At 41.2% G+C, this 71,507-nt stretch overlaps 1 long non-coding RNA gene across 2 annotated transcripts; it reads right to left on the reverse strand.

Annotated features, from left to right (window-relative positions):
* Positions 1-26,198: 26,198 nt before the first annotated feature.
* On the reverse strand, positions 26,199-59,069 carry LOC113972191. 2 transcript variants are annotated; one of them, XR_003535791.1, is made up of 6 exons: positions 58,985-59,069; positions 57,683-57,830; positions 36,971-37,074; positions 34,302-34,585; positions 29,884-29,979; positions 26,199-26,283 (listed from the first exon to the last, which is right to left on the reverse strand). It is a non-coding gene; the product is annotated as an uncharacterized LOC113972191 (long non-coding RNA). The 2 variants fall into 2 exon arrangements; XR_003535792.1 differs by lacking the exon at positions 26,199-26,283 and adding an exon at positions 28,851-28,968.
* Between the last annotated feature and the right edge of the window lie 12,438 nt (positions 59,070-71,507).

The raw sequence follows: 71,507 nt of genomic DNA on the forward strand, positions 1-71,507 counted from the left end.
ACTATTTTGAGAAGCTGTCTTCCTTGTCCTTCCCCATCCTACAGCTCTGAACTAAAGAGCAAGGTTAAGCTGTAATAAATGGTATCACCACCTCAGTGCTGTCAATGTGAATTTGAGAGGTGTATACATGAAAAATAATGGTATCTGGTTGCAGTATAGTACTCTAACATAGAATATGTATGTTCTAAAATGTATTTTTGAAACAATAATGAAAAATATCATGATAAGAAGTTGAAGTGTATAAAACTAGGAGGCTGGAAAGTGATGAGAATGTTACCAATATGAAAAAAACTTTTTTGTACCTAAGTATTTGGATCCAGACAAACTATGTCTTAATTATGTTCTATTTTGAAAGATTGACACCTTGATTTTTTCAAACATTTTCCAATGCTAGACCATCTTTCTGTTTTCCCAAATCATAACGGTGTCTCTTGAGAGGAGCTTTTACCTCACTCCTAAAAGTGATGAACTTTATGGAGTTGTGTTCTTAAGAACAATGCTTTCTTTGGGGTGAAAATTAATCCTCCTCTGCTGCTGATCAGACTGGAGCATCACACAACTGCAAGGCAGTGCTGAAGCTGCTCTTACACACACTGTGCTCAAACCTGGCCTCTGAAGGGTCAAGGTGAGAACAACTGGCTGAAGAGAATTCTCTGAAAGCTTCAGAGGCAAAGAGACTTTCTCACACCTCTTTGAAAAACAGCAGGGATAATCCAAGAGATAATTATGGGATGCCTGTAATCCATTCTTGCAGGATGACAGCCTGAAGCTGCGTAGCTGCAGAGCCCATTCACACCACTGCTCTCAGAGACACAAAGTCTGGCCCTTTCCGAATTTCATGAGAATATTTCAAGTGAGCCACACTGTGAGTGTGGGCTGACTGGAGTGGAAATGGAGGTGGGAACATTCATCATCACACCAGTGTTACAGTGTGGGAGCGGGGAAAGAAAAAGGGGAAACCAGACATCCCTGAAAATCCTGCTGTGGCTGTATAACTGTGTGACATTATTAGAAAAATGCCTAAAATGAGTTATGGAACTAATTAAGGAAATATAAAAGCCATGGATAAAAAGTTCCTTGTTAAGTATAATTGATAGTACAAATCTAATTTGAAAGGTTAACAAGCTCTTGAAAATTGTTGAATCAAGTACAGACTGATGTTTTTAATATAATTATATGCAGTTAGCAGATGGTATAGTCCTTTTTATTATATTGTCAGCTATTAGATTTTCATTTTTAAAGGAAATAACTGAATTATACTAAAGATATGTACGGTTATTTTCAAAGATTTTTCCATTTTCTAATATCTGTATATACTGATTAAACACATAATATTTACCATTTATAAAAATCTGAAAGACAAGATTTAAACAAGAATTCAGAGCATTTCACTACCCCCTTATAAAAAACTTTATTTTAGATTTTAATTAAAAGCTTGATTGCCTTAATGAATGACATAATTTTAGATATGTAAATATATTTTCAGACCAATTGAGGATTAGAAGTACTTTAAGCAAACAAAGCAGCAGAAAAAGACCCAACTCTTAATTCAATAATTCTAGTTCCAAAAAGCCACTGAGCAATTAAATTTAATATGCCAGATGATACATGAGATCCACCAATTCAGAAAGATGAGGAGAGAGGTAATGACTTCATTCTTACACCCTCCAGTCTGCCAGTCTGTATTTGAGAGCTGCTTTATCTGTGTTCTGAAACTCTCTGAATTAAATATCACTACCTACCTTAGTGTTTCTAAAACAGAATCTTCATGTAAGACTCAGACTTCTGGCTCCCATTGTGTTACTTCCACCACTGAGTAACACATTCTACAGACTTCTTATACATCAAACCAAAACTTTGGAGAGTTCAGGATTCACAGGTGGAGTCTTACAGTAACAAGATATTTTTCTCATTACAGTTGATGAGGCTGCAGGATCTGAGGGCAACAATAAGGAAGCCAGAGAGGGACTGTTCATCAGGAGCTGTAGTGACAGGACAAGGGGGAATGGGTTTGAACTGAAAGAGAGGAAATTTAGCTCAGATATACAGAAGAAATTGTTCCCTGTGAGGGTGGGGAGGCCCTGGCACAGGTTGTCCAGAGAAGCTGTGGCTGCCCCTGGATCCCTGGAAGTGTCCAAGGCCAGGTTGGACGGGGCTTGGAGCAACCTGGGATAGAGGAAAGTGTCCCTGCCCATGGCAGGGGGTGGGACTGGCTGAGCTTTAAGGACCCTTCCAACCCAAACCATTCTGTGATTCTGTGATTTATTAAGAAGGAGAGTGCTCTAATTTATTTTTACAAGTATCAGACAAAAAGGATTTAGTCCAAACTGAATTTGGAATTTACAGTAAAGAGTACTGATCACAGACTCATAAGATGGTTTCGGTTCAAAGGGACCTTAAAGCTCACCTCATTTGGTTCCATCCCCTGCCAGAGTCCTCTAGACCAGGTTGCTCAAGTCCTTACAAAGTTAGGAAGCAGGACATGAATTACATCCTTTGTATTAGTGTTCATCTTATCTAAATGTAGCAATCAAAAAGATAAGCATCTACTTGTTAAGACTCCTGTATAATCATGGGGATGAACTACCAGACACCTGCCATGGCCCTTCAGAGGAGCCTATTCACGAGAAACAGCAGAAGTTCAAATGGCTCCTGAAGACAGTACATTTAAAACAGTTAAATTAGATGGAGTAAGGAGGGTACGATAAAAACTTAAGAGCAGCCTCACTAAATTAGAGCAAATGTGCCCATATTCTCCAGACTCATCAACATCAGTTGCCTTGGGAAAGGAACAGAAAGCAACAATCCCCAAATACCTTCCAGCTGTGCTTTCATTTCAAATTCTGCAGGCTAATGCTCACCCCTAACAATAACCCAAAGCTCTGCTGGCATGGCATGTGAAGAACCCAGGGATGGCTGTCAGCGAGGCCATAAAAATAGATAGCCTGAGCTTGATGGCTCTGGAAATAATCACGCTGCACCACTGCTTTCAGCTGGTGTAGGAAATGAAGGATGGGAAAAGCTCCTTCGTGAGCTAAGAGTAAATAACTGACCCAGACAAGTTCAGACATCCTGCAGTTTCAACTTAATGAATTCACTGGACCCTTGACTAGATTAAAATAAATAAAACATTACACTTTCTCACTTGCAACTCGCTTCAAAATAGTCACAAAAGAACTACCAGGTCACTTGAAGGAAACCAAAAGTCAGCTAAAACTTCTTGGGTGTTAACCAACTGACTACAGTCAAAAAAATGTAACATCAATGGATTCAGTTGTGCTATTTCCTACTTCTGTAGTCACTGTCAAAGGACTGGATTCATGCCAGCCTTTCTGTCCTTCTTACAGTCTTTGTCACAACAATGAGGCATTGCAATTTTATAGACTTGTATGTTCTCTCAAAGATAACAGTAAACAATATTCTTTTGACATTTTCAATGTTCTATAATTTTACTGAATGGTTCTTCTTATTCCTCCTTTTATATTCTCAAAACTGATGAAAAAATAAAATACGGAATTGTTAAGAGGTTAAAGTAGTGAGCCTGACTACTGTCTCTTACACAGCAGACAGGGCATAAAGATTTCTGTTTCACTTTAGATCGCTCTTGTCACAGCTTTCTTGTGAAGTAACATCACACTACACAACAAGTTCCCACAGGAACTGCAGATCATATCAAGCCTCACCACTTCCCAACTTAAATAGTAGGCTCATTTGAGTCAATTCCATGTCCTTTAACAAGTGCTTAGCAAGCCACACGTGCTTCTGTCTCTTTGTGTTCAGATATGTGTAGGTTCGGCTCAAGATAAATCCCAAATAAACTACTCTGCTACAAACACTCCTCCTCCTGCAGAGAAGATGAAAGAGCCAATATGTGACAGATGTTTGTCACGCTGCTTAATACACCACTGGAAGGAATGTGAGCCTGCAGTAATGGGGGGAGTGTCGGGAACTACGCTGCAGAGCACTGGTGGTGTCCTAAAATGAACTGGAGATGAAATAACACAGTAAGTTCTCAGTGGCGAAAGGAAAATGTAGTGCAGTTATCCTTAGGTGGCAAATCCTTGAATGGACTCTCCAACTGATCTACCATGTGGTTCCTCTGTGAATTCAAACTGGAGGCAACATGATCACAGGGAAAAGATGAGTGGGGCAAGGTACAGTGCAGGCAGACTAAAGAATAAGAACAGAGAGCACTGCACCACTGACTGTAGAATCATTTCCTGGACTGCAAACGCTTCACCCGCAGTTTCTTTTCTGTCTTGTGCAATATGCCTGCTTACACAGGGCTTGTGAATGGTGAAAGCACATTAGTGACCAGAGGAAAGGAAATTACATCACTAAAGCTTTACTGGTATTCAAATTAGTTCTTTAAGCCAATCTTTGTTTTAATTTTTTCCCATAAATGCGAACATTTTAGGTGTTTTATGTCAGCTACAGCTCCACAGACTCGAATATAAGACTGCACTCTGAACATGTGAAGACATGAACCTGGGGAAGGAGTGGAGAAGATGGGAATGAGGAGAAAGTCACCTTTCAACACTGCAGAGTCCTGCTTTGGCTGGTTCCTTGTTCGGAAGTGGTCCTGACCTTTGATCACCTTCATCTACCTCCTCATACCTTTGGGATATTCTCACTGGAACCTGGGGGATCCAGACCATGTCCTCTACTTATTCCCCTTGCAGGAGCAATCTCTTGCAACCAGAGGCAGAGAGATATTTCTGTTCTGCTTCAGGTTCTTGAAAATTCTGGATGTGCCAAGATTTCAGGTTTCTGGTAGTTGATGCTGAGCCTAAAGTAACATAAAAGTGAACCCAACAAAGGATTCTGCATAGTGGCTTGTATCTTCCAATCTCATTCCTGCTGCTGGTTGGGAAGCCACAATGTCCACAACAGCCATAATCTCCTCTAGTGATGAGCTTTGGGGCCTGGGCTAAGAGCAGAAACTTCTCTCTCAAGTACTCAATCCAACAAAGGATTTGAGCACATGCATAACATTTAAGGGTAGAATATTAAATACTTTGCTGAATCATCATCTAAAATGGCATAACTTAATAACAAGCAAACTAATTCAGAGCGCTCAGAAACACTTCTTCTGTGAAACCCTACTTTAAGACTTAGCTATAAAAAAAATCCCAAGCCTTACAAAGAGCTGAAAAATAGCTACAAGTTGTTACCAGAGGGGGTTATTTCTTTTTTGAGTGTTTGATGCCTTCTCATTCCTTTGATGTTCTCACAAACACTGAATTTTACAGGGCAATACAAATAAATGTAGATAGAACTCCTTTAAATAAATACACGGACTAATATTAAGTAGCTTTTTAAATGCTGTCCCATCAAATTGACTTTAGAAGAGAAGAGCATATATATTCCTGTGTGAAATGCTGCCTGAGGATGCTTTCAGAAGAAAGGATCAGAGGAGTTTGCATGTTGCTCAAGGCAAAATACGTCACATATAAAAGACCATGGAAGACAGGAAGTAATTCAAGAGTTAGAAACACCTTTTGACCAAGAAAAACTGAAGGGCACATATGATCTCATGGACAGAAAAAGGATACAGGTGATTTTCAGTGGAACTATTCTGGCCCCTAGAGAAGGACAAACTGGCTTTGAGCTATCACAGATCAACAGACAACTCTCAGCTGCTTCTGCAAGGAACCTTCCGAGGGGTCCAGGAAGGAAAGAGGACTCCAGCTGGCAGGCTCTGCACGACAGCCCATCTCTCATCCATCTGAAATCAAAGCAGGCAGAGTGGTAAAGAAGGGCATTAATCTATAAATTATGTGGGTGATTTTTTTTTATTCTTTTTAAAGGAAGAAGAAACTCATGTAATGCAAGAATATACAGAACACGAACACCAGAGGATAAGGGAAAAGAGAGAGAAAGCATTAATAGAGATCAAAGTAAAAGGGGGATGGACAATGAGATTACTCTGGGGTCTAGACTTGATTTAGTTAATGCATTGGGCAAGGCTGGAGAAATATATAATTGTTGTAAAGCAACACAGTACACTGCAGGAACAGAACAGAGAAACTAGAAACAATGGGAAAAGAGATAACAGAGAGATAATGGCTATCATGGGGAGGATGCAAGGACAGAAGGAAAGAGCAGAAACAGAAGTGGTGGTGAGCTGTAACATTTCAGAATCACAGAATCAGTAAGGTTGGAAAAGATCTCCAAGATCATCGAGTCCACTCTGTGCCCCATCCCCACCTTGTCCCCCAGCCCAGAGCACTGAGTGCCACGGCCAGGCCTTCCTGGGACACCTCCAGGGATGGGGACTCCAAACCTCCCTGGGCAGCCCCTGCCAAGGCCTGACCACCCTTTCCAGCAACAAATTCCTCCTCCTGGCCAACCTGAGCCTCCCCTGGCACAGCTGGAGGCCGTTCCCTCTCCTCCTGTCCCTTGTTCCCTGGGAGCAGAGCCCGACCCCCCCCAGCTCCCCCCTCCTGTCAGGGACTTGCAGAGCCAGAAGGTCCCCCCTGAGCCTCCTTTTCTCCAGGCTGAGCCCCCCCAGCTCCCTCAGCTGTTCCTCATCAAACTTGAGCTTTGAGCTTTGAGACCCTTCCCCAGCTCTGTTCCCTTCTCTGGCCCTTCTCTCTCTTTAAGGCTATTGCTGGGTAAACTGTAAAGGAATAAATATGAAAACAGACAGAACAAAGCAGGCTGCAAAGAGGCTCTCTCCTAGAAGAGACCAATCCTAATCTGAGGGGGTACAGGCAGAGGTCACTGCTGTTATTCAGGAGACACCTTCCCAAACAGCCAGAGCCTGGTGCTGTGTTACTCCTGGTGCCTGTTGTTTTACCAAGTGGGTAATACAGTACATTGCAGGCATATTGCTCAGGGGAAGGAGTAGCTATTGCTCTGCTAAGGTCTGACTGGAAACCAGCAGTGGGCTCTTGCATTGCTATACAAGGCAGTACCTTTCCTGGTTTATGCTCAGAAATCAGTCCATGACAACAGTAGCTTGGTCATTTCCTGGGTTAGTGGTAGGGCCTCACAGGTTTTGACATAACAAAATATGTATTTCACAATATATATACACACCAAAATACTACACACAATACATACACACAGTGTATGTTAAGCCAATAATAATGAATACTATCATTTACCTTTTCAGTTACTCGTGTTATCACCCAACATTATTCTTATTAGAATAACTAATAAGATCAAGAGTTGGTTCCACTTCCAAATTAAAGAATATATAAAACCAGACTGTAAACAAACATTTTCAATTAAAAAATAGAACAACAACAACAAACCCTCCACAACAAAACCCTGAAAAATTAAGAGCACTAGTATCTGAAATGAACAGAAGAGCCTTGGGACATAAATGAACTCAGAAACTCAAAATCATCTAAAACTTTTTCTGAAGAAAAGGAAAGAACTTCTTCAGAATGCTTCCAGCCCTAACAGGGTGATAATTACCCCTAAAGAGGTATTAGCTACACACTAGCAGGAAAATAAGAAGCACGAGAAAGCTACATTTTAGAGATAAAAAGCGTAAGAATAATTCGAGAATAGCCCCAAATCAAATGTTTTTTACATAGTAAGAAGTGTCTTCAGTTCTATAAATAGAACATAAAAAGAAGAGAATATGTTAAGATTTTGTAAGAATGGATTTAAGATTATTTTTAAAGAATTTATTTTAGAATGAATACTTTTCTTCTGCTTTCAGTAAGGGAAAAAGTGAAGAGTCTAAGGCAAAAACCACACAGTCTAATGGGAATAAAGTACTGAAATGGAGGCTGCCACTGTCAAAAAACCCACACAGATCAAAGGATTTAATGTGCTTACACTGTGAGGACCAGAGAGTCTCCATTCCAGAATACATGAAAGCATCGAGAGATGAAGTGCAAGTGAAATAGGAGAGGCCTCTATCAAATGGAGGTGAGGCACTGCCTGACCAAAGAGGAGCTGAAATCATACTCATACTTCAGAGAGAGGGCAAAAGGTGAACCAAATAACAGCAGATCCGTTAGTTTTACCTCAGTGACACTCAAGGTTCTTGAACACATTCTGTAGGGAAGCGTAATCGAAAGCAGGGATGTAAAGGGAGAGGGAGATCCGGCTGTGCCAGCTGCACCAGCCTGCCCTGTGTGGCAGCTCTGCTTTGCTTCTCTGGCACAGGAAATGGGACAAGCCTACTCACCATGGCTTCTGAAAAGTAATACCTAAACCCAGGAACGTGGAGATTAGGTAAAACATGTAAGGAAGCGGCCAAGAGAAGAGAGGGAGAAAGGGAGAGTAATATAAAATGAGAAGTCAGGCATTTGTTGACTAATTACAGAAACTTGTGTGAAATGCTGGGACTGTGGCACCTGGAAATGACATGAAAACAGAGCACAGTGTTGAGACCTTCCCTAGAACAGCTGCAAAGCTGCTCCCCAGATCTCAGTCAGGACCAGACCCAGAGAAGGCAGGAGGGTGATTAGAGGCTCTCCCCTAAGAAGAGATGAAAAAAAAGACTAAAACTACTTCTTGTTTAGCCCAGCAAAATGCCAGCTGCAAACAAATACATCTGTGTTCAATGTACACAGTGGGAAGGTGAAAGAAGTCCAAAGCATAGTGCTGGCGAAGGATAAATGGGTAAACTGGCATGAGATGAGGCTTGCAAGGACAGGTGAACCCCTCCAGCCCTGTGCTTTCTGTTCATAAGCACTTCACAGCAATAATTTAATCATAAATGCCTCTCATGGTGTTGAGTACACTGAAATTTGTCTTGCACTGAAGACACTGTGTGTCAGTTTGGTAACCAGAAAGTATATTACACTCTAATAATATGTTTCTACTTACTTAGGGGGGAAGGATGTGCATCTTTTATCTCTGTATAATCAGAGGGAGCAAAAAACCATTCTCAGCGGACAAACTCAATAACAGCCATAAGAACACAGGATAATTCAGCTCAGAAAGGACTTCAAGGTTTCAAGTCCACCCTCCTGCTCAAGGCAGGGTCAGCTGCATGAGGTTCAGAGCTGGCACTCACTGCTTCACCCTCTCTGGACTTGAAAAGCCCCAAGAGTGGAGGCTGTACTACCTCCCTTATCAACCTGTTCCACTGATTAAAGATTTCCACCTATATCCAGCTGGAAAAAAACCAACGCCATCCCACATCCTCCAAAACACAACCAAACAATGAAGGTGAAGTTAGCAGAAAAAGATTATAGGTAATAATGTAACAGTTGCCTTAGCTCAGACTTCTCTCTTTTATGAAGTATTCAGTTAAATACAGAATAGTCCTAAACCCTCTGAGAAGAGTTCAGGTAAAGCATAATGTTTAATTCTAGCCACCACTTTCAAATCTGAGTGTGGACAGAGCCGGGAAGAGCAGTGATCTAAATTGTCTCTTCAGATCCTTTCTTAACCCTGTGATTCAACCACTGAGCACACAAAGCACAAAACAAGCAGCTCTGGGGCGTTTGCCACAGTTTGCCTCCTTGTTTGTGCTGTGGTAAGGAACAGACACCATGTGCCTCAAGAGACAGTGAGAAGTGATTTGTTACACTGAGTGGAGCTCCTCACTTTGTTAGATCCTTGACACCTGTTTGGGAATCGTCAAACACAAACCCTGTCCTTTAATTCCCTCGCACATCCTCTGTCCCACTTTCCTTCCAGAAACCTCAAGGACAGCCCCCATTTCGAAATGCTCAAATATCTGAAGGCAATAGAGAATGAGATATGGGTTGTGGGAAGGAGAGCAGAAGGAGGATGTAAGTTAATTCAATTCACTGTAGGCAGCGTGACAGAAATGGGTCTTTAAGATGGACATCAGCGTGCACAGTCCTTGGAGGAAAGTTCCAGGAGGTTATACCACACTTGAGAGCCAGCAGAGAGGTACAGCAAATGAACTGACATTACCTTCCCCTTGTGGGTTTTCTGAAGAACAAATTTAATCTGACCCAGTACAGGAATACTTTCACAAAGCTACAGATTTATGCAAACAGAGAAAAGCAGAGATATTTTTATCTTGGCCTGGAAATGTATACTGAAAACAAAACCATCTAGTGCCTGCTCTGTATGGACTGCAAGGCTCAACACAGCCAGAGATCAGTGTGGGTCCATGTCAGTGTTCACAAGCTCATTTAAATGTTCATAAGTGAGTTAATAGGTCTATGTCTCCAAAAGGAAAAATACTGTACCAGTAACAACTAAGTATTTGTTGATAATTTAAATAACTTTCTTGATTTTCATGAACTAATCACTGATAAAAAGTTGTAAAACATCTTTGCAATCTTTCCGAATATAAATCTTTTAAAAGATACTAAAGATCTGTTGAATTTCTCAGATATCTATAATTTTGGCAGATTGATGTGATGAAGAAATACAAATTTCATAGAAGATTCTTTTTTCCTTTACAGGAACAAACATCCTAAACTATTTCACAGTGTTTCAAGTGCATCCTGAAAAACAACAGAATCACTTCATTTCCATGAAAGAATGCAGACCCAACTCCATTTGAAGGCAATCATTTCTGTTTGTGGCACGTATCTTAAGCAAACATACCATTATGGCCAGAAATACTTCAAGACAATTAAATTAAGTTTAACCTATGAACACTGCTGTTCATTCTTTTTGCATTAGTATAGTAATCCCAGAGAAACAGGTCAACATATTTTAGCTTTAATGGAGCACCCCATAGATATTAGTCTATCCTAAAAACATTTATCTGATGACTACTTTAGTTAATTGCATTACCTTATTTTCCTGTTCGTCCTATTGGTGCTTTAAAGGAGCCACTGCTTTTGTTTATCTTTGATTCAGCTTTTTGTTTGTTTAATTACCTCATCTGAAATTCTGCTTTGTAAATCAATCTCTTCTTTCAAGTGCTGATTAAGAGCAAACACTCAAACGAGCCTAGACACAAACAACAGAATTTTCCCATCCTGGTGCCCAGAAGCTGCACACACTTTTCACTCTGAGTGATTTTGGATATTTTCAGATATTGAACACATTACTAGTTTGAACAGATGTGGACTTTACCTTGGGTTGGTCCTCTGGAGGAACTTTATCTCCAAAGACTAAAGGATACCTTCCAGGGTGGTGACTAATATACTGAGGGCCTTGGAGCTTTTGAAAGGCACGACCTGGAACCACAACTCTTGCAATAGCACTTTTTCTTCCTCAAAAAACGTTCATGAAAATTTAATTGCTGGTGACACCAACAGGGCTGACTGGAAGTGTCCACCACAATCCTAAAATGCACGTGCATTGTTGGAGGGCACCAGCAATTTCCTCCCTTTTATTGTTCAGTAGCAATTTCTTGCATTGCTTTTGACCTATTCTCTTACCCCATTACTAATTTATACGTGGAGTTAACAGATTTGCAGATGTGGGACAATATTTATTTCAAGCCAAGCCGATAAGGCTTGAAGTTCCTAACGTTCTCCAGCTCTCTAACCCTTAAGATTCTATAATTATTTCCTTTTTCCATCCCATCCCTCAAGAGTGGCTACATTTCTGGAACTTGCAAATCACGGTAGACAAAGGCCAAAAAATTGGTTCTTTGGGAGCAGAATCACATTTGGGAAATTTACAACCATTCCCAAATATGAAGAGAGGTTTTTAGAAATGAAAAGCAAAAAGCCAGGAGAATAATCCTTAGAATTAGTCTGTACTATGTGTGTATCTCATACCTCATTGTTTCAGATAGGTGATAGTGTATAATAGCAATCACAGGTACTGTAGTATCTGAGACACTTCAAAAAGCAGCAGAAATCTTTGTCTTCTCCAATGATCTTGATCATCTAATGCTGACATTACAGAGCTGCCAGACAGCTCTTCTGCCACTGTCAGATCCCACATTTTATCCCTTCTGTGCACCATTAGGCTCTCCATGCTGTCTGCTGGGGTGTGTGCAGAAGAAATGAGGTTGTCTGGTGTTTTACCTTAATGTCTGTATGTACCTTGGAGTGCAGAAACGAATTCCACTGAAATTATGTGACAAACACACACCAAAACCTAAGCACTTCCTTGTTTATTGCCCCAAATATCTCCATTTTAAATAAGCCTTGCCCAGGATAGAATTTGCAGAACCAGGTTAGGCCTACAGATAGTGCTTCATAAATCAGTGTGGACATATCTAGGTCTATAGGGGTACAGAAAACAAAGACCCACAAAGAAAGCTCTTGAAATAACATTGTGTTGGCCTGGGTGTTTTTAAAAAAAGAAATTTTGGCTTAGAGCAAGGTCTGAGATTCTTTACAGCTGTCATATGCTATTGTGGCACAGGATGATTCATTTTAAAGCAGTGTAAAGGAGACAGCAAGAAAGACATGCCTTTACTCTATTTGCAGTGTAATGAATCCATGGGATACCTCAGTAAATTCCAGTCATTACATTAAAAGAAAATTAAGACATTGGGCATATTTCATATATGCTTGATATACTGTACAGTGATGCATAGAATAATGTGTCTAAAAGGTTAATGAGAACTTAATTCCAAAATAAACAATGAAGAGGACATGCAGAAGTACCACCTGGAATTTCTGGAACCTTACACAGAAGTCCTCCCTGACATAGAGACATATGAAACTGAGTATGAACGTCAACTGCTTCCATACCTGAAGACTGAAAAGATCAGAAAAGATGAGAATCAACAGCTTCTGTGTAAACAATGGCTAATAAATCAGGATTCTGCAGCTTGAGAAAGATGGTTGAGGGAGAGACAACAAAGTCCTACACAGTTATAAAGGGAATGGGAGTGGAAAGGGGGATTAGGGGATTGTTTCACTTTACATTGGTTTTTTTACCAGAAGCAGGTGGCATCCAGCAAAGATTTAGAAGAATTGAATACGGGGTGGGTAAACTACAGAAGTGAACCATAAAAGGGAGATTGGACAAATTAAATGAACAGATAGAGGGTAACGCCCCAGGAAAAACTCTGAAACTCCCTGAGGCACAAACAGTAACGTGGAGACTATTCCAGGGAAGTGCCCCAAAATGTTTCCTCTAGTCTTACACTCCATCCTGCTGGCTGCTGCCAAACACAGGACTGAGCTGGCTTGGTTCCACACACATGTTCTTGCACTGCCCCAGGCAGTGGCACACTTGACACATACCAACTAAATGAGAGGACCTTGTAGAGTTACATTACTGAGCCCTGCATGCCCTGTTCCCTGCTCCAGTCTCTTCCATCTGGGCTGGAGGCTGAAAAAGGCTGTTGTCAGCTAAAAGGCACCCCCTTACTACAAGATCACCCACAGAATCACTTCAAACTTCAGAGCTTAAGAGAGCTCAGGAAATTCTTCAAGCTTTTACCTTCAGGGTAGCTTATCCCATATATTTTTGTCTGCTATCACACTATGGAAAAATTTGTCTCCAGTTGCCAGTTTAGCTCTTGCGCTGACCCAAATCCTGACTTAACAGATGTCTTAGGGATTCAGTGGAAGTCCCACCATTCGCTTTGAAAGGGTAAGATTTGATGTGTTTGACGATTTAACGTTGCTGTTTTGGTGTTTGTACAAAAGTAGCTCTAGCCATGAAGAATCTCAGCATCTCTAGTTCCACCATGGACAGCCTGGAAACTCCAGGTGCCCAGATCTTTCAATAAGAGGAATCCCAAACCCAGTGGAAAATATTTGCAAAGAGGTTATAACAACCGTAATAGCAAATTATTTTTATTTTTATTTTATTAAAGAATCCTTAATTGGACAAGACTTGTCAATCCATTATCATTGTTTAAAGAATTCCCAGTAAGGAAATGGTGTGTGCTCTGTGAGCAGTGCCCTGGGTTCAGATGGAGGGTTGGTGCTGAGGTACTGAGGCAGAAGGTAGTTGTGTCCTGTGCAGGACTTCAGTTTTGAAGTTCCTGGCAGCAGTGATAGCTTGAAAAAATGCTTGAATATTGAGCTTTTAATCTTTTTGTTTATACTTTCACAAAGTGAAAGCCAAAAACATTTAAAGTGAAAAATTAGCTCATAAGGTAGTTCAAGTCACAGTATTAAAATGTAGCATCGTAGTTTCCATGTTTCTTATTCTGCTGGTATGAACAATTCAGCAAACACAACAAAATAAAAAATATTATTAAATGCTGACATGCCATAAATCTGCTTTTTTTTTTCCCTTCAAAACCAGTATTTCTACGAAGAATGCTACCTGTGTGTACTTTCCAAAGACAAAATGTACTGGTAATCAGCTGGGTACCTGTAATCCTCTCCTCCCTGTGCCTCCTGCTCCCTCTGTCCTCACTGAATTCAATGCTGTACTTCCTTTCACATCCATAGTGCTGAATACAACTTGATTATAATGAAATACTTTTCCACTGTGTTTTGCATTGGTGTTGCTGCCACTGATCCTGCCTTTTTCCCTCCCCACTTCAGTTTATTTTGAACTCATAACTGGACAAGGGACTGTTTGTGGCTGAGGTCTGGTTATGTACATTACAACCCTGTCTCAGTTCTCCTAGGAAAGTTGTTGCTAAGGCCTGGGAAAGGATATGAGCTAAAGTGCTGGAAGGTAAGAAAGGTAATCATGCTGGCAGCAGAGCAATATTTGCAACAGTAATAGCTGGCAGATGAAGAATTCAAGGAGAAGAACTACGGACACCAAGCTGCACAAAACCCAAAGGAAAGGAAAAGGGTAGCAGACAGCATCTCAGCCACACCAGGATCAGCCCATTCCAGGAAGTGATGGAGACCAACACTCCAACAGTCCCTGGTCAGAGGGAACTCACTGAGTGCTGTGAGCACATCAACACTGAGCACACCAGTCCCAACTACCTGTGGCTGTGGTGGAAGGCAATCAAGGATGCCTTTCTGTTCTTGTGTGTGCTCTACTGAGTCTCTTAGGGATGCCTGAAAAAGCAACCCCCAGGGTGATGGTTGCACCCAGAATGCCCTCAGAGATAAAAGAGTGGCTTCCTCACTGGCCTCTAAGTACCACAGGAACCCAAGGATGCCCACAGATTTGCTTTGCTGTGAAGAAATTCAACTTCTGCCCCATCGAAAACATAAGGATTTGGTGAGTTCAAGCAGCTCCAGAAACTAAGATTGAAATCTTACCACATAGCAAAGTATTTCTTTTTTTTCTCTGAGAAGTAAACAAGTACTAATGATAATACATGAAATGGAAACTTTTCTTCTCCTGTTTATAAATTTTTTTCTGCTTGCTGAGTGAAATCAATGCACAAGGGAAAAGTGAATGCAAAAGAACAAAAGAAAAGACAGTGAGAAACATAAGTGGAGTAAATAGTTGAGACAGAGCTGTCTGTGACAGCTCTGACTTTGAAAGAGCATTACTTTTAGTCAATACAGAGGAATCTGAATTCATTACGTCACAAGCCATCCATTCAACAAAGTAATTCTGATCCATTTTTATTTTTTCTGACTGTATTTCTTACTTATTTGCTGATGTCTTCTTCCCCTACCAACCAGTCTGGAATAAAGTGATTACATTAAATGAGAAAGTTAATGGCCAGTGTTGCTTCCCCCACCAGCTGTAAGATCACTAAAATGCTCTGAAACCAAGCAAGAACAAATCATAAATTTCCAACATCCCCATTTGAATCCACAATATGCCCAATATCACAGGGGTCTACAGGGAACCCTCAGCCCATTGTTGCCCAGAGAAGGAAAAGAGAACACATGAGGTCACAAGGCAGGGCAAAGAAGTCCAGCAGAAGATACTGTCTTGATTTGGATGAACGGATGGGCTGGATCATCCCCTGGAGCTTCTCTCCATTAGAGGTTCTGTGAGAGCTGATGACTAGCTAAACCCAACTTACAGACAACTGGAAAGGCAGAAGGTGTTCGATTTAGCTAGTCTTGAAAGAAGAAAACATTTATATTACTCAGTTCTAAGCCAGTTCGGTCTAACTGTGTAACTTGTTTATATATTTTTCAGAAAAACAGTAAATCTCAGATTAAAAACAAGGCCACGAGTAAGAGATTGAGAAGCCACGAGAAAGAACGAATTCCAGACAGGAAATTATCTTCAGATGCAACAGTTTGTTCTCTTAATCATTGTTATTCAACTGGCAATATCAAGATGAATACCTGCTTTTCCTTAATGCTCTCCTCCTGAGAATACTGGCATTCTGTAGACTGCCAGACTAAATAATACATTTCTAAGTTGAGGAGGCTTAAAGAGTCCAGGAAGACAACAGTAACAAATTCTGAGGAGCAGCACTGGGGGGTGGGATAAAAGGCAGAGCAGACAGTCTCAGTGGCAGCCATAAAATACAAATAAATCTGGATTTACCCAGATATAAATGTATGAGAGAAGCACATAACAGACCTGTCATTTGGATTTTTGTTCTTTTTTTAATGTTTTCCAGAAAAGCTTTTATTTACCCACATTTCCACACATTTCTTTCTTAATAATAATATTCTGGAGGGGAGAGGGGTTTGAGATCAAACCAGTGTATGGCTTGGGAGTACATACATACATATATATATATATACATACAGACTGTAAGTACCACAGACCAGTACTATGTTAAACCAGTTGGTACAGCATTATAGAAATGAATTAAAGAAGATAACGAGTTCTTATCTATCTACCTATCCACAGAAGATCTCATTCTCATGAAATAAAAAGCCTTTCTGGTCAAGACCAAAGTAAAATTAGGAAATTCATTCTGCTGCCAATCATGTAATTTCTCTGCAGTAAGAACCTTTCAGATCTTCCTTTGGTTCTCTGCTTGACCAACTCTTAAATAGAGCTTAAATCCAGAGCACAGCGTAAAACCACAGCCAATATGCTCAAAAAACCACCTCAGTTGATTTCCCCACCACCAAAGGAACAAGTTCCTATCAATCAGCATCACAAAACTGCCCGAAGGTGCCTTGGAGCTGAACAGGAGCTTTGCCCACATGCCAGAATGGCACCTCTGGTGTCATTTGAGTTCCATGAACCACTCTGATCTTTCATCCGGGGGTCAGCTCCAACCTACCAAGTGTTTTCACTTCCTTTAATTTTTCTTAGTATTTCTTTTTTTGTTAATATTTCTTTTCGGCTTGTTTAAGTTAAAAAAACATGCTGACAACGCAGAATCATAGAATATGCTGAGTTAAAAGGGACTCACAAGAATCATCCAGTCTAATTCCAGGCCCTGCACAGACACCCCAACAATCCCACCCTGTCCCTCAGAGCATTGTCCAAACCCTCCTGGAGCTCTGGCAGCCTTGGGGCTGTGCCCACTGCCCTGGGGAGCCTGGTCAGTGCCCAACCAGCCTCTGGGGGAAGAATCTTTCCTTGAGATCCAACCTGACCCTGCCCTGACACAGCTCCAGCCATTCCCTGGGTCTGTCCCTGGTCACACAGAGCGGAGATCAGTGCCTGCCCCTCTGCTACCTCCCATGAGGAAGTTGGAGGCCTCCCCTCATTTTCCTTTTCAAGGCATCTTAAATGCTTCAAAAAAATTTATGTAGGTCTGTGAACATCATCACATTCCCTCTGGCTTTTTTCACAGGCACTTTGTGTTTGGCCTCCTCTGGGCTTTCTGCTGCTCTGTGTTTGCAGCACAAGCAGGCAGAGGCAGCTCTGTAGCTGGGTACACTGTTACCTCCTCCATGCGTGGACCTTTCCTGACAAGGTCTCCTCCCCAGAATTTGGAAGATCAGTCAACAGAGCGTTTGTGTGTGCAGCAGAGTTTCCTTTCTTCTTCTCCCCTCCAAAGCCATGAAGGAGCACTGTGATGCCATTTTGGGATGGAGGGCACAAGCTGATGATGTGAGACATTTGTTAGTCCTTTGGAGCATCGTAGGTTCAAACCCAGACAACAGAATATCAAGTTAATCTTGTTTGAAAAGCCCTGTCTGTACTGCCCAGAACACCCAGGGCACAGGGCTCTGCACATAAATGCCATAACTGGGAGCAGTGCACACGCTTCTTTTGCAGGCACATTCATGGACCTGCTTTGAATCTCACATGAAAACACAGGGCAGCACTCAGACTGTTCCTTCAGTCCCTCTACGGCAGGTTTAAAACCTAAATTAAAAGTAACTTCATAGCAGAGCTAGAATAAAATATTCCAAATGCTCGCTCTTGCCACTTCATCATTACTAAAATGCTTTTACCCATAATTGTTCTCATTAGAACAGAAAAAAAAGCAAGAATATAAACAACACTGAGCTTGGTATGCAAGGGATGGCATCTCTGTGGCTGAAGTGAATATGCATCACAGGCATGTTCCTCAAATTGGAGTCAACAATTATTCCACATATGGGAAAGAATGAAGTTGAAAATGAATAGGAGGATGTGACAATCTGCCAAGTTGTGTAAACGTGATGGCAGCCTGAACAGCCTGGATGTAAGGAAAAGATTCCCAAAGATATTCTTTTACAAACATTATGGGTTCAAAGTGTTTTTTCTTTTACTTTTAAAAGATGCAGTGTGCACTTCCTTGATCAAAATGACTCATTAGGAAGACTTTATATTATGCATATTTTCCCCTTTAAAAAATGAAAATATGCCTTTAATTATTAATTATACTTGCTAAGAAGAAGATTTCATGGCTACATTTGGTGTTAGGATTTGTCTCTCCCTGGTTCATTGAAGTTTTTGTAAGGTCTCTGGTGTTTGGAGCTCACTCTTGTCACAAATTGCAATATGTCAGCTTAGAAAATCAGTCCCTATTCCTCACTGAGTGGCCAACTGTTCAGGGGCATTCCTGGACAAAATGACCTGCTGCCCACCAACAGCATGATTTGAGAAAGGACATTTCAGATCCTTTTAGTCATCCTTAGAATTTTAAAACTGTGTTTTAGAAATCGGTTTCCATCTTGGACTTCCTTCCCTCCTCTTGTCCTAAATACATGAGAAAGATCAAAGACAGATTTGCCGGTTCACTAGTACATGTTATGTTCAATTTTCTTCTGTCACATTCACATAAGTAAGAGCAGATGTTGCTAGAACATTCATGAGTTTCGTTCTGAAGTGTGCAGCCAGACATTTGTCAGGCTAATTTGATTTCCTGAGGACTGTGAGGAGGGTTCTGCTGGATAGTTCCCATCTGCGACACTGAGCCACTCCTGCCAAATCCACTTGAAGCCTCCAATGAAGATGTTCTCCTCTGAATTTTTGCTGAAGGCTACTTTTTATTAGTTTTCTTCAAGAAGTTTTTCTTCCTTTCTTTCTTTCTTTCTTTCCCCCTATCTACGATGCTATAAGGATGGGGAGGAGCAGGTTTAGGAGAATAAGGAAAAGATGCACAAGATGGTCACAATCTTTGCCATCTTAATGTTTACAAATGCCTACTAAAGCCAATAGAGAAGACTCAGAGAGATTTCAGTGAAACAATTATGTGTTCTCCCACAACTGAAGAAACATTATAATTTAAGTACTTACATACATGTGATATGCAAACCTTCTTTTTGGACTAACTGCCTGCAAACCATTTTCTAAGAGATTTCTGGAAACAGCAGATCTCTTTATTGTTCATTTGTACATAAAAGATTAAGAAGCATTTTGCAATGCCTTAAAACACCCTTTAAATTTCAAGCGAACTTTATTATATTTACTCATTCCATATTTGAATTAGTAAATAAAATTCAATTAAAGTCTTATTAGTGAATATTACCTTTGAATAAAAGATGCCAAAGTTTTTCACAGGATTGGAAATGCTTCCAGATTTAGAGAAGTTATTAAATGGATTAAGGCATTATCTCAAAACTTAAGGAAGGTTTCCTAATGCTTTCTACATGACAAAAATGAAATTTGTGCACTTACGAAAAGCCATTTTCCCTGCTTATTTTCTATAGGGATTGCATCTAGGTGTAACTTTTGGTAAGTGATGCACTTGGTTTATCCCTGTGAGTCAGACAGGTGCCCAAGCTGGGGGCTTAAATGAACATCACATCGATGGGAACACTGAGACACACAACCCCTAATTTTGCAGAGCTTGAAAGGTTTCCTTCCTAACACCTGGTGTGGTGCTGTATGTGCTCGGGGGCTTTAACACAATTTGGAAAGGCCCTTTGTGGCCGTGCTGTGGCTGCGGGGGAAGACCCGCTGAGGGCAGGTACCGGTGCTGTTGGCTGCTCCCTGTTCAATTCCCTCCCCATTCCCTTCCCCATTCCCATGTTCCACCCCCATGCTCGTCCCCCTCCCCGTTCCTATCCTCATCCCTATTCCATCCCCGCTCCCCTCCCCACACACATGTCTGTTTCCATCCCTGTCCCCATTCCCCATCCACCTCCCTCTTCCCATTTCCATCCCTATCCCTATCCCTATCCCTATCCCTATCCCTATCCCTATCCCTATCCCCATCCCCATCCCCATCCCCATCCCCATCCCTATCCCTATCCCTATCCCCATCCCCATCCCCATCCCCATCCCTATCCCTATCCCTATCCCCATCCCCATCCCCATCCCTATCCCCATCCCCATCCCCATCCCCATCCCTATCCCCATTCCCATCCCGGTCCCGCCCGGCGCGGAGGCGGTGCGGGAGCTCCCCCTCGTGCCCCGCGGCCGCGGTCCAGGGGCGGGGAGAGCGGGAGGCACACGGGGGGCACGGGGGACACAGGGAGCACAAGGGGGGCACAAGGGGGGCACAAGGGGGGCACAAGGTGTGCAGGAGGCGATGCCGGGCGCTCCCGGGGGCCGGCTGTCCCACGGCAAGGCAGGAACTCGGGCACCTCCCGCTCCCCTCTTCACACAGGATTTGAGAAGGGGGGTGAGCAACATGGGCATCACCGAGGTCCCTCTGGGTAAAAAACCCCTTGTCTCTTCCTCTAGGGTAGTTTCTGTTAACATAACTTTTAGAAAGGCAGAGCTTTGGAACACAACAGCACCCTCTGCACGGCTCGAGAGGCTTCTATTCCACCCCCCTTCCCTTCCAGCTGCAGCGGGCACAGGGAAGCCGAGCCACCCCTCCCTTTTCTCGCCCACAGCGTGACAGAGGGGACACACATCCAACACACGCGGCGTGTTCCTGCTTACAGGAATGTCTCCAAGTGTGTATAACGTTTCCATAGTGAAATTCTTAGGGAAAAAAAATCGTATTATTCATTCTAAAATGTAGAAGTCCTACACTAAAGCTGTAAATTTATTTGGGAAAAAAAACCACCAGAAAGATAAAATCTTCGGCCTGAGTTTCTCTTGTATCCATTACACGGATGAGAAAGTGTGACTGTTGTGTATCAGAGAAAGGTAACTCATCTTCATAAATATCTCCAAAGGCCATTTAGCTCTATCAGCAAACCAGGGAAATGAGCTATTTAGCATAGTTTAGTAACTGAGTTTTCATTTCAAGGTTGAATAATGTCTTAAAAAAGAAAAAACAAAGGACCCTTTGAAATTTTTCCTAACCTTCAGCTCCAGTAACATGAAAACTAACTGCTGAATTCTGGGGAAGTGACCTATTTCTCAACACTTCAAAAAGCTTAAAACTGTGCAAATGACATTGACAAAAACATGACCCATGTTTTCTAAGCTTACTTTACACAATATGGTGAAAACCAAGTAGAATATAAACTCAATTACTGGGAAAAGGCCTGGAGTTCCTAGAGGAAATGTGCTTGTTCTAAACTTTTTCTTAATTTTATTTCTTCTTTTATAACATCCCACCAAACTGGATTATGAAGAAAGAACTGATCCCCATGTAGTCAAAACATGCCCATTTGATATAGAGTTCAGTTCCAATCACAAAATAAGTTAGGAAGTTTTTCCTGATCTTGCTCTTCAGTCAGAATTTTTCACCCACCACTGCCACCAGCAGGAGAAAAAGTATTTCGGCTACAAATGAAAGCATGATACACTCAACATTTTACAGCTTCTTTTGTACTTGAGTAAATAGTGGACATCATCACTGTTTCTGGAGCTCCCAGAAGAGTTTGCTAAGAAACTATTTCCCTGATTGGAAATAGTCCTCACTGCTGCTTGCAGATATCTCTTGTCTTCCACCAGAAAGATGTCAGAAAAGAGAAATCCTTTAGCTCCTCCGATTCTGTTTTGATTTTATGTAACTGCTCATTGTAAACGTGGCTTTTCCTAGAAGTACAGTCAGATCAGACTGCTGTCCACACCCTCTGGCAGTCTAAGTTTCCTGTCATAACAATATTACATGGAGAGAGAAAAAAAGCCCCACGCTCTTTGCCACCTGTGACTGAAAGAGTGACCATAGAATCAAGGAATGTTTTGGCTTGGAAGGGACTTTAAGGGTCCTTCCAACCCCCCTGCCGTGGGCAGGGACACCTCCCACTAGCCCAGGTTGCTCCAAGCCCCATCCAACCTGGCCTTGGACACTTCCAGGGATCCAGGGGCAACCACAGCTTCTCTGGGCAACCTGTGCCAGGGCCTCCCCACCCTCCCAAGGAACAATTCCTTGCTAATACCCCATCTAACCCTGCCCTCTGGCAGTGGGAAGCCATTCTCTCTAGTCCTGTCCCTCCATCCCTTGTCCCAAGTCCCTCTCCAGCTCTCCTGGAGCCCCTTTAGGCCCTGAAGGGGCTCTCAGGTCTCCCTGGATCCTTCTCTTCTCCAGGTGAACCCCCCCAGCTCTCCCAGCCTGGCTCCAGAGCAGAGGGGGTCCGGCTCTTGGAGCATCTCTGTGCCTCCTCTGGACTCGCTCCAGCAGCTCCACATCCTTCCTTTGCTGAGGACCCCAGGGGTGGAGGCAGCTCTGCAGGGGGGTCTCACAAGGGCAGAGCAGAGGAGGAGAACCAGCTCCCTCAACCTGCTGCCCCTTTGGCCAGTGATGCACATTTGTGAAAGGCAGAGGTTTCCCCTGGACTGGGATGTCACTCAATGGCAACTGAACAAATCGTGTTGCCATTAAAGTGCACACATACCCCAATGGAAAAACATGTTCTTCTGTCAACTACCCTAATGCCCTTCAGCTCTGAACTGGCTTCCTATAGAAACAAGGCTTCTGTGATCTCCATCTGAGGGAAGGAAAGAGCAAGGAAGACCCTCTTAGCCTGTTTTCCCAATAGTAATTTCTTAACACATGACGATTTTCCATTGGATTTGCCAGCGAGACTGACACCTTTAATGCAGTTACACCCCTGCTCGACTCATGCAGACCCTTGGGCACCTGGACTAAGACTATGTAGCTTCCACAACACTCAGAAAAACAGAGGTCACAGAGCTTGTAAAATGGCCACAGAAGGTTAAACAAAGTCACTTATGAATGATAGGAAGGAGTCAGGAAAACATTTTGGTTTTGTGCATAACTTATTCCTTGCTTTTTTCTTATAACTATAAAAATTCAATGTCTGAACACTTACAGAAAGCACCTTTTGGCTGTACATTCAAAAGCTACTCACCCCGATTTCATTAGGAAGGGTAATGCACACCTTCTGAGGAGCTCAGCAGGATTTCAGAAAAGCAGCTGGCATTACCGATGTTTCTAGAGTAGAACATAAGAAATAAGATTAAAGTTACCTTCTTTGAAAACAAACACTCTCATAACCCCTTTTTAGAACACAGAGCATCTAGAAACCTCACTTTTTGACTGACTGTTTTGCAAAATTCCTTCTGTATCACTTTGTGTATGATACATGTATATATCTCACTGCAGCCAGGGATATATCATATATATCACTACAGCTGGTGCTGCTTTTGTTTGTGTAAAACCTTGGTTGTAGACTGAAATGATAAAAAGATGAACGTTTAGTGCTGGTTACAGATAAGAGTGCAACAGTGCTTCAGAAGAGACATGAAGTGTTTGAAGTTGATGAGAAAGCTGAACATACGTAAACCCAAAACCCAGCAACCCCTCAGCCCCACCTGCCAAGCTTTGTTTTTTGCTTCTCCCCTGCTGTGTACACAGAAAAAACACAAGAACACTTCAACAATTAGCAACAATCCTTTCACATCAATCACAAGTTATCCTTTGAAATAATGTGGATATATTAATTCTTCAAAGCCAGACATTGGACCAAATAATTTTTGCAAAGAAAGCTGTGATCTGTTACAGACACCCTTCAAAAGCCATGAGCTATGTATGAAAACAAGTGAACAGTAAGAGTTCAAAATTCCTCATTCTTATGAAGATGTGGAGAAAACACATTTAATGAAGTGTTTGTGTTTTTTAGGTTGGACTTTGCAAACATTCTCAAGGTGTCAAGATGAATTGTTCATCTGTTTAAGGCAGGAATGTTTTTTGACCATCTTCTTGGAGGATGGACAAAATTTGTCTCAAACTCAAAATGAGACATCAAAGATAAAAACATGCACATGGTGCTATGAGATAGGCATTTACCACATTCTCATTGACAATCCATCTTTTGGTGTGACAATGACTTGAAATAGAAAGATGTAGCTGTATTTTTTCTTTTTCCTGATTTTTGAGTGTAAATTTCTGAAGGCAGAACAAGGAGAGGATCCAATGTAGAAGATACAGCCATTTAGGCAAGGAACATGTTTTAAAAATTGGAATTTTAGTCATGCTGACATTCTGGATGAGGCAGCCTGCTCTACCATATAAATGATATAATTCACTGGTGTTACCATCAGTACTTACCAGGACCACAAAAGCTTGGAGGACACTGTAGAATCCTCTGTCACAAAACTGCAGGCTGGATAAGCCGCTTTACAAAATGGACAGATTCCGTTAATTTAAAATTTAAGACAGTGAATCACTCATTTTGGCACTTGTTTAGCATGTGCTAGAAAAACAAATTACATTTTTTGTTCCTGTCAATGGCTGGCTTTCATAGCAGCCACTAGAGACCGAAATCCCCTGCTGAGTGTTTGCTGGCTTGTTCTCGATATCCATCACTCTTCATCCCCTGTAAGCCTGACTCTGTTTCAAGCAGAATGAGGTCAACCTGACCTAAGCAGGACATATGAAGCCAAGTGTTTTGGGAATCTCCTCCAGAGCACACTCAAGTCATCAAGCATCCTTCTGCTGCCTGCCATGGGCATTAGATCAGGCCTTGAATAACTTAGTTCCTGCAGAGAAAAATTCCTCTGTGATCTTTGGCTTTATAAACAATACCTTCTACAAACAGTCTCACTCCAGAGAACACTATTTTACAAGACTTTATTTTCCCCTGCTTCTTTTACCTTGATCAAAAGTATCGTATCATTTTCTATTCAAGTTGCCCAAAACATCATGAACATCATGGAAACACATTCCCCTTCCACAGCTCATTTATACCCGGTTCCAGAACATTCCACCTTGGGTCAGTTGATCATTTAACAAGATTCTTGTTATCTTTTATTTGCCAAGCATTATTTAGGCCTCTGTAAGAGCTTTCTTCCATTGCTGGCAGTCCCCTGCCACCTCCAATTCTATTTCACACCTCACAATCCATCAGGAACATGACAAATTCTCTTCTCTTCCTACTGGAGCTTTTTTGCTGCCATTTCATTATCTTTAGGTTGAATTGAAGCAGCACCGACTATTCCCGTGCATTTGTTTTTTTTCTGACATGTAAGGAAAACATACCTTGCTTCCATTTTCTTCCTTTCATAGGACATATGAATTTAAAATTTCACATTTATTTATTTGCTCAAGCACAGCATTTACCAAGTAAATTCTTTCTCGCATGTATTGTATAAAAACACAGAAAAAAAGGAAATTCCGCTTGCGCATGTAAATTATACAGATAAAAATTGCAAGAATTTGGTAAATATTCTGAGGTATAGAGCCATATTTTTACTTAAATACTTTTAAAAGGGCAAGTGAAAAGAAGTGGTATCTAGCTTATGGAAATAGATTCAATAGTAGCTGACGCTGTATTAATCTCCTCTCAAATTCATAATTATAAATGAGTTACTTTACAACTTTGTTCAACAACTTTTGAGGGATTCCACAGACTCTGGCATGACTGCATTATGCCATGACTCACAGCTAATTAATGTTTTCCAATTCTCACTTTCACAGAAATAAAATTCATGAATGAAGTGATTAGTTCCTAAAATAAGTTTTCCTTTCTGGTATTATAGAATCATTTTAAAACTGACCATGATCAAACTGTCAATGAGCTAATTAACATGATTACTTTGAATTTATTAACCAGAACTTGGTTATATATATATATATATATATATATATATATAAAAGTTATAGTAATTGGTGTTGGTTATATATATAGTCATTAGTTTCGGTTATATATATATGTTATAGTCAGTATTTTCTATTAATTATTTCATTAATTTACTGAGAAGGGAGGAAAAACGACAGTCACCTCTACCTTCCAGGCAACAACAGAGAAAATTCTTTAACTATTATTTGAAAAGCCATGGAATTATGTGAAATAACATTTTGAAACCTGGATGGTGCTACTTTTCCAGTTTGGGAGCACACTATCAAATCAAGACAAACAAAGTTCCACATGAGTATGCCAGATTCCATCTCTGTTCAAATGCTCCAATTTACACGTGGTAAAACTGCAAGAAATAAGATTTTTGCTGTTCTGACAAAAAAGCAAGGAAAAAAATTAATGGCTTACTATATTCTAATGTTAAGTTTGTGGAAATCTCAGTCAATGATAAGACTAAATCTAAACTCTACGAATGAGGAGTGAGAACAGGAGTTTTGTTTTCTTTTCACCCCTTCAGTTTATTAGTCATTCCTAAGAGCTTTGTCAACAAGTGACCCCATCAAAGGATTTCATGTCTCTTCAGACTGTTCTTACACTTCCAAAACACTACTGTAGCTCTTTTCAGCAGCTCTCTGCCAGCTCCTGAAGACTTTTTGTGCCACTTCAGTTTCTCTCTCCACCAAATGCTGATTTTTTCACCAGCTCAAAGGAAATTACCAATGCTTCAGCGAAATCAAAATATGCAAAACCTGACAGTTAAAAAACCCCAACCAAACATCTCCCTGTGCCCAACACATTTTGCTAACTGTTGAATTTGTCTTTATTTCCAATTTCAGCAGCTGAAATTTTCTATGTGTTTGTCAGCCATGCGGAAAACCCCGGCACCATCGCTTCATTTCTGTGCTTAATTAGCTGCACAAAAATGGAAAATCACCTCTCAAATTGCTCTTTGGCAAGCTCTGTTATTATTTTGAATATATTCCTCTAACAAGTACCAGCAGTGGTGTTAAAATTTCTATTCAGCACACGTTTATCTATTGGTGCACCAGAAAAAACTTTTTTTACAAACATCTATAAATTAGCCATATATTTCTTTTATCTACCAGAAGCAGCAAATCAACTATTAACTTCTTATCAAATCTCCCACAAATAAGCCTATTTTCTTATTGTGACAAGGCTTAATTCAGCTCTGAACACTCCATTTTGACCTACGTTGCCCTGAAAAAGTGAACCAGAGAACATTTGATTAAGTGGTAGCTTGAATGGATTTAACCTTTTTCACCAGTTTGTAATAATAACATCCTTTCCCTGTTATTTCTGTATTAGTATTAGAAATCCTAGGAATATTCTTAAAGTCACCTCTAGAATGTTTCAGTAGAAGTACTAATAACCTTTAAGAAAAATCCTGTGTTGCCCAAAACACTCTGAAGTAATATTTTACCATCTGCTTTCCTCTCCAAGAGCAATGGGGGTGATTATAATTCAATTACAGACGAAGGCAGGATAGGTGCAAGAGACATTCTTTCTTGTCTTTGCTAGAGGAAATCAGATCTGACTGTCAAGGGCTTGTACAAACGTGTAAAAACTGCATCCATATGTTATTTGCTTTTGCTTTCTTCCACAACAACAAACTGAGCAGGCTGAGCTGTGCTGTGCACTGTGCTGTGGCAGTCAGAACTTCTCATCCACTTTCAAGTCTTCAAGTATGTTTCCATTATGCTTCCTAATAAATCCCCAAATAAAGTCAGTCTGATGTGGTGGCAGACTAGTTCAGGATAGGTGCTTTCCAGGATTGTTGTCAATGTGCAACCTGGATCTTTATTTTGTTAAAAAAGACTCCACAAACATTGGTAGGGCACTGAGTATAAAACAAAGACTCCTGAAAGCTCAGTGCCAGCCTGTTCAGACCACAGTGTAGTGAACCACCTGTGTGGTTCTAGATTGTCTGTATTAGGTACTGTTTCTTTATCTAATATTTACTCCTTCAATCAAAATGATTCTCTGTGAACTCATCAGCATAATTAGAAATATAGGAGACATGTGTGGTCCTTTTTAAGTCACCTGGAACCTAATCCTGGCCTGTGGGATGTGTTGTCTGGGCAACCAACATTAAGCTGTCACTAAGAGAAATGCATTACCCAAAGGTACTTGCAGAAATAGGATACTTGGAAGAACAAACTGGTTACTGGGAAAATGTTGGTTACCTGAGAAAATGTTGGTTACCTTTGAAAACTTCGTGGTTTATTGTTAAATGGGATAATAACCCATATATCAGTAACACATTTGGAAAACCAAAGAGGTCTGAAAATACTTTTTCCAAAGTATCAGCTCCAGAGCGCAGCCAGTTCAGCAAATAATCAGATTTGAGGATGAAACTTCTATTCCCTAAGGAGAGCAGGGGATGGGAAGCATTTATCTGGTGACCATACACATAGTAATCTACACAAAAAGAACACGATGAGAAGGAAATCAAGAGTCTGTTGCCACAGAAGGGTGGTAATGGCATCATGGAGAAAAGCCACAGACACCTCTGACACATAAGAAGGAAATGTGTTCTGCTTAGAACAGGAGTTCACATTGTGTTTTGGGAGCAGCTCTCACATGCCCAAGATGATTCTTAAGGTATTTTCTGACAGCTATTTGACTGAGACTCCACTATGCTTAGGAATCATTTCTCTGGAATTAATGACATTACAAAATGAAGAAGACTGCTGAATACTATGTTCTAGCAAGATAGAAACTGTCCCAATCTTTCCAGCAGAACTCGAACTTTTCCAGCATTTGTGATAAACACATTAACTTTTCTTTATAAACGATGCCTTCATGTGAATGAAGCCCAGGACAAGCTCTCACTCCCACGCAGAAGCAGCAGTGCCAGACTTCCACCAGAAAAGCTCCTTATGTCACCTCTGCTCAGGCAGAGAAGAGAGTTTCACTCTCCAAGGAAAATATGTACAATATTCAACCTAGTTTGGATCAGCAGGAGACCTCTGGGGTCTTCTCTGCAGCAAAAGCTTTTGATATGTATACCCTGCCAGTAAAAACAAACATCCACCTCATGCCAGCTTTACTAACAGCACAGTTTTACAGAGAGAAATAAGACCAAATTGAGAGGAAGCACTGGAGACTTTCAGTGAGAAAAATGATATGATGTTCTTTCTGTAATGGAAACAACTCCCTTAGTATTCTTTTCAACCAGACTAAAATAAAGTAAGAAAAAAACCCTCTTTCTAATGACTCTCAGCATAGCTGTGAGACACGTTCATTTGTGAGGCAATCTGTGTAAGAACATGTATTTTAAAGCACGGAGGAGACAGTAAACCTTTGACAGAAAACAGTTCACAACTTTAACACAGCCAAACTAGTGCTCTGCCTGTAATAATGATAATCCTTTCTTTGCTGTTTCTTAAGCACCAAAGAAGGTGAATTACAAGGATGACTGACTCTTTGGTTCCTCTGTTTAAATATCTAACTGAAAAATCAAGCTGCTAACCAAGAAAGAGAGCATTAGCTTCAGGTCAATATACACACTACTGAGTATGGCAGGGTATTATACAAAGCAAGATTCTTATTATCTTCTTCTTAATTCTTGTGAATTTGCATCAAATTCAGCAGTATATATTTCTACTATACCAGTGGAATTAAGGTAAAAAAAGACCCTGATCCATTCAAAGAAACCCATTAAGGACTAGACCTTAAGATAACATTACAAAGTAACAGAAGTAATTTTTGCAGTAGCTACTTCAAATTTAATGTCAAATGTTATCATCATATATTTTAAAATCAGTTATCAGGTGCTTTCGTCATTACTGAAATAGTGTGTAAATATATATATATTCAAGACTTACATACCAATTTCAGTTGATCTTTTAAAGTAAATGCTCCTCAAACCTAATATAAAGTAGGAAAAACTCTAGACAAAGAGAGACACATTAACCATACATACCTACAAAGCTTCTCTTCTTTAATACTGGGAAGGAGTAGAGGGGAGCAGCAATATCTATTCTTACTTTTTAGCCAAGTCCCAGTAGTATATGAAAATCTGTAAAACACAAATAGTAAGAACCTGGTGAAAGTATTTGAATACCTCTGAATTAAATAAAATCTTTCTCCTTATTGGCTTTAGCAGTGAAAGAGATCTGCCTAATTCAAAGTCTGGCTTTTTGGTTTTCTAATAAGAACTGAAAAGATGATTTATTAAAAAAAACAAACCAGCAAAATCAGTGCCAGAATTATCAGAAGTCCTGAACCAGCACTCCTGCCTGCACTTCTCCACCTGGGCTGGGTGCAATCAGCAAATTATCAGCCTCTGTCTCCCTCATCTCACTGCCAGGAGAGCCTTGCTGACTTCCTCAGGAGAAAGAAACCAGACAACATAAGGCTCTGAACACAAACAGCCAGAAGAAAGGCAGAAAGGAGAAATAGAAGAAAACAAGTTCCCCACTTCCCATCTATATCTCATTCTCTCACTTCAGATATTTTTCTATCACATCCAGAACTGTGACTTCTCCCTGTAACTTGCCAATGAGCCTCCTCCATCCAATTGTGTTTTCCTGCCTTGCAGTCACAGCTGGGACAAGGCAGCACTTTTGTTTCCTCTTAAGTCTGTGCATACTATATACAGAGGAATTCTTCATTAATTTCCATTGAAAATAGAGTGGATGGCCTTTAGAATAAACCTACCTTGCCATAAGATGCTGAACTGGTGTCAAGCACAACCACAAGTCTCCACTGAATTTACAGCAATGACAACCAAGGCAAAGGCTCTTTTATTCTGCAAGGGGACAACCCTGTGACACCTGAAGTCTCAGGGAGTATTTTAGATCTTGTTCTCTAAGACTTTCTCCTGTGCTGTATGAAGCTTTGCACAGAGAAAGTTAATATTGACATAGAAAAAAAGTACAACAGTCTGTATTTTGAGAACTGACAGGGGAAAACTTTTGTCTTTTCCTGCATTTATTGAGTTGCTGCATTTGAGAACAATCCAGTTTTGTGCATTCTACATACCAAAAACTACTAAAAATGGTTTCATTCAGTTGTCACACTACTATGGCAAAACCCCCCACCCTTTATGACTAAATTCCAGTGAAAATCTCACAAATTAATTTCAAAGTATGCTTGCATAAATCATAGTTTGTTAGATCTGCAGAGCCTAGCAGTCCATGAAAACTAGTGATCCCAAGTTGAAATTAGAAAGTATGTACTAAAACCACCCCCGAGGCTAATGATTTGCAAACCACATGACACTACAAATCATTTTCCACTGATGAAACAAGAAACCCAAGTTTCAGAAGGACGAGAATCAGAAGGACAAACTCATGAAAGAAGGGTAGGCTTTCAGTTTGGCACCTTGGAAGTAATTGAAGAGTGCCCTAAAGTGCCCTAAAATGTAATATGATATAATAGACACCAATTTAAAAGACTACAAATGTTCTTCTGCAGTAAACTCATGATCATGAGTTATAAAATCCACAGTGTTCTGCTGCTTGTACTGCAGCATCAAAGCTTTACTTGGTCTCCAGGTGACGTTAATGAGGAGAATGTATTCTCACACTATCAAGCTCAATTTGAAAGAAATCCCAGCCTTACTTTAAGCTAAATCAATTTTTAGTTCTTTCACTGCTCCTTCTTTCTACCAAAATTAAGGAAAAAAAAAAGCCCACTCACAGGAAGTAGAGGAATAAAACCCACAGACCAGTCAGCCTCACCTTGATGGAAATAAGTGAAAATTAATGGAGAAATACTTATAAAATAGTAGGCCATCAAAAAAAACCCCAAACAAAACAGAACAAAAAAAAAAAAATCAAAAAACCCAGGGTCTACTGAAAACAAGTCATGCCAGAAAAATCAAATCCCATGATGGGATAATCACTGGGATGGAATCTGGAGAAATGGTTGACCACAGCCAGCAAAAGGCAATGTGACTTCACTGCACTGCCTTGGTCCTTTTGGGAATGTATTGCTGGCTTACAGCAGTCCAGAGGATCTTTGGAAATTCTCAGAGTTGATGTGTAACAGGGTAGACAAAGAACAAATTGTTCTGGTGACCTTGTTCATTTCTAGTACAAAAGTTCAGGCTTCCTTAGAGGTTAATAAAAGATGTGATATTCTAGACGTGACATTTTATATAGAAATATTTTTGGCTTAAAGAAAAACAGTATTGCTTGAAGCACATTGTTATAAAGAAAAGGAAGTCCACCCACATTTTTGTAAGCTAAACCAGCAGCAATGAAATTAAACAAACTAATGACCCCAATCAGTTATTTGAGAACATGGTTCCCAGGGAAAAAATTGTCCCGTTTAACACTAATGGACTGACCACACAGGCACACTGACATTTTGGCAGGTGACAAATAAAAAGGCTGTTTATATTATGTATTTCATCTAGGTACATTTTACACATATAACCTCAGGTGGTAATCAAGCTGACTCACATTTCCTACTGGTAATGTAAAAGTTTCTCCTATTTAGACAAACTGTAGTGTGCAGAAATTAAGGTTTCAAAAAGAGAAGACAGCCTCGGGGTAACACCAGTGCTTTTCCTCAAGGAGAGAGCAATCAGTTCAAGTCAGATCACCTGAAGATACATACATTTCATCCAGTGGAATGACAAAATACACACATAAGGAATTACTTAATTTCTTTATGGTAGCAGCACTGGTGTCATCAAAACCCAAGGTCATGCCAAAATTGCTGTCATAGGTGTGCATATACACGTGCACCCCCCCAAGAGACAGAATCTCGAATGAACTGAATTAAACACAAAAGAATGTAGAGAAGTAACCAGTTTTGGATTACATCTTTGAGAACAAAGTGAATAAATCAGGGATTTTCACCAAAAGCAGGCAAGTCTACACAATCCTAAAGAATGAGTAAATCACCAGTATAATGTACCATGCACTTATCCCCCAACAAGATTAGGTTTCTGTGCTGTAGACTGCTCACTGAGACATTTAAAAACTCTTCAGTTCCAAAGCCCAAATGTGGGCACAAAGAGCACAGCTCCCAGTGAAACTGCCCCCAGTCACCCAGGAGGTTCCCAGCCCTCAGGGATGATCATCTGGACAGGTACCTCCTTGGGCAGTACAAGACTCTCATCCTGGAAGGTAGAACTCAAGCAAGAAAGACACAGAACTTCCCCATGTGGCAGCCTGAGACTGTGAAATGCTCCTGCAGTGTTTATTGAGTACAAACTTCCCTGCTAAATGTGAATGGATCTCTGCAATCCACACAAGTCAGAGATGGGAATGGAAAACAGATTTACTTTGGAACAGCAGGAGTCACATTGAGCCACCTTTCAGTCTGCCTGAGCCACCCACCCATCCCTTACCAGGAATATCTCCAGATGAAAGAAAAAACATGTATTTCTTCCTTGTTCCCAGGCAATGTTATTACACTACACAGTGGCTCAGGGGAAGCTACAGCTTTTCTACACATCTCACATGCATGGTTGGAAAGCCCTGGAAAATTATTAAGCACTGGAGGAAGAACAGAGACTGACAGAAATGATTTTTTTTTTTAATCAAGTTAACAACCACCTCCTCCACTGGACAAGTAATGTTCCTTCAACACCTCATCTGAACAGTTAGTATCCAGCTTGCCTTCGTGCAGTCCACCCTGCCTAAAATCCTCCTGGTTTGGGGAGTCTATTTCCAGAGCAAAGAAACATTTTCTCCTCAGAAGTGAATTTCTTTTCTGCAATACAGCTTCTCAGTCTACATCCTCTAGAACTTCATAGACTAAGTAAGGGGACAACTTTAAGATTTCAAAACAGAAAAAGTAAACTCGGGTATTTAGTTGTTTACTATTTAGACAGTGTTGTAAGTTCCTCAAAGGGGCAGTGGGTAGCTGTGGAGGGTGGACTACTGCACTCAAGAGGAATCTCTGCTCCCAATTCAAAATATTTCAGGACAACCTTTTCCCACGAGTAGGCAAAGTTCCCAGGGAGCCACAGAAGAAAGTTCTGTGGGATTTCCATAGGTTCAGCAGTCCTTTCCAGACCTACAGCAGCTTGTTCACCTGGCAGCAGTGGAGGGAAGGAGCTGTGCTGTGCTCCATGTCTCCAGTTGCCCTTCTCAGGCTGTTGTAGGTGCCCAATTTTAATAATACAGACATTTATAAGCTGCTTTTGTTGTTGCTTTTTCAACGTGGAGAAAAAGGAAGGTTGCTATTGAGGATGCCTGACATGCAGAAAATTTTCTTTTCAGTACCTCAATTAGAACCTATTTTAAAGTTTCTATGCATAACACATCAGACTGACTGCTACAGAAAAGCAAGTCACTTCTATTTTAATATATTCCCCAAATAAGGGATAAATAATGAGACAAATACAAAAGTAAGCAGAGAGGCAAGCAATGGTGCTACCTTTGAGATGTCTGGAGGCCACAGATAATTTCTTGGGTGCTTTACCATGGGTGGAATATCCTTAGGCAAATGCTCTGATTACTCCCAGAGAAGGACAGATTCGGCTCTCTGATGAGAGTAAGTGGACATCCTGCCTGGAAAGTTGGGAAAGTGTGTGCAGCTTTATTTCTTCCCTCCTGATTTTATAACCTGTCACAATGAAGAATCTTCTATAACTTTGTTAAAACTTTTGCCTCCCAGAAAATGCAGATCAAGAAATGCCTTATGCTCAGCCATGGGGAAAACTGTAATGACATAAATGCAATGTAAAATGTTTAAAACATTATTAGTAGACAGTCTTTATTGGAAAACTCATGAAAATACAGAAAGCTGTCAGTTCTTGGACCTGAATTACTATAGAAAAAAATCCTGCCTGTTTTGAAAGGTATTCAGAGAAAGCTAACAAAACAGCAGTCTCTAACTCTTTTCTGAAGGAGAAAAGGAAAAAAAATCTGAAAAAAAAAACAAGTTAAAAATGAGTATTAAAGAAAGACCAGCACTGCCATGCAATTGTTAGAAAATGGATTTTGGGAAAGCACATTTCACGCACCGAGTTTTTTTGTGAAATATATTCTTCCACATACTAGGAAAACAGCTCACTTGACTTGATAGTACTTGATCCCCCTTGTCCCAAATATCATGAAGTGGTGCCCAATACTAGGATTTTGAATATAAAGTAAGGGACTTTTTTCTCATTCACATTCAGACTTTTATAATAATGGAAATTCCGTTTCATTGCTGAAATATCAAGAAGATATGAAAAACAGTGCAGAGGTTTTTTTGTGCCTAATTAGGGATAACCCAATTAGGTTCTTTTTCTGAGTTCTCTGAAGTGGCTGTAGAATCACACATAATGCAAGCATGAGGCAATGGAATAATAAACCAGAAAACAAAGAAAACAGTACATCATAAGGCCCCAAAATCTTTACCTGCAGTGACCATGGTAGAGCTGTAATCGAAATTTGGTGGAGGTGGTCTTACAACTGGAATGCTGAAGTTGGTGGCTAATTCAGAAATCTACCACCAAAGAAACAGTGACTTGGAGCAGAATTAATCTCACAGACAGAGAGGGACAAAGGCAGTAACACTTGCTGAAAATCAAAATAAAAACACACACAGATAGGAGAGGTCATCAGCCCAGGCCAGGTCAGACCCAGAGGCCAGGTCATCAGCCCAGCAATGCATGCGGTTCAAAGGGGTGTTTAGTTTCAGAACTGAGAAGTGAAGTGATTGGCAAACAAAAGCTTTGGAATAAGAATTAATTTCCAGGCAGCCTCCTGCCCCTGTACCAGTGACACCAGTCTGTCAGGGAATGGCTGATGCTGGGTTTTAATGGGGAGCGGTGAAATCTTGTGATTTGTGCCAGGAAAGAGCAAAAAGGTGACACATGTAGATGCTGAAGGAAGGTGAACAACACAGGAATGTCTGCCTGGAAACCTTCTCTTGCAGGGCAGCAGCTGCAACAGGGTACAACAGGGATGGGAATCCTGTTTTCATAAGCTGAAGTGTTCTCTGGAACCCAAACACCTGCATATCTGACACATCAGCTGTGAGAGGCAGCAGTTCTAGACCTTGATCCCTTTAAAGCAGAGCTCTTGAGTTTCAAAGGGACCAACCACTCCCCTCACCCCTACCAATCTGCTGAGCAGTGACACTAAATGTTACCAACCCTTTCTTGGGCATTTCAAAAATAGGAACCCTGCAGAAAGGCTGAGGCCAGAAAGACAACATTGACCTGACACAGTACAGGTAAGAGGGAGGTTTTGCTGAAAACAAAGCGATGGCAGCCCCATGAGGTGGCCAGGATCAAGCAAGCTCAAAGTCAGAAGAAGACCAGCACATATCTGGCCCCCACTGCTTTCACTGCTTTAAAGGCAAGGCTGGGCTCCAAGTCAAGAATTATTCCAAGCTGGTTGATAAAAACACAGAACTGAACAGCTGGAGGTCAAAATTTGGCAAGTTGAACCACAAATTAATATACAATTAAGTAGCATGAGGAAACATAAAAAATAGTGAGATAGGATGTGGCTGCCAAAGTAGAGGCACTAAGCACTGTTTTTGATGCCCTGGAGCATTCCTCACTCGACAGCCATCTGTCACTCAGGAAAAAACCATTTTCCCACAGGTCCTGGTTCACCTGTGCAACCTGCAAGTTGCACACTGACATCTCATACTCCTGGGCATCTCATGCCCTAGAAATCTGCCTTTCCTAGAGGAAAGCCCAACTTCTGGGAGAAAACATCTGTTTGTGATCCGTGAGGACTGATCTTTCAAACTGACAACCGATAGAGCTATAAACCCTTTTGGCCTCTCCTTTCTCACGCTTTCTTGGAGAAGGCAGAAATTTCTGTGTTATTCTCAACACATTCTGAGCACTTTATGGATTGAACATACTGCTAAAGTGAGCCAGGAAGCCTTTGCTTTTCCATACTATGTAAAATCTGTTTTTTTCTGCCCTTCTCTGTGGCATTTTAGACCAGCAGTGAAAGAACTGCCTGATATGGGTCACATACCCTGACATTACAAAACCTCTCATGTTCAGAGTCACTGATCTGGGGATAGGAAGGAATTCTACATTTGGTGAAAAACACAGGATTTTTTGCTTTCTCTTTGTACAAGAAGTAATTTACCTGCTCAAATAATCTGGTATATCTTACAATATCAACTCCTTGCCAATGTAAGGACCCTCAGGCACTGGTAGCACTCCTCTTCTTTGCTCATGGCAGCTTCTAACCTGAGGAATGATATTAAAAATATACATTCTAGAACACAGTCCTTCAGGATGTCCAAAGTTCCCGCTCTATGGCTTCCATAAATGAATGCTTACCTTCATGGAGAGTAAAGAAAAAAACAAAAGGTTTTGGGCTGTAATGCCATTACCCAAATATAATGTCCACTTTCTCAATAATTAAATTGCACACAGACTTTAGCATTAACAGAATCTTGCCATTATGACCAGAAATTATGTGGCAAAAGTGCATCTGGAATATTTCAAAACATCTAAAGAAGTGGCCATTTGGAGCTACTGCATATGATGCATCAAATTTACTTGGAAAAGACAAAATGCCCCATATCTGAAGGCAATTTCTCTGTGATACACAGACTGAACGCAACCCTGAGAAACCTGTTTCCATGCTTAAGTTCTTAAACTTTAGTTTCTTCACTACTTTTATTTTGATAAATTTTACTTTACTCTGCATTTACAATAGAAGACCATATATTATATATATTACAATAGAGTGACCAGTGACAGAACCCCAGGAAATGGCCTGAAGTTCTGCAGGGCAGGGTCAGGTTGGATCTCAGGGAAAGGTTCTTCCCCCAGAGGGTGGTTGGCACTGACCAGGCTCCCCAGGGCAGTGGGCACAGCACCAAGGCTGCCAGAGCTCCAGGAGGGTTTGGATGATCCTCTGGGGCACAGGGGGTGACTCTTGGGGATGGTCCTGTGCAGGGCTGAGGGTTGGACTGGATGATCCTTGTGGGCCCCTTCCAACTCAGCTGATTCTGGGATTCTCTGACAGTAGATTTTCTCATATTTTCATTAGCAGTTACATTTTAGAGGAGCGTTACATTAATAGAAATTAAACCTGAGGATGGAAAAGAATTACTAATAACTATTCCAGCTTCTATATCTTCAGCTGAAAGCTCTCTGGCATGTGTTGGTATGATCTGATCCTAACCCAGCTACTTAATATGTGAATTTTTCTGAATAAAAAAACAGTTAAAGTAAGTGTGCATGTTTACTTAAGAATCAGGAGTAGTATATATTCCTGATTTACTGCTCTTTGCAATTTAAGGTACTTGTAATGTCTTAGAAAGTTTAAAACAACATTCTGTGTACTGAATGACATGCATATATTGCAATACAATAGTTTCTAAGCTACAAACAAAAAAGACTAAAACAGTGTTAATGCTTCTCCTGTCAACACTTTTATTCTTCAAAAGAACAAATACAAAGGCATTTCCAGTCAACCAACCTGGTGTCCCAGGATCACCATCCCTCACAGATGATTAGGAGTTCATCACATTGAGAGAAAATACCCTTTCACTGACCCCAGTCACAGAATCATGGACATTCCACTACCCCAGCAACACATTAATCACAGGTCCCAGCCTAAATTTCTTGGCAGTCTACAAGATGAAAGACAAGCACAGTTAATGCTGTTGAACATGTTGTGGGCTCAGTTACCAGCATGAATTTCCATCAGAAACAGTGGCAATGGGGAAAGTTAAGAGGAAAGGAATAGTTGGAGAAGCAAAGCAAGGAAGGGCAATGCATCTGATCTCCCCACTCAGACATAACAGGGACTCACAGGCAGAGTCAGAAAGAGTCATATGAGACAAACAGAGGGAGGGCACAGAAATGGGTGGACAGTTCTATTAGAATGATTTTTCCCTTATACACAAGGATCGACATGGAAAAAAGTAAAAAGACATTTATGGGTGAAGTGGCTGAGGAATCCTGTGAACAAGGGGGAAACTCAAGTGAAAAGTGGGCTTTACAAAGAGAACTTTGTGTAAAGAGAAATTGCACTTAAAGCTTCAAGTGTGTATCTCGTGAATGGGAGAAGACAAAGCTAAAGACAAAAGCCAGGTTGGACAGGGCTTGGAGCAACCTGGTCTGGTGGAAGGTGTCCCTGGCCATGGCAGGGGGTGGAATTTAGGTATTCTTTAAAGGTCCCTCCCGACCCCAACCATCCTGTGATTCTGTGCAGGGATTGGAGTCAAGATGATGATGTTCCTATGGCAAGAAAGAGAATGTATTAAAGAGTCCTGCAGAAGTTGAAGCACAAAAAGTTGAGAACATAGCTGAGTTCTGAGGAAAGGAAAAAGTACAGTTCCAGCAAAACAGCAGTGCCCCATTCTTCCATGCTTACAAGAGGAGAAAGGTGAAAAAATAATGACCATGCTGGAGGCAAGAGTGGCTGGAAAAATAGGGAAGTGCCATCTACAATAACAGGAGATGAAAGCAGCAGCATTTCAGGAAGATTTTGCCTGGATGAATGATGTATTTTTTAGCTACTAATAATTAATTAGATTAGGATCATCTTCCTAACTCCAGAGCAACTGAGACATCCTCCTCAGTTCCCTTGCCTCTACCTTACTGTTCTCTCACACATTTCTGTTGCCCTCTCTTGTGCCTCCCTTCCCTTCAGGACTTCTGCACAACCCAAGCAGAACTTCACCCTCACAACCGCTGGGAAAGAAGGCGGCACAGCAGCTTCAGAAACCAATAAATTTATCTGAATTCTAGAAAACTGCAAGTTGTCAAGTTTGCCTTCATTACAGGGACTTTATCCCATCATCCTCCTGAGTACTGCAAAAATCCTGTGAAGAGTTCCCCAAATGAGCCCTGTACTGAAACACTCTGTTCTGCTGTATGAGTGGGAATAGAGAGATTTACAACAGTCATAATACACCTTTAAAAGGCCATTTTACATGTGAACTGTGACAGTTCAGAGAGACTTGTTATGCCTATGGTGTCGAGTCAGGAAAATAAATTGATCTAGTTTGTGGATGAAACAGTAGGTGGCAAGTACAAAAACATAAAGAACCACCAAAGGAAAAGACTCTCTTAAATTGGATAAATACAGGATTGGGTGTGGGAGTTGATGGCTGAAATAAACGTTGAGACATCCTGGACAAACTGAGCAACTCATATCTGGAAACAGATGTGTTTGCTTAACAAAATATCAATGCTGTAAAATGCCTTGAAAATGTATTGATTGCAGAAAACATCAAGCAGTAATACCCAAATCCTCTGTTCTCCTTCAGATTTCATAATGACAGATAAACTTTCTCAGGGCTTTAGCAAGCAAAAATAGATAAACCACTTTCTTGTGCAAACCACATGAATTCATCTCTGCACTCATACTTTGTCTGAAAGAATACCAACACTGTAAAATAGAGCAAAATATCAAGAGAGTTGATTTTTTTTAAGAGTACATTTATTCTGTGGACAATAAATATCGAGAATGAACAGGATATGGAGTTTCCTTCACAGACTTAGAAAATTGTTTTAGGTATCTTTATGGCTACCAGGCCATGGCTGAAGGCATGTTGTGTTGTAGGACAGATGAAAAAACCCACAGTGCTCACTCACTGGTCTGCCCATCATCTTAGCAGAATAAAGGACAACTGAAAGGCTGGGAAACCAATACAATGTTAAATTAAGTGTGGCTTCAAAATGCAATAAATGATGTAGACATGTGGCCCATACTAGAGGATTATCTTCATTCCTTTCAAAAGGACGACTAACATTTATTTCTTTCTTGTATATTTAGTTATAAAGCAAAGGGAAAGGATGGGAAAAGTGGTTGCTCTTTGACTGGAGCTAGTGCCATGGTTTAACCCCAGTCAACAGCCAAGCCCCTCACAGCCGCTCTCTCGCTCCCCCACCAGCAGGATCAGGGAGAGAATCAGAAGAGTAAAAGCCAGAAAACTCCTGGGTTGAGATAGAGACAGTTTAATAGATGAAACAAAAGCTGTGCACACAAGCACAGCAAAACAAGGAATTAATTCAGTGCTTCCCGTGGCTGGGCAGGTGTTCAGTCACCTCCAGGAGGGCAGGTCCCATCCCACATAACAGTTACTTGGGAAGACAAACACCATCGCTCCAGACATCCCCCCCTTTCCTCCTTCTTCTCCTCACTCTATATACTGAGCATGATACCATATGGTCTGCAATATCCCTTTGGTCAGTTTGGATCTCCTGCCCTGTTTGTGTCCCCTGCCAGCTTCCCAAGCACACCCAGCCCCCTCCCCAGCATGGCAGGAAAGGCCTCAGCAGTGACAAAACCATCTCTGCATTATCAACCCTGTGTTCAGCACAAATCCAAAGCACAGCCCCACATCAGCCACCAGGAAGGAAATTATCTGTACCCCAGCCCAAACCAGGACAGCTATTTAGCTGCAAAACAACCAGTTTCTTCTTCTCCCTCCCATGTGAACACTGAATGTAACACAGGGTTGCCTTCAGCTGAGACAGACCTCTACCTCCTGCAAACCAGGTAACATCCAGTTATTAACACTCTTCCTCATCTTTCAATTTGATCCTACTTCTGTGATCACAGGAACGAGTTGCAAAGCTTCCAGAAATACAAGCCATGAATTTCCAATGTGTGGATAAGAAAAGAAGATAAGAGCTCTTTGACTCTTCTGATATCTAAGGCGTAATAGCATCATTTTCCCATTCTGACTGGAACTACAATGAAAAATAACCCTTCAAAGGTGCATAAGGAGGGTGGCCAGAGGAGTCTGTGCTGCCCACTAAAGTTCAAAACTAGCTAACATCCTACAGAAGCCTATTTGAACAAGTATAACAACATGATAAGAATTAATTAGAAATCCCATTCTGTAATTAATGGAATTCCCAGGGCTCACCTCAATAGCAAGGGCCGCTCCACAAGGAATCTCTGTCCCAAGGTGGATGGGACACCTTCATGATGTCAGGTATCAGGTAGTGAAATTCTCAACAAAGCAACAACTTCTATAATTGAAGAATATTATTTTGCATATTAGCCAATTACATAAATACTTAAATCTCAACCCCTTCTAGAAACTCTTACAAACCTAATCAATGTTTATCTTTAGAATATTTAAGGAAGTATTTCAGGTGACCCTGTGTCTTCTACTTGCCTGGAGAGTTGCCAACTAGAGCAAATTCCTGGGCTAAAGGATGTTTGTCTCACTGTCATCCTGGTAAATTCATCCTCAAAGTATGTTACAAATATTAAAACATTAAAGCAATAATTTTGGAAAGCAATCAGAAAAGGCATGAGGCTAGTAAATTTTTTCTTGTGGTTTGGTTACTAAAAGAATATAATATATAAAGTTCCAAACCTTCTCTCCTGTGATCACAGACCGTTGCAGTAAATATGTTTTTCTTACACCATCTCTCTATTCCAGAGACAGCCTCAGTTCTTTCTGTACCCTCCCCAGCACCAAAACTTTAGATTCTATAATTTAGATAGCTATCACATTTTTAAAAAATATTTACTCCTAAAATAGTGCAACAAAATGTTTGTTATTGTCTGTCAAAACAAATGCAAGTTATGTTCTCTTCTTTAAATCAATTCACTAAAAGGTTAATGTTCTTAATAAGAACTTAATAGTCCTTCTTTTCCTGTATCTCTACATAAAAAAAAAGAATTGTTCAAACTATCTTTTGCAATACCTTAACAAGATAAATGGTGTCCATGTCTTTGCATTAGGTTGTATTTTGCAAGTCACAAAGGCATCTCAGAGAAAAAAACCCCAGAGACTCAGGACCTGGACTTGTTTAGTGTCAGGAAAAAGTGCATGGGCAGAGTGCCCCTGGGACAAACAACTAATGGTTGTGTCTGACAGACCAAGGTTATTAGTCATTCCACTTTATTCACACACTAAATATAAATGCCATAGTTGTCTTTTACAGGTTAAAAAAAAAAAATAGATAACGAGCAGCTCTTTCAAGTGTCAGATCACATAATTATTCTATTCAAAATCTGAAATGTTATTTATGTCCTGGGTGAAATAACTTTCAATACATTGCATTTAGAACAATCCCTTCATTGTAGTATCTTGCAGTCCACAATATCATCTGCATTTTCTTTATTCAGTAAACTTTGATGGGTTTTCCTCAACCCTCCCTCTAATGCACAAATAACAGTGAGATATGGAGCCAATGTGCAAAATACTCAGTTGCATAGAAAAAAAATTACTAATAAATATTCATTAAACACCAACAGATTCCACATCTGTAAATATGACAGGAAAGCTACATTAAGCTTGCAAACTGGAAAGACAGTCCCTCAGCTGCAGCCAACTTTTCAGAACATGGGAAGGATTTTAGGAGACAGATGTAGCAGAGATCTAGACCTCTGCTGAAAAGAAGGGATGCAATAGCTAAAAAAAAAAATAATTGAAACTTTTGAAATATTTGAAAAAGAAAAAAAATAAATCCTTCATGGGGAAATTGTTTTTCTCTCCATGAAAAACAAACTGTTGAGAGCACCAGCGATCATATAAGCCTGTCACTGGATAAACTCTCATCTCAGGCAGGATGATGAATTCCTGTCTTGCTCATCTTTCAGCTGCTGCTTGGTAAACAGCCTGAAATTCCAGCTCCTGAATGCCCAGGCAGGAGGAATCAGGGGCAGCTCTTAGATCCCTGCTGAGCCCTCACTCCTATGGATTGTGCCCAGGGCACATCCCCATCAGAACCTGGGATGGTTGTCTGCTGGTTTGTCACAGCCTTGGCTATTGCTGGCCATCACCTTGTCACAAACCTCACTTGTGCACCTCGTGATACTTGAATTTGCAGTGGCAGTAAAGCAGCAAAGAAGCCTTTCAGGCAAGATTCGTTCATTTTTTAGTAATAGAAGCAGAGTCATCTCTACTGTTATACTTAATTAAAGATCACTTTGCAGGAGCTTCCTTTACAAGCGCTATTTAATAAAGCTGAAAGAGTGACAGTGCAGAGCAGTGCCTAGGAAAAGAGGGTCTGTTGACAAAGGAGTGAGAAGTAGGAGCAAAAATGGGCATAAAATACATTGAGGTTATAAGAAATGACAAAGGAATTTAATATTACCATATGACAAACAGTCTATATTTACTCAAATCTGATCTGAGTCTGTCACTCCCCCTTATGAAGAGCAGTCTAGACAGAGATATATTTCAAAAAGCTCTCATGGTAAGAAACAATGATGACACTTAACTAAACCCCACGTCCTACTCCCCATCCCACCAGCAACAGGGCAGCCAATAGGTACAGGTGACCTGAGCACCTGCCAAGCCACAAAAATCATTTTGGTTTAACAAAAGGTACCTTGCAATAAGACATCTGTGGGGAACACAGAAGCAGGCATAACTCAGCCTAAAATACAGCATCAATCCATTGAGAATCAATATCCCAGCAGAAATCCTGTAACACAGCCTGCAGAGGAGGTGTGCTGGGCATTGCCCTGTGGAGGTCTGTGCCTTGGCTGGGAAAGCAGGAATGAACCACAGACCTGCAACTTAGTCAAATATTCTGTCTCCTGTGCTGGAATCCAGATGCCAGTGTGATTACCTTCCTCCAGCCCTGGAGTCAGAGCGAGTGAGACCTGCTGAAGTGACTTGCCAAGGAGCCAAGAAAATCATGCACTTTGAATTCTTTGCTCCATCAAATCAAATCCCACTTGAAATATAAGTGACCAGTTGCTCTGGGAGAAGATTTGATGGAGGTTCAGCACACAATGGGAGTGAAATGGAAAGCTTAAAGAGAGGTTGTCTTGGCAACATAGCCTGACTCATATTTAAAGATAAAATCACTCTCCAAAGCTAACGTAAAGTGTATGACAGAGACAGGAAAAAAAAATGTAGGCACTCATAATGTCTTCATGGCAGAAAACTCTGCCTTCTGTCAGTTCCTGAATTATTTTGGGACTGCTTGGAAGGGTTTCCTCTGTTCATTGTAAAACATTATTTTTATAGCAACTATTGAGACAAACAAAAAAGTCTAGAAAAACACAGCATAAACTCCTCCAAGACACTCATCATGTGAAACAGCAGGATGCTTCAATGTACCAATTATTGTGTTTTTTAAGCATATATTAACACACCATCAGACAACCATAACATTGCAGTGCAGCCACGTTCTCACTGTCAGTTGGTGCAGGTAATTTGCACAGGTAGGCACTTTATAAAACATAGAGACTGGTTCAAACTGCTCTTTGTACAGCGATTGATTTTGAGGGTCTTAAGTGAAATGTGATTTCTTCTGCAAAAAATCTCATTAGACCCGGGTCTGATTGAGATGGGCAGGAAAACCCAGGAGACCCTGGCAGGGGTCTGTCATGCACACCACAGGACAGAGTGTCAATGACAGTGTTACCTGCTGCACCCCATCAGGTGTCTGGGCACTATACCCAGATACTGCCTCCCAGCAGTAATCTCCTAGGCCAGAAATTCCAATTATTAATCATGCTCAATAAATTGCTTGGTTGCTAAAATGCTCTATCTCTAATTTAATCAGAGTTCTACTTTAGAATAGTATAGAAACAGCTTGATTTTTGTATATTTTCTGTACTTCTGTCAGGATAATGAGAACAGAGTCAAACTGGAAAGTCCCAGATTATTTGTCTCTTTTTCAAGTCGTTTGACACCCAAAGGGTGTTAACAAGATAGTAAACCCTACATTTTTCTGCATTTCTTTTCCCTCTGTTTTGTTTTAAAGGATGACTGCACTCAGCGTAAAATTCCAGCAGGGAAAAAAAGGGTTTACAAAGTTCTGCCATGTCAGTTTGATCTCCCTTATCAAATACTTCAAGACTTAGTAAAGTTGGTGGGTTATGTCCCCAGGGCTCCTTGGCTGCCCCCCTTTTCTAACCCACAGGTTGCTCCTTTGCCGAGCACTGTAAGGTCACAGTCCCTCCCTGTCACCTCTGATCTCCACTGGGTAACACCACTCTGTCACCAGCTAATAACAACTGACTGATTACCACTTTCTCAACATCATCAGCCCTAAGTCAAGTAGCTTAAGACACTCCCAACTTTTTCTAACTTGACAGCTTCTACCATTTCTACTTTATTGGCACTTTTCCATCCACCCAGCCCTTTATCTCTCTTGTCCATTAGTCTCCTGAATAGCCTCTTGAGGCAACTACTGCTGAAGTCTGAAGAATTGAGGTAAATTGGTGGAGAAGATTGATTTAAACACAGGCGATGTCTTCATCAGATCTCTCAATCTGTGAATAACAGACATTCCTTAATTCCCCTCCTAATAACCATTTTTCATTGCAGAGAGGTTTGCTGCTCCCTCACTCCCAGGCTCAGCTGAGCACTAAAGAAATGCCATTTTTCTATCAGCCAGTCAGCACACTTTCCAAGGAAACCTTTATACTAATTTCACCATTTTGACTTGAATTTCTTTTTTATTAGCTATCTTACTTTCTTCAGTCCTGACTTGTAGCACTGCTCTGCTAACAGATGGCACAGTCCTTCCCTTGCCAACGAGAAGTCTAACACTTTTATAAAGGTAGGATTTTCTTAATGGGAACGAACAGGTGGGCAGAGCAGAAGAATGCAACAATTACATTTAACTCTTGGCAATAAATGATGATCCCAAATATCTGCTGTTAACGCAATCTAAGTCTGAGCTACAGCAAGCATGAAAAGAAGAGGGGGGAAAAATAAAAAAATTAAAAAGGGGCAAATGCTGCAAGCTTTACCTGGGCTTGAGGTGAGTGACAAAGGGGAACATGAGCAAAAATTAGGGGATTTGGGGCCAAAACAGTTCATCCTTGAAGAACTGAAGACTGGGGAAAAAAATTGTTGGGAAGGTTGCAAATAAAAAATCATCCCCAAAGAAATGCATCCCCTTGTGAATGTATTGCAGAGCTAACAGCACTGGTTTTAGCTGTAGGAACATGAAGCCTACCTGGGCAGTCAGCCCAGCTCCTAGTCATCCCTGCAGGTGCATTCCCAGCCAGGGGAAGCAGGGCAGGATTCCCTTCCGTGGCCCTTGCTTCTCCTTTGCAGTGAACCAAAAGAGAAAGGTTCTGTGAAAGGAAGGACTTGGGACCTGAGTTTCTCAGGTGTTCAGATTTTTTATGTCACAGATGTGTGCCTAACAGGACCTTCAAAGGAGTTTTGACAGAGTGGGGGGGGTTCACCTGGAGAAGAGAAGGATCCAGAGAGACCTTAGAGACCCTTCCAGGGCCTAAAGGGGCTCCAGGAGAGGTGGAAAGGGACTTGAGACAAGGGATGGAGGGACAGGACAAGGGGGAATGGCTTCCCAAGGACAGAGGGCAGGGTTAGATGGGATATTGGGAAGGAATTGTTCCTTGTGAGGGTGGTGAGGCCCTAGCCCAGGTTGCCCAGAGAAGCTGGATGGGGCTTGGAGCAACCTGGGCTAGTGGAAGTGGGACTGGATGGTCTTTTAACCCAAAGCATTCTGGCATTCTATGATTCAATCTACAAAGTAATGGAACTTTAGTGTCTGTCCCACAAAACTGCATCAGGCACCTTCAGTTCAATGCTGTAGTTCAGCTTTGTGGTTCAATGCCTTCATGGAACAGCTTAGTAAAATCACGGTACTTGTATTCCATTAAAGTTTTTTTATCTTGTTGTGATGAAGAGCTGTTTGTACCTCAGCAGGAAAACTACTCGATTCTGACATTTTCCACCCAAAGAATGGCTGCCATTTCCCCGTCACCCTTCCCCCCAGATTCACTGAGTCGGAGCAGCAGCGCCTGTGTCAGCCCCGTGCTGCCCCTGGGAGTGGTTCCACATGGATGGATGCCTCAGTTTTGCCCTCTGGACTAAGCATTGCTTCCTGGGATGCATTGAAAGGCTCAGCTCGAGGGAAGAATCACACTGTGTTAGGAGAGAGGCAGAGAGCTTGGCTTAGGGCAGCAAACAGGGGCATAAACTGAAGCATCGCTAGCAAAGCACTAATAGAGAAAAGCTGCTAAATTGGTATGACAGGAAACGATTGCAACTTTTGCAGGCTCAGAAGTGCAAGATTGGAACTGTGTTTTAAAAGACCCATGCCAAAAGACTCCTATATTTATCTGATAGGAGAGACCATCACAGAGAAATCTATTTTTCTGACAGAAGCTGCAGTTTTGCAGGGCCATAAGAAAATTCTTCAACCAGGCAGCCTCAGAAAACCTTTGAAAACTGATTCCTATTATTGAAGAGTACATTACTCTGCCATCAGAGCCTTCCAAGCCCTTCAAGGGCAAAAGAAACTCAAATATATTCCCGTAATCAAAGATCTAAAACTTAATCTAGTGGGCAAGGTCTATGCACTTGATTCAAAGCATGACTGTAGAAAAGCTTCAGTCTTCCTGTCCCCAGTTTCCCTTCCATAAACAGAAAAAAAACTGATTAAGACTAGACAGGTTAAGTGGAATCTACTTCCTTCTTTTGAAGCCTACATTAATCATCAAGCTTTCTCCTTAATTTTGGTGGAGTGGTGACATGAAAAGCTACAAAACAATCATACTGGACTCTCTACTTGGGCTCTCTGATGCTCTGCCAAGGTTAGAAATGGCACCCAGGGGCAGCGCTCAGGTCCCCTGGTTACTCTCTATGGCACAAGCATTACAGGCACACATGGCCCCTTTGAAATACTCCAGCAATGGGGCATCACAAAAATAAGGAAAAACTTCTGGACTGTATTTTACAGCATTTAAAAGAACTGCCAATTTTCTTTCCTGAAATGAAAATATTCAGGCTGCTCAAAATGTGAAAGGTCATTAAATAAATAATTCAAGCGGTGAAATGATTGACCGAATTACTGACTTTGTCAACAAAATTTTGGTTATAGTACCTTCAAAATTTCTTAATAATGCCAACATTCTGTATATACATACACTTTTGCACTGTGCAGAGCATAAAAGTTTTTAAGCCTGTTGTAATGAAAGGAGAAGTACAACCAAACAGTACATCACTGCCTAAGGTACATAGTCCCCATTTTTATATGAATATCTGAATGGGTTTTAGAACCTGTTTTTTAGGCAGTTGGACTGGGGGATGACTACAGGTCCCTTCCAACTAATGATTTTGTTCTATTTTAACTGACTTCTCTCTCGTGTTCACCCCATTATTCTCATGAACAACCACTGCTCTGGAATGTTTAAAAGAATTTCCACATTTGAAAGAGACTTTTAGATGCAGAAATTGCACTCAGTTATACCAGAAGGAACTTACTGAAGCAATGACAAACATCAAACACATCAGTGAATGTGCCAGTCCACAAACAGGAAAAAAGCCCACTAAGTAAAATCAAAACCACAGCAATATTCTTACCAATATCTTCAAACAGGAAAAGGAGACAAGAGTTCACTTAATTAATTTATGATGTCTTCTGTATCTTAAAACACAAGTGATATTTTAGTTTCATAGTGTGTTTGCCTGAACAAAGAATTAATCATCAACATAAGGTATGGAACTCTTAGTTTAAATGTTGTCTAAGCTCCAAGGGTAGCAGGTTATTAAAAGTAAAAATAACTGCTACTGAACAGACTGAAATACCAACCTCATTCCAAGTGGAATATCCTTCTCAATATCAGCTGCCTTTGGAACTGAAAGATAGCAATGTCTATAAATCTTTGCTACAAATTAATCCAAGAGATGAACCAGCAGCTTGTCAACAGTTTGAAAAAAGTGTATAAAACACTACACAGAGATATTTTATAGGGAAATGAACAGGATATGTTTTTATATATGCCAGCTTTATGATTTATTGGATGTCTGCTCAGTATAAGTATACAATAAGGGAAAAAAATGTTTCCACTTTAGCAGACTCATGAAGGCAAAATGTATGAAAATAAACTGATCCCCAAAATTCTAGTACATAAATATAATTTGTAAAATACATTTGTCCAAATATTTTTCATTTTGTAGATATTTGTACGCAAACTATTAAAATAAAATATATTGTGGATTGCTTAGAATCAATTTAACAATTATATCTTGTATATTATCAAAACAGCAGGGCAAGAGGAAATGGCCTCAAGTTGTGACAGGGAAGGCTTAGATTAGACATTAGGAAAGATTTTTTCACAGAAGGGGTTGTGAAGCATTGGAACAGGCTGCCCAGAGAAGTGGTGGAGTTCAGCAAATGTGGCCCTTGGAGATGTGGTGAACGTGGTGGTGGTGCTGGGCTGATGGTTGGACTTGAGGATTTTAAAGGTCTTTTACAACCTTAACGATTCTGTGAAAACATTGCAAACACTGAACATTCTTTTTATGAAATATGCTGTTAATGTTACCTGTTCAGAACATGGCAGCAAAGGAAACACAGGCTTCACAGAAATCTGAGTAAATGCTGGATAAATCAGGAAGCCTGGCTCCAGTTTGTCGCTATTTTGCCCAAGCCACTGAATCAACCCTGTGCTGTAGTCCCTTCCTTTGGGTACCAGCAGGTACCCATGTGCCCAGGTCAGGCAGTGAGAAAGCCATGAATACATCAATACATTCTTTGTGTGGGCACATGGACAGCTTGTGAACTGCCACCATTGGGGGGTGGTAATTTTAAGTACTTCAACATACATTATTTATACTACTTTCCTTAAAGCAGCTTCAGCTTTAGGTTCAAACACTCAGTGAAAAACCAACAACAACATATTGAGTTGCCCAGGTTTAATAAGTCTCCAGTAAGATAAAAACCAGTTTTGCAAACAACACAGACACCACAAAAGGTTTCCATAAGAATTCACTTGGATTTCTACGTGAGCTCCCTTTGGCAAAGGAAGCACACATTTAGTGACCATTGAGCCAAGTTACTTACAACTGTGTTGAAAGCATGTTCCAATGATACACACCCAAACATTACCCAAACATCTACCAAAACTGGCATCCCTTCATACACAAAATCTCCACTGGAAGAGTTTGGGTTGGCGAGAGTTCTTGTTAGGGAAGCAAACAAGTGCCTGTGTCTTCACAAAGTCAAACGAGTGAAACAACTGGTCTGGTTTTACTCTGTTAGAATCACAGAATGGTTTAGGTTGAAACAGACCTTGAAGATCAAGTCCAACCATGAATCCAGCACCACCACCAGCTTCACCACTAACCATGTCCTCAAGTGCCACATTCCAATGTTTGACAACCCTTTCTGTGAAGAAATTTTCTTTAATATCCAACCTGAGCCTCCCCTGGCACAGCTGGAGGCCGTTCCCTCTCCTCCTGTCCCTTGTTCCCTGGGAGTAGAGCCCGACCCCCCCCGGCTCCCCCCTCCTGTCAGGGACTTGCAGAGCCAGAAGGTCCCCCCTGAGCCTCCTTTGCTCCAGGTTGAACTGACATGTGAGACTGGGGGGCTGATGTGTGAGATTGTAAGCACTATAGTTTTAATCTTCTGCCATTGCTTCCACAGATACATTGAAGGTTGTTCCTGTAGCAATTTATGTTTGCAACATTTGCATAGGAACGTTCATCTGAAAAGCCTTCCTACACAATAAGGGGACACAGCAAGAGAACCAAGGAACAAAACACTGTACAGCTCTGAGAAGCAACACTGCCCAGCTCTGTCCATGGACCACACATTTTCCTGCTCAGGCCTAGGTGTGGAACAGACTGCTCAGATTTTCTTCACTGGCAATGTTTTCTTAAAAAAGGGGAAGAAAAACAGGTGGCTCAGTTCTGTATGGAAGCTGACTTTGGAGGTTGTGGGACTGCAAGCAGCTTTCTGGGCTGAGATGACCCTGCTCCTCTCCCAGAGAGGCCCCCACTGTGCCTGCTCTATCCTTGAATCTCTCATCCTTTTCAGCTGAAAATGCAGAGGATAACTGAGTTCTTTCTCTAACTGGTGGATGACTTTTTAAAATTACTGTTACCGACCTTCTCTGCTGAAAGAGAAGGTATATTTTTAGGTATATTTTTAATTGCAATATACCTAAAGGTTACAGTAGGTATTTCAATTAATCAATTAACTAAATAACGGAAATATATACAACACTTAAAGAAACCATAAGACAATAAACAAATTACACATTTCTAGGACGTACCACCATTATCCTGAATGTCATTACAGCCCTTCTGTTACAAATTTTGTGTTTTATTGGAATCACAGAATCACAGAATGGTTTGGGTTGGAAAGGACCTTAAAGATCATCTCATTCCACCCCCTGCCATTGGCCCTGAGGGGCTCCACACTTTGTTAAGATTCAGTGTGCTCAATTTGCAGGCAAATTGTTCACAGTTTGCTGTCTAAACTCTGGACAATAAGGATAAAGGGACAGACAGGAATGGGGTGAGCATGAGCATGGCTTGAGGTCTATGTAAGCATTCTTCCTCCCAACAGATTAACACATGAATTCAAAAAACAATCCTTTCCTCTCTGCCTTCCTTGTTGTACCCTGCAGTAACCATCTGTTCTAGTGCAGGACTTGATGATCTTTAAGGTTCCAACCTTATTGATTCTTGATGAATAGAACATACTTAAGTTTTAAGTTGTTTCCTTTAATAACTGAAATGTTCAGGCTCTTTTAAAGAAAATTTACTTTCTGTCACTGGAGAAGACATTACATTTCCAGATACTGGATTAGGCTCATTTGTGCAAGGAAACTTTCATTTTGATTAAACTTTTACAGTTCATTTTATGAGAAGTTTCAAACAATATGTGTGTGTTAGTTACCAAGATTTGTGTTCTGTCTTTGAAAACTCCAATTACACTTTCTAATTAAAAGCCTGAAGTGACAAATTTTAACCCAGCGCTCTACAGATATAAAGAGGAACCCAACAAACATTCCTGAACCTGCAGGCCTGATCCAGCACCACAGCAATGCCTGTGAACATGGGCACTGCTGCCTGTTGTAACAGGTTAGCTGCTCAAGGTTCTGCCTGGTTTCTCCTTCTTATGCTCCTTATTGAAATAAATTTCCTGGCTAGAGGCATGTTGCCTCCCAGGGAACAACCCTTGGTTCATGGATCACGGCCAGCTGCTGCATCATTGAAAGGGATCCCTGAACATCTCATTAGACTAGGAGGAGGGTGAAGGACAGTGTATAACTTCATAGAATCACAGAATGGTTCAGGTTGAAAAGGACTTTCAGACTGATCTTGTTCCACCCCCTGCCATGGGCAGGGACACCTCCCACTAGCCCAGGTTGGTCCAAGCCTCTCCAACCTGGCCTTGGACATTTCCAGGGATCCAGGGGCAGCCACAGCTTCTCTGGGCAACCTGTGCCAGGGCCTCCCCACCCTCACAGCCAAGAATTCCTTCCCAATATCCCATCTAACCCTGTGCTCTGTCAGTGTGAAGTCATTCCCCCTTGTCCTGTCACTCCAAGCCCTTGTAAATAGAATCATAGAATCGTAGAATCATCCAGGTTGGAAAGGACCTCTGAGATCATCAAGTCCAACCCTTGATCCAACCCTGCTGTGGTTCCCAGCCCATGGCACTGATGCCACATCCAGTCTCTTCTTAAACACCTCCAGGAACAGTGACTCCACCACTTCCCTGGGCAGCCCATTCCAATGTCTAATTACCCTCTCTGTAAAGAATTTCTTCCTAATATCCAACCTAAACCTCCCCTGGCACAGCTTAAGACTGTGCCCTCTTGTCCTACTGCTGGTTCCTGGGAGAAGAGCCTGACCCCCACCTGGCTCCCCCCTCCTGTCAGGGAGTTGGAGAGAGTGAGGAGGTCTCTCCTGAGCCTCCTCTTCTCCAGGCTGAACAGCCCCAGCTCCCTCAGCCTCTCCTCACAGCACTTGTGCTTGAGTCCCTTCCCCAGCCTTGTTGCTCTTCTCTGGACCTGCTCCAGCCCCTCCATGTCCTTCCTGAACTGAGGGGCCCAGAGCTGGACACAGCACTCCAGGGGTGGCCTCACAGGGGCAAGAATCACTTCCCTGCTCTTGCTGCCACACTGTTCCTGATCCAGGCCAGGATCCATTGGCCCTCTTGGCCACCTGGGCACACTCTGGCTCATGTTCAGCTTCCTGTCCATCCACACTCCCAGCTCCCTTCCTGCCTGGCTGCTCTCCAGCCACTCTGTCCCCAGCCCGTGGGGCTGCTGGGGGTTGTTGTGGCCAAAGTGCAGGACCCGGCACTTGGCCTTGTGGAACCTCATCCCGTTGGAATCTCTCTCCACCTTTCTTGTTGGCTCCCTTCTTGTGAGTTCCCTTTTTCATACTTCTCCATCAGTCTCCCCCTATTCCCTCTCTCCCCTCATACCCTGATACCTTCAGGAATGCAGCACAATATTAGATGGGAAAACCATAAAAATTGCAGCCCTGAGGCACCTCCAGGCAGAGGATTCAATGACTGCATACCAAGCCCTCAGCATTACAGAGTTTAGTCAGGGAGATGAATGCTAAATTTAACACCACCAAATGACTGCAACTACCCTTCTGGAGCCAGGATTCTTACAGTAAAACTAAAATACCGGAGCCCAGCTCGACAATTAAGGAATCAGAAAGCAAATCAGGGTGCAGGATAAAACTCTTGCTGACACATCTGCTGCCAAATGTTTTCAGACTTGTCAAACCTTTTCTACAAGGAGTTCCTAGTGAGCTCTTTTTGTTGGTCGTTGTGTTGTTTTCTTTTTTAAGTGGATTGCTATTTTTTTGTCATTACCACATACACTACTCATTTCCAGTTCACTTGGCTGCATGGTTGTTTTTTTTGTTGGACAAGTTTCTGGATTACCCATGTCATCTGTAAATAACAAAAGCATGCTAAGAACCTCAGCATCAAATAATCTCTGCTGCTAAGCTGGAAAGACAGCAGAAAATGAAAACATCAGCAAGTTCTCTGAGAAGAATATACTAAACCTCAAGAACCATGTCAATTAGACATTAAAACTACTGGTGTCTCAACTAAATACCTACTTACATGCATACCAGGAGACACAATTTATCCCTCATTTTAAGTAACTTTAACTTTCCAACTCACAGTTTTATATCTACTGTTTAGATTCAGTATAATACGTTATGTCCAGTTGATGCTCATAGAAGCTGCTTATATATTTATGAAGGAACATTATTCAGAGTTTGCATTTCCATGAAGTCTTTTGTGTTTCTCATCCCTCTGACTCTTGTTACATTTTATATTACATGGAGCAAATCTCTGAAAGTACAGGAGCTTTGCATACCAACCATGGCATTGTAACACTAAGATTCTTTCAAATATTTTGAGCATTTTTGGTTTTGGTTTATTTGTAGTATTGTCACATTTGATTTATAATGGAGTATTCTGTCTATGAATAAGCATGCTTTAAAAAACAACTCACTAATCTCTTCATCTCTATGATATCTTGAAACAGCTAAAAATATGGGGTAGGGAAAAAATAAGTAATTTCCTTTCAAACAGTTGTTAGGTCTTTCATTTAAATGAATATCTCTATCTCCTGTTGTCATGGCAGAAGGAGCAAAGGCAAGAGGCCCCTCTTGGCTTCACAGTATCAAATGATAAGAGACCTTTTCATATCTGTTCTTATTTACTGCTTCTTCATAGTGAACAGCATCAATCTTGTCAGTCTTTCATAAAAAAGTTTTTCCACATCCCCAATTTTTCTTGTTATCCCTTCCTGGTTACTGTGCTTTAACTTGGAAGAAAAACTCATGATGAGATCCAAAACTGAGTGAAATGAGTTGGAAGTGCACATTTTTACACTGTGAGAGCAGACACTTGCCCAGTTTACAGAGTGATGTACAATGCTTTCTTGTTTCTATGTCACAAATGGGTACTTTTGGAGATAATTTAGTTCAGCATTACCAGATGAAGCCCTTTAGTCAGGACTACAAAGAACATCAGAAAAGATGACTCTAATGATACCTGAATGTCAAAAATCTCTGGCATCATCCCCAGTCAGCAGGGAAACCTGGACATCCTTTGCCTCCACCCCAAAATCTGCCCAGCTATTCAGGGCAAAAAGGGGATAGAAGCAATAAAAGTTTCCATGTAGCTGCAAGAATCCGTGTGGTGTTTTCAATCTCAATGTGGTGTCTTTCTGTACAAAATCTTATGAAGAAATATGAGACATTTCTTCCTGCTTTAACATCTGTTTGATCTTCCTTGCTTCATTTGTGCACATCCAAGAGAACTGTCCTGAACAAGTTGATGCAAGAACAGGAACATTTACAGAGGTAATGAGTGACATGGACGCATCATCCTGCAAATGCCTCAATCTGGGTAAAATACACAGGATTTTTAGTGCCAGTTTGAGGGAATAAGAAGCAGAAGTGACATTGTTAGAATCAATATTTCCCAAATGCACAGATTAGAAAGGAATGGTCCTAAAGTCATGGACCACTGCAGCAGGGGAGGGAGAACAACTTTCACATTTTGTGGAACCAACAGTTTTGAGAACTACTTTGCCATAAGGCAGCTTAGCCCATTTGTGAGATAAGGACAGCCTCTTACCTTTGAAAAACCTCCTGCTGATAAACCCAAGAGTAGAAATCAAGGGGCTTAAAAGCACAGTGAAGTGCTTTACTGAGTAGGGACAGGCTTGTGCGTGTGCCTAAATGCTTCACAAAACACTTGTTACCACTGACAGGGACTGAAGGGTGCCTAAGTCCTTCAAATACCCACTTACAAATTTCCAAGAAACACACAGTGAATATATTCCAGATTGGTTCTACAGACACAGTTCCTCATGTTTCAAGAAACAACCCAATGCCCAGAACTGGAAGAAGCTGCAATCATCCTTAGGTCATACCCTGCATTTTTCAAGAAGCCTGCTCAATATTTTCCCCCACCCCTCTGCTACCATTGATTAGAATCAACAGGTGAAAGGAGGCAGAGGTTGGGTCATTTGGGACCTCAGCAGGAAATCTACCATTGTCCAAGCACATGGCTTCTTAAACATCTTAACAAGACTTTTATAGCTAAACACAATGGCAGGGGCCGAGACCTAAAGTGGTTCAGTGTTTCTGAACTTGAGGCTTCAGTATGCTCCCTCCTGCCAGCTGTTTTGGCAACACAGAATGGTTTGGGCTGGAAGGGACCCTGAAGATCATGTAGACAAACATTCTGGGCGCTGGCATCGTTAATGATGCTTCACAATTATATTTTCTGTGCTTTAAGATTTTCACAATGCTAAGTGCTACTATGATTTCTTCAAAGAAAACAAAGAGAGCTCTGTATGAACAGCAGCTTCATTTAGACAGAGATTACCCACTCTGAATTTGTAAGTAGATTATAAAATAAATATTAATAAGACTAGTCTATATGGGGAAATTAAAAGGACCTATGAATAACATTGCTCTGTATAATTGAACACACAGATCTATCAAGCTATTAAGGGAACCTGATTATGTCTGATTTGCAAAACTGGAGAAAGTGAAATAAACTGATTAACAAATGAAGCTGGGCAAAATTATCTGTTCTTAGCTCCTTGCTCTGTTCCACCAAACCCTGCCATCCCCAGCACTGAAGTGCACAGCTGCCTCCTCCTCTGGCTACAAACACTTCAACCATGTTTACCCCTGTTAAATAAAGATGAACAGAATGTAACACTATGTAACAGGGTAGGTTGAAACACAGCTTGAATACTCCATTCAATTCAGTGGAGTTATGTCACAGGATTTTTTCAATGTGCTTGAGAAGAGTTCTGTGTGACTCTTGGGTGCAGCCATTATGGGACAGATGAATGTCAATGGCACCTGGAAGTGCAGACATTCCCTTAAACTCACAAGCTCAGGCATTGACTGGATCCAGGCTAGCAGTAAAACAGACCACCACCTATCCCTAGAAAACTGAAGAGTGTCTTAAGAGAAGAGGATGTTTATTTTCTTTACAAGGTGTTGACTCTTTCAGGCAACAATTAAAGTGTGCGTGACTACAGCAGCAAGGAAAATCAGAATTTTCCATTATCTTCATAATGAATTTAATTTCCTGAACTTGTTTTTTTTTTTATTAATTTACTTACAGGCACAGTCTTCAGTGATGCAATCTTCATGCTTCTCAGACAGAAGGAATTATGCCAGTTATGCCATATTCTTTACTACAGGCTAGTTATTAAGACTTTCCTTTCCATGGAATTTATTTTCTGCATGAAAGCAAGTGAAAATGTAAACCTCGAGGGAAGGAAACTAAATAGGTGAGAAAAATGTTAGAGTTTCAGCTGTCATCAGCAATATCTTAGAATCCCTCAAACACTCTAAGCAGGTCCGTTTACTAAGACTCATAGAAATGGGAGATCTTTAAGCAACCTTTTTTTTTTTTTTTGGCTTTCTAAGACCCTGTCTAAAAAGGTACAAAAGGGATCCTGCTTTGAGAGAAGTCTACTTCAAATGACACTGTTGTTTGCCTGTAGAAAACCTGTCTGGCTTGTTCCAGGTGGGTACTGAATGAGTGAGATGAGGCCAAGAAGGAAATGGTGTCTTGCTGTGAAGGCAGTTGTCAAATGATGAAAACAGCAGGGGGAAGAATGATTCCAAGATCCTTTTACAAATGAAACTTTTCACTTGAGGGCCACAGAGTTCTCAGTGATGTGGCTCCTGATATGGTAAGCAGGCTGCTGCACAGGCCAGTCTGCACTTGCAGAGCTTACTCAAAATATTTAACTGTAACATTTTCATGCAAAATTATCCTGGAGACTCTACTGTATTAATACTAGTACTTTTCCCTCGTGCTTTGAATATCAGAAAATTAAATTCATGAAACGCTTCCATTTCATAATTGCTTAGTATCCTATCTTAACTATCTGCAAACATCTATGGAGAGTACTATATACTCAGAACACAGTAAATAGTGCTTGAATATTTTAGTAAGAGCCCATCTTGAGGTAATAACAGGCAGTTTAGAGCAATGCTGGTCACTTCTTCTGTGCTATGCACTCAACAAGATGCTAGAGCTACTAAAGAAAGAAAAAACCAGCACTGACAAACATCTGTGGCATGTGTTACTGGGGAGTCCTGCAGTGCACAGATCCTCTGAATCAGATGCAGGAGTTGCCTCTACTCTTAGTGTCTGGGTTTATAGGTGGTGCTCTGAGGTTGCAGGAAACTTTCTTATTATTTGCTCAAAAATGCTGAAGCTGAATGGGAGAGGAGGAGTGAGGCAGGAGGCTGCTCACACTAGACATGACCTAAATTCCTACCAGGGAACTTGTCTTTTTTTCCTTCCTTTCAGTCAAACTAGACAACTTCTCACATTCTGACAGCCCTATATAAAGTTCTTAAAAAAGTCTTATCATCACATAGGAATGAAAGCTCTCTGGGATACATACCATGTTTTCTCATGGATTTGGGCTTTGTAAATTGCTGGCTCAACCTGGCTTTGATCTTTACTGGCATCTTTGAATGCCACAGCACCACAAAGAGAAAATGCAAAGAGTCACTGCAGAAACATTAAACATACAAGTAGAAGAATGGCAAAGTGAAGCCCTGTTAGTTATCAGCACAGATGGGGAAAGCCTACAACTCAAATTGAAAGGGTTCAATGGTTTTGAGTATCCCAGCAGTTGCCTGATTCACATAACAAGAGGAAAAACTCTAAGCAGAATGGAGCAGGAAACAGATGCAGCAAGACATTAAAATAGATTCTCCAGAAACAGGAGAGAGAGGATTACACCACTAATCTGAGGTAATGCCAGCAGTGAAACTGAGGGAAGGTGGATGCCCCTTATTAAAAACATTGGTTTACAGGCTCTATCATTCTACCATCTTTGCTTACGAGGCAAGATGCTCTTCTGTTCTTAATGTTCCTGGGAGAAGGTAAAACACAGATTTCTGGGGATATGACTGCAAAGACTGAGGATAACTCAAAATCTGTTTTCAAACTTACATGTGTCATCATGGCCTTGCTGCAGTTTGCAGTAGTAGCTTCACTGGTTTCCAAAGTTCAGATTTCACTCAGTGACATAAGAATCCTCACTGATCTCTGATTAGTAATGCCCTAAATGTCATAGAAAGCCCCATATTCTTCTTGAAACAGGAGATCTAGGTATAGATGGGACTGCTCTGAGCCAGTTTGCCATGGTATGGACAACATACACTCAAGGAAAAAAAGCATGCAGGAGCTGGCTGCTGCTGCAGTCATATCCAGCCTGGAGAAAGAGGATATGACCATGGGTGTTTGCCACTCTGCCCAGGGTCTTACACAGATCTGATGTAGATTGCTCAGGATTCCACATCTGACATCATCTATGCTTCTCTCTCTCTCCCCATTATACTAAATTTTTGTTTATTTAAATACATTTACATACTGTGTTCACAAGCCTAGTGCATAAAGGAAAATCCGGTCAGCATCTTTCAACTGGAAGAGTTTTGGAGGACAGGAAAGCCAAGAAATAGAGGAGCACCCTGCTAGAATTTAGTGAAAAGGAGGAATGATAAACAGAAAGGAGAAACTGGCAGAGACTAACACACTCCTTTTCATGAGTTTACTAAGCTAGATGTATTTTTTTATAGACAGTATCACAAATGTATTATATAGTATAAGTGAACCATCATTGGCGATAAGGTTTGAACTTATAACAAATCACCCACACATGCCTGGGTGAAGGCTCCACCTAATCACTGCCAAGACCTGCCAGCACCAGGATACAAAAGCCAAGAACCCAGTAAACTGAGAGAGGAGCTTTATGTAATGCCTGCTCCAAGGTGTGAGCCGGGAGAAGCTGTTCCAGGGTCCCTGATCAGCTAGAAGAGGGTGTTAGCTCTCAATGCCCTCTTTGGAGAAGCCACAAGAAGAAGAGCTGCTAGCAAGGCCAGTGTAGACAGAGAGAACAGTGGGTATGTCATGGTTTGAACAGCCTCAAAATCCAATTCCTGATTCCTAGCCCCCCTCCCACATCTCATCCCCATGTGAGGTGAGTTTTCCAGACAAAAACACAAGACTCAATATGGGGGAAAAGGAATATATTACAGGACTATACAACAAATAAATAGTATAATACATTACATACAATCTTAGCTCTATTTCTACCATGACAATAATATTTACAATGGGCCAAATCTCTTCTCCCTCCAAATAAAAGTCCAGGAGAGAAGAAGAAGAAAAGACCCCTTCCAGTTTCTGAGCAGGGAGCAACAAGGTAGCATGAAAAAAGCAGGTCAACACACAAAAACTGACAGCTTAAATCAGGCCATGCTTCCCATCAAGCTTGAACAATGCCAGGCTGGAGTCAGGGAAGAAACCAGCTGGTCTGACCGTGGGTTCAACAGATGAAGGCACGCTGAAAGTGCTGTGTGTACCCAAGGCATAGCAGTGCCTGCTTCTCTACCTGCCACGTTACAATCTACTGCTGCCCTCCAGGGTAAGTCTTGTTTGCCAAGCTAATTTAAGCATGCAAGCACGGGAGATTAACTCAGTGCCATCAGACAGTGTGGTTAATTTTCCTCAGGTTTCTCAACAAGAGCTGAGCCAATGCGGTCACAGTGGTGACCCCCCCGGTCTGAGGTGGGCTCTGGTCACTGCACACCCAGTGACAACAGAAACCTCACCTGTGCAAGTGCTTCCAGAACACCCACCAGCACTGGGATTTTGCTGGTTTCCAGCTGAAGAGCTGAACAGAGCACTTTTATAGGGATCCCTACCTACCAAATGTGATTCTGTTGCTAATGGCCAATGCCAAGCAGCAGAATACAGAAGACAAGAATGAGGAGTGGGCAGAAGTGATGCAATTTTTTTTTTCTTGAGCCTTAAGCCTAACATTAGAAATCCAGAATTTTCTCAGAAGATGGTGACTGTGTCACAAACCTCACTTCACATTTTTAAAAGAGCCTTAGTGCCTGCCCACAGAAGGATGCCACAGCTTTCATCACTGTTATCACTTCACAGCCTTTCCACTCCTTTCTGCCTCACCGCCGGGGGAGCGGGTGAATAAATTAGCTTCATTTTCAAAACCAGGCTCTGTCATTTTTCTTGACTGTTAGTTCCTAATAGTATTTTCCTTTTTGTGATACCAGTATCAATTTCAGGCCCAATTCTGAAATCACAGAAAGACAGAGAAACACTCTTTCTTTCCTGAAGTCAGTGAAGCAACAGAGATGTACAGTCAGAATCAAGCCCATTAAATACAGAAGATCAAACTTTGTCTTTCCTCTGTCTCTCCCGATTACAAGGTACCAGATGGAGGATTCAGAGTGTCTAAAGAAAAGCTTTGGTTCAAACACAGCCCTGAGAGAAGCAAAAATCCTATAAGTTTATGGCATAAAAGTCACTTTTGCTCTGACACCCACAGATGTGGATTCCAACCTTGTGTTTGCAAATCCCTGAGGTCCACCTGACTGTTTTCAAGGGATTCATAAAACCTGCAAAAAATAGCTTAGGAGAGCAAGCTGTGTTTGGGGACAAGGTATGGAAGGGTAGGTAGAAATCAAACCAGGTCAACAATTACTCATTGATTCCATCACCTCGTTTTTTCACACTTTCTGTAAAGGTAGAAGCTATAAGCAACACCTATATGAATAAAAGTATTATATTTATACATATTTAAATTTGTAATATCTATTTATTCTGCTATTGCTTTTTGCTTTGGGAAGCAGGTTTACTCCTAAGCCACAGGGATGCAGTGTGGTGGTCATTCAGAGTGAGATCTGCTCAGGATTATTACAGTACATAGCCACAGGCACTGCAGTGCTTGGATATTATAAAGCCATGCAGAGTTAAATTAATCCCTAGCCTGAAAAAAATGTTCAGTGCAGTCAGGAGCTGCACCTTGGAGTCACTGCCAAATCCTATTCCCCAAAATGCTATTCCCTCCAACTTCAGTGATTGCACATGACTTTCCTCCACATTCACTCTGCCACATCGGGGATCATCGCTGAGTTTTCAGGCCTGATCCAGTTCATAGTTTAGGCACAACATGGTCAACAAATTAACTGCCAGAGGACAACACAGAAGCAGAGATCTCCTTCCTGACTTCTGTTCTGTCAAAAAAATACGCTGTGAGGATATTTCCTGCTGCAGTGTTGTCAGATCAGAGGTCATCAGGGGCAGCTTTTGTGTGACTGTGGCATATGCTGGAAGCTGTGTGTAAAGAAATAACTATAAAATAAGACATAATTTTAAAACTTAAAGCATAAAGCAGTTCCCTAAAACAGTGTTGCTTTGGTTTGGCTCTGTGTGTGTTGTTGGGGTGGTTTTTAAATAAATATTTCTCAAGAGTTAAGTGTAAACTTTCTACCACAAATGGAAATTAGCTTTTCTTAAAATGAAATCTACTACTTTACTCTCTGTAATAAAGCTGGTACCAAATAAGTCTGACTGGACTAAAACCTGTCCTTTGAAGAAAAGTTGCAATACAAGGACATTCACCAACAGCATTAGTTTTTCTCTGAAGCTACATCGGCCACAAAACTAAAACTGGTTTTAGCTCAAATCTCCATCATACATTTATGTTACACATAAAAAATTATGTTTTCCACACAATTTCATTTGTATTTCTTTGCAGATATGCAAGTCCACTATAAAGCAGATGCAGTCTGATTGCTTTCCAGAGTGTTTTATGCCAATGTTACTCTAGATCAAAATCCAAAAAAATCTCTAACCCCTTCAAATACTTATCCTGTCTCCTCTGTCACTGACTCTGAGGATGTTTCAAACCATTTTTCACGCAACCAATGCTTTTTATGCTGTCAAATGTAATGACAGCATAGCTACAGCGATGATACTTGCTGATGGGTGATGCAAGATTTGATTTGCCAAGGCAGACACATTCCTACCACACACTTGTCTACAGTCAGAGCAGGCAATAGGAGAAAATCCCAGTAACCTCCCCAACCCACACACACAGGAAGCAGTAGCAGGCAGAGGACAAACTCTTAGTGAAACGTGGTGCACAAACCCAATACAGTCACTCAAAGCTGTGTTACACACTGCAACTGAAGCCTACATGAGCAGTTTGGCATCTAATCCTGAGACCAACCTCCGAGGCAAAAACCTTCCCTGCTGATAACATCAACTCAGGAAGCACACAAGTGAATCCCCAGCTCAGGCATTGCTCATGCTCGCTGGATCTGTGCAGGGCAGCCAAGGTTCACCTCTGTTCACTTTACATGCCTGCTTCCAAAAGGTAATGTGGAAATCTGACAAGTTCACAAGGGAAAACTGTCTGAAATGCACCCTTTCCTCAGGCAGAGCTGTGACTCAGGCTCGAAAACTCGAGTTTTCGAGCAGCACAAGCAATGACAGCTACAACTGCAAAGGCATTAGCAAGGCCACAGACAGCTTCTGATGGGTACAAAGATTGTGATGTCAGCAAAAAGGGTTATGTTTGTCAGTCACATTTAGACTTTGCATCTTGTATAATCCTGCAGATACTTAGCCAACCACATGCAAAATGGCATGTGACAACCTGTAAGGGAGCATGTGATTGATTGCTGTGCCATGCCAGGGGAAAGGCTGGGAAAATGAGCCATTTTTGGAAGTGTTACGTATGTCTTAAGTCTGAACTGCCAAACTTCTTAGTTCTTGGCAACTTTATTTTCTTTTGAACCTCACAGATGGGGGTTTTACAGGTTCCCTTCTCAAATGTATCAGGCAGCAACTTGCATAGTCACTCATGTTGTAGTTCACCTAACAATGCACCTGGTTATCACTCAACAGCACCTTTTTCAGGTAACACTGTGGGGCTGTCACTGCAACCAATATAAGGAAAAAGGCTTTCCTTGAACTATTACTAAATGCTTGTCTAATTGCCAGTACAGTATTAAATGCCTCGAGAGAAATCCTATTTACTGGCTTGTCTGTAGGTACATTGTGTAAATAGGGGTTTATATGTATTTTCATTCTGTCTATAAAACACTGACCTTTAATTATCAAACAAGTGTTTGATACTTATAACAATATTGGAAACAAATGTAAAGAATAAACTATTGGAGAATTCCAGCCAAACAGCACCGAGTTCTAATTAAGGCAAACTAATCAAAATGACTGTGTTTGCCTTATTACTACTTGTGTCTGCCTATTTAAAAAAGCTGCCTTATGGGAGAGGGTAGAGGAGACAGAGTCAGAACCACCTCACAGGTGTGCAGCTAAAGGACAGGGATCAACAGGCACAAGGTAGAAAGAGGGAATGACCTTTTTTCACCTGAGAGTGGTCAGACACAGGAGCAGCAGTTCAGAGCAGCTGGGGAATCTCCATCCTTGGAGATATTCAAAGCTCATATGGACACAGTTTTGAGCAACCTGATTTATCTGGGCTGCTTTGAGCAAGGCGTTGGACTGGGGGCCCCCAGAAGTCTCCTCCAAACCCAATTATTCTTCAGTTCTACAATTCTAAATAGGCTTGGGCACAAAAATACAGAAAAAGAACATATTGATTCCTTCATTCCCAGTAGTTACCTGAAACTAGTCCATGGAAATGGACTGCTTCCTTCAAGAGCAGGTTTGAGTCAAGTTGAAAAACCATTTTCCACTCCAAATACTTTTGTAAAATGTACATGTGTGAGGCTGGGAGAAGAAAGGGGACAGAACAAAGTCTGTACATTGATAGCATTAAAGTAAGACTGCTTCAATTCAGAGGACAGAAAAGGAAAGAAAATGTCTTGGGGGAAAAAATCTGGTAGAAATCTGATGAGACCAGATTGATATTATCAAGAAAACAGTTACATGACAGCTGTTAATAAAATAAAAAGCCTTTCTGGATTAGTTTTTGTACAAGAAAAAAATGTTTCCTTCTCTTCCATTACTACAGACAGGGATGAGAGAAGGACAAAATCATCTGGGAAATGCCAACATTTTAAACTGGATTCTCAGTGTGAAAGGGAACATTGCTGTCCTAGTTGAGCCTACCCTGCCTGAGGACCAGACTAGAAATATCATCAGTTCCTGTGAGGAGAGAGAGGGGTTTCTCAAGATTTTAAAAGCCCCCTTCTTTGAAAATAGGCTCCAAAATAATGTAGATATTCAGAAGCATTTCAAGTGCTTTTTGTTTGCTAGTCTCATCCACAACAAATTAAAATGCACTCAAAAATCTGCTCCTATAGACACAAGCTGAAATACATGATGTAAAGAACAACAATACAAAAGAAAAATGCTAAAACACATCTCTTTGATAAACATATTCCTTGAGGATAACGATGTCTTTCCAAAGATTAAGGAATAAGTACAATAACTACTGACATGGGGAATGACTGGGAAAAAGGTAAATGAAAAAAGCAGGTAATTTTAGCTTCCTTTAAAAATTTCATTTAAAAATCAGCGTTCTACCTTTGCTGTTTCTGACATGGAGGAATGAGGACTTACTATTCCTCAGAGCAACAGAATGGAGATTTCAGTTCAAGTCATCAGCACATCAGAGATCCTCCTAAAATAAAGTATGGGGGATTTTTAGCTTAGTTTTCCTGGGTCCTTCCTTCATTTTCCTTTCCAGCAATTTATTCTTTTTCCTTTCCTCCCATCATTTGACAGCATACTAGTGTGAATATGAGCATTACATATCACTTGCAGGTATAATGAAAGGATGACTCTGAATAGTACAGTTACTTTCTACAAATGCAATTCCTTTGCTATGCTTTTGGTAAAAAAAAATAAAATAAAAATAATCACCACCTGACAGCAAATGAATGAGTTGACAGAACAGGTCTGAAAACAGAGATGGTGGCAGAATAAGACAAACACCTTCCTCTTTGAAGTAACTCTTGCACCATGACTGGATTACTCCTTTTGTAAAGGTGATGTGTACGTGCTGTGTAAGGAAACACTGTTCACACACTCTAAGTAAAGAAAGAGTCTGACAAGCCACAGTCTGTTTGCCACATCTACCCAGCAAGAGACTTCAGCTCACACGATTTTCAGGCACATCAAACACCTCTCAATATAAAAAGAAAGCAACTTTCAGCCCAGTTGAAATAATACAGCTCAATCCATCTACTCTCCCCTGTATAATCTAGTTGAGAACAAACAAACAAAAAATAGTCACAGAATTGATTTTCTCCTGCTGTTGCTTCTTCAGTGCTATTGTCCTTTTAGTAACACCTCTGGAGACCTGAGCAGCACATTCCTTTTCCAGCAAGACCTCTTCAGAAATCAATAGCACCTGTTCAAGGGATTTATAGCATGATTCTGCAAAATCCTTTCATGGTGGCTTGCATAACTTGTTAGGGAAACTGTGTGCAGCATTGTCTTTACAAGAGCACTTCTAAGACTGAAAAAAAATAAGTCAGTGAAGGGATAGTAGCACCAGTACCACACAAATAACTAATGAATTGATGCAAGATTTTAAGATAACTTTGAGAAGGAGAAACGGGGGGGAAACATCTTATTTCTCTGGCTTGGGGAAGGGCATTGCCACTTAAAGGCAGGATACCACTTTATACAACGGAGAACAGTCTTTATTATTTGAAGTTCATTGTTGCTGTATCAGAGGGAGGATGAGAGAACACTAAGATTTCTGATCAATAGCTGTCATCAGCAAATTCTCAGCAACTGAAAGGGATGAAACTGGTAATACAACATTTAACAATTTGCTCCACTGAAGAAGGAAACATGACCCAAGCACAGCAAAATCATGGCTGAGCCCCAGTCAGAACAGGCACGTAAATCAGCTTCAGTCTGTAGATCCAACTGCAGCACTGGGAAATCTTGTTCCTGCTCTGCCTCCCCCTGATTGCTGACAGTACCTACAGCAGCTGCTATTTGATGCTCCCTGTGCAACTGAGTGATTCCACTGCTTTAAGCACAGTAGTTGTGCTTCCAGGTTATGTCTCAGATCCATCCAAGTGACACCAAAAATGCAAGCACAGAGGCAGCTGCAATCCCCTCATTTCTGTGAAGAAAAGTGGAGTGCTGGGTTGGGGCATACAAACCTCAGGTCAGCCAGCGTGAACTATTTCAGAGAGCGCTGGACAGGTGGCTTTGAACAAAATTTTTCCCTTTTTTTCCTCAAAACTCTTTCCCCTGCAAATCAGACACAGCCAGAGAGTTCCCAGAGAGCCATTTGGGAAAGTGAAGTACTAAACAACCTGGCAGTCGAACCTTTGACAAATCAAATTTATGATTGCCTTACACTGATAGCAGTGTGTTCTCTACCAGCAATATTCAAAGAGAAGAAATTCTGGTTCCCCAAAGATGAAGAGTTTGTTTATAAACAAGACCATGCAGCTGAGTGTGAGAGCATCCCAAGTTTGCATGGATTTGAGATGGAGCTGCCCAGGTATTTCCATATATGAGCTTCTGAAAGAAGAATGGAAAATCATTAAACACAGGAAAAGCTAAACTTCACGATAACAAGAGCTGCTCTGTCTCATTTTTAAACAAAGAAACTCACAGAATCCCAGAATATGCTGATTTGGAAGGGACCCACAAGGATCATCCAGTCCAACCCTCAGCCCGGCACAGGACCATCCCCAACAGTCACACCCTGTGCCCCAGAGGATCATCCAAACCCTCCTGGAGCTCTGGCAGCCTTGGGGCTGTGCCCACTGCCCTGGGGAGCCTGGGCAGTGCCAACCACCCTCTGGGGGAAGAACCTTTCCCTGGGATCCAACCTGAGCCTGCCCTGACACAGCTCCAGCCATTCCCTCAGTCCTGTCCCTGGTCCCCCCAGAGCAGAGCTCAGTCCCTGCCCCTCCTCTGCCCCTGCCCAGGCAGTTGGAACTGCAGTGAGGTCTCCCCTCAGTCTCCTCCAGCTGAACACACCAAGTGCCCTCAGTGTCCTCACACGACTTCAAATCAAGGCCATTCCCCATCTTCGTTGCCTCCTTTGGACACTTTCTAATGGCTTCAGATCTTCCTTATATTGTGGTGAACAAAACTGCCACAATGTTCAAGATGAGGCCACATCAGACAAAAAGTAAAACAAACGATCTGCACATGATCTGCTTATTGTATCCTCAAGACAGGTCCTCATTTCCAGCCCAATGGGTGATGGGGCAAGGTCAGCCCACTCCTCTTTGGTCCCAGCAATTCCTTCCTCATACTGGTGGGGCCGGACTCAGTGGGTCCCACCTAAGTGTGGCTCCCTTGCCTGCCACCTCTTCCCTCTGAGCAGGATCATAGGTCACCAAGGAAAGCCAAGACCTTGCTCTCTCCCTGGAGGGATTTGCATGTAATGAGGAACAAATCTCCACAAAACAAACAAACAAAAAAACAAACAAACAAACAAACAAACCCCAACTGCAACCACTGTCCATTATCTGGAGCATTTGGTTTTGAAAAACAAATTGCCATTTGTAAAGTAATAGATAAGGCCACACAAAAGAAGAAAAAGCTTCCTGATGGTATCCTGGAAAAACCCTGCACCTGGGGAGACATTCCCAGAAACTGATAAAAGGATTAAGAGGAAGAAAGGAGTGATGTGCAGATAACACTGGCCTGTTTTTGTGAACATCCTGGCTGCCGGGAAGTGGACCCTTGGGCCTATTTCATCTGTCTATCACCCCAAAAATTAGTTTATTGACTACAGCCACTCAAACTGCCTAAAGAAAAAGCCATAAAAAGAGATTGGACATAAGCAAAAATCGGGGAGAAGTTCCATCAATGCTGCAGAGGGAATCGATGGGCTGCCTCTTCTCCCTCCACCTTCTTGGGATGCCCTGGGATGAGTGACTGCTTTATACATAAACACTAACTTTACTTTTGCTCCATAGTACTTTAAAATCTTTACTTATCCTTTGTTAGTTCTTTTGCTTTAGGGTGGGTGCTTAAGTTTTTGCTTTACTCATTATTTGTAAGTTGTCTTACTTCTTTGCAAGTTGCTTTTGCACAGCGTGTGTGCCTATGCTTTGCATTATTATTATTGCTGCATAGTTTAAGTGTGGTTTTTTTGCAGTTAGATCCTATTCCAGACATAGCAAACCCCATAAATTGTCACAAATTTGTATTAATAAACGTGCTATTTCATGAACTGTTAGAGTGAGTCCGTTTTTAGGTGCTGACAGTTTTGTTGATGGCGAAATAACTCACAGGAGAGACCTGCTGAGGGGTTTTTCTACTGCTATTTAGTGCAGTCCTTATATAAAAGGTATGAAAGGTCCTGTCTGTGAATCTGTGAAGAGAATGTCTAATTAGGTGAGACGCTAACAGACCACTTTGGACATTAAAAAGTTCAATCTTCTAGGGGATGCTGATAGACAAAATAAATAAATTAATGCAGATTGGTCAGAAAATTCATCTTTTCTGCCCCTTTTTCACATGACACCATTATTAAATACCAATGGAAAGAAAAAAAAAATTTTTTTTTTCAGGAATAGTCACACTAAGAAGGCAGCATGTCTGTGTTCTGAGAGTAGTTTCTTGTGTCCAGCAGCAATACTGATTTAACTTTTCAACTTCTATTGTTCCACACCCATCTCATTTGTTAAATTTTACTGAAAGAACTAATCTTTAATTCACTTCAGATCATTATCTGGAAACTATTTTAATATGGCAAAAAAAAACTCCAGGGGATTGAAAAGCACATTGTTTCAAGAGTTTCTCTAATTACAAGGAAATTAACAAAGATATCAGAGAAACTGCTAGCCTGAGATGTTAAAATAACAAATTAATAGGCTGTATTCAGAAATATACAATATATTGATCTTTGTTTGGGTATTAGCATCCAGGGAACTAAAGTGTATGAGAGTAAATCATTATCACTTCTCCTGTGGAATTCTTAAAGAGGGAAAAATTATTAATATTCTTTGTTGCAGAAGTATTTTTAATTATATTTAACCTTTTAGCACTATCCTCCCATGCATTCATTCCAAAGCACCAAAATTTCTTAATGAAATACAGTGGAAGGTGAAAATTAAAAATAGAGAACTAGGCATATAAAGGTCCTGAGCAACTACTGCATTCTTTGTTCATACTATTAATCTTTAACTTTCCATCTGATACAGGGACTACACAGACACAGACAAGCATTTCTCAATCATATTCCTATGGTAGATGGAACAGAAATTTTTGTATAGAACAGTATGGCAGGAAATAATATTATGGAGTTGATTTTAAGGAGAGAGAAGAGTGGAGTAATTGCAATTTGACCCTCAATACTTGTACTTGCCTTCACAAAGGATATGTTTAAATTTCAGCATGTGTCAGATGTGATGGTGCTGAAAAGTAATGAACTGTAATAATATGTGACTGATATATTTGACATGGTCAGGGCTTCAATCAAAATTAAACTACTGGGTACATCACTTAGTAAACACTCTGCATACAATACAAGAGAATTCACTCATTTGGTTCATTACCTAGTCAACAAAACTCTCAGAGAACAAAATGAGTATAAATAAGAAAACAGATCATGCAGATGTAACATCAGGGAAATACACTCACCTAATCAGGGAGCAGAGACTTATTTTTTAAGTCGTGTACAACCAACCACAGCTCCTCTCTTGGTTAAGTGCAGGGTACCAGGCTACTTCTGTGCAATGAAGTTAAAGACGTTGATAATCTTAATTTTTTTCTTATTATGTTTGTTATAGAAAATCACAGGGACATTTAACCAACGTTCTGGAGCTCTGCTATTTACAACCAACATTATTCTGGCTAAGTGTGAGAGCTATAAAAACGTGTGCACACACAGACTGCCCGACTGGCAGGGAAAGCAGAGAGTAGTGACCCGGTCTTTTCTCAGATAGTATGATACAAAATAGGTCTTGAAAGGAGCTCAAGAGATCATCAAGCTTATCTCCCCACACCAGGAGGGCTGGAACACCTCTGCTGAAACCATTAGTGGTGTACATTTATCTTGCCCCTTCCCTTCCCTTCCCTTCCCTTCCCTTCCCTTCCCTTCCCTTCCCTTCCCTTCCCAAACCTTCCCTTCCCTTCCCTTCCCTTCCCTTCCCTTCCCTTCCCTTCCCTTCCCTTCCCTTCCCTTC

Source organism: Neopelma chrysocephalum, unplaced genomic scaffold (genome assembly GCF_003984885.1).
Source record: "Neopelma chrysocephalum unplaced genomic scaffold, ASM398488v2 Primary Assembly neopelma1_89, whole genome shotgun sequence".
Taxonomy (NCBI): Eukaryota; Metazoa; Chordata; class Aves; order Passeriformes; family Pipridae; genus Neopelma; species Neopelma chrysocephalum.